At 39.1% G+C, this 54,588-nt stretch overlaps 1 protein-coding gene across 1 annotated transcript; it reads right to left on the reverse strand.

Annotated features, from left to right (window-relative positions):
• Nucleotides 1-6,356: 6,356 nt before the first annotated feature.
• On the reverse strand, nucleotides 6,357-41,379 carry skib (v-ski avian sarcoma viral oncogene homolog b). Its single transcript, XM_062986910.1, has 7 exons — nucleotides 40,234-41,379; nucleotides 12,852-12,965; nucleotides 12,567-12,670; nucleotides 12,195-12,430; nucleotides 8,759-8,988; nucleotides 7,778-8,008; nucleotides 6,357-7,184 (listed from the first exon to the last, which is right to left on the reverse strand). The coding sequence occupies exons 1-7, from the start codon at nucleotides 41,143-41,145 to the stop codon at nucleotides 7,014-7,016; spliced, it is 1,998 nt and encodes a 665-aa protein (XP_062842980.1). The 5' UTR covers nucleotides 41,146-41,379; the 3' UTR covers nucleotides 6,357-7,013.
• Nucleotides 41,380-54,588: the final 13,209 nt, after the last annotated feature.

A 54,588-nucleotide genomic window follows, 5' to 3' on the forward strand; every position in this document is an offset into this window, starting at 1 on the left:
CAGTAGACATATCAGCTAAGTCACATTAGGCAGCACAAGCTTACAAAAGAACACTAATAAAAATAAATCGTTTACAGTTCACATTTACATCCCTATACCCCATTTACCTCCCCAACCACTCACCCTCATCCATCCCTGTCTGAAATAAAAACACAGCCTAGTTTACTGAGTTCTGTCATCGCATGTAAAGGCCACTTTAGAAGAGTTAGAGGCTGTGATAAAGCATCCATTGTTTTATTCTATTCTCTTATATACTTAAATAAGCAGAATGGGTGGTTAAAACAATGGTCTTTATATTTATCTACTGAATATTAAAATAGCCATTGAATATAGGAAGAGCCATAACTATCAGTCCATGTGTGACTTCACTATACTCATATTTATGTTACACTTAAACACAGAACCACTGCTATTAACAATTCTGTAGTATACAAGTGTGTTCCTATTTAGAGGAAAGTTGCAATTGGTCAATTTTATGGTCATTTAATTTTTTTTAAATTGAATTACTATTGCTTAGCCTCTGAGAATTTATAGCTGACTCACCGTCCTTTCCACTGACAGCAGAGGGCGACAAAGGGACTTCTTTGATCTAACCCTTCACATTCCAACACATTGAGTAGACAGGTATGAAGGATTTAGTTGCTTAGATTTGTATTTATATGTTGACTGTCAAATTATGAGTAGATAAAAATAAAAGCACTGATATTATATTGGTATATATTGTTTTTAGAATATCTTAGACCATTCTCTGACAATATTTCCCCTCATCATTGTCTCTGTGTTAAAAAAAACAGCAACAGAATTTATCTTCTGTGCTATAGGTGAAACTTTAGAGAAGTGTTATTGTGGTTCAAAAATGATGAAAATTATTTGAAGAATAATAAGTGAAATTTATGTATATAGATGGAGTGTAAAAATTAATATGAAGTAATGTAGACAGATTAAAAATAATATGTAATATATGTAATAAGTAAGGTGAGTAAACCTCTATTTTTTGTTGTTTTTAAATATTTAATACCATAAAGGTTTACAAATCATTACCTTCTGTTTTTATTGGACTTTTCACTAGTCTTGACCTATTGTTGGGTATTAAGGACTATGCCTTTTGTGAATGCTCCTCGTATCGTCACTTAACACTTGCACTTTCACATTTTGTCAGAACTTTTCTGAAATTGAGGTTTGCATTTGTAGTCTGTGTACACAGTGCTCCCTTCTGGATGTACAAGTCCACTAATGCAAAGGCTTCGTAAGGTGTTGGGGGTGCTGAAAATTAAAAAAAAATCAAAAACAGGTGTGAAAATTTAAATTAGACTAGTAAAGAGGGAGCAGGTCCAAAAAACTCTGCAGTATTGCATCAGCATTGGCTTTGGTGCATCCCCTACTGTGTACTGTAACAGACACCATGTATTTAATCACTTCTGCTTTTGTTATTTATTATGTTTGGTGACCAGGTTGCAGAAAAATAGAATGCCTTTATTTGTCATATATACATATACAAGTGTACAGTACACTGATTGTTTTTGCATATCCTAGATTGTTTGGAAGGGCATATCCCAGTCATTGTATGGCGCCCTTGGAGCCGAGAGGGTTTAGGGCCTTGCTCAAGGGCCCAACAGTGGCTGGATGGCAGAGCAGGAAATTAAACTCTCAGCCTTGTAACTAATAGCCCAAAGCTATACCCACTGTCCCTGATGTACTGTATGTATAGCATGTATATATTTTGCTTTTTATTTAAATAGTATGGATTTAGACACTATATTAAAATGCATACACACTGTATTCAGAAATTATTCATAGCACTTGACCTTTTGCATAAGTTATACTGTGAATTTTTTTTGAATGGACATAATTAACATATTAACCCATCAATCTATATTTAATCACCCAAAATTGTAACAGTTTAACAGTATTAACTAGTTGAAAATAAAAAACAATGTAAATAGATTAATAGAAAAAGCACACAATCAATAATTTAAAAAAAGAAGCTTGACACAACCTTGAGTTGAGCTTTTCTGCCAAACTGGGCAAGAAGTGTTTTGGTCAGGAAGATAAGAAAGAACCCAACTATCTCTCATAAGAGCTACAAAACCATCTCTGCAGCACTCACTGAATCAGGAATCAGTGCAAACTGTTCAAATGTATCAATCAAAAAAATTGATAGCATACGTGGCATCATTGACTTCTTGAAACACCAGGACAATTTAAAGCAATGGCTGTCTGCATGAAACAACAGGACAATTTAAAACAAATGCTGTCTTCCTCAGAGAAGAATCTACCATGGCCATCTTCTACCATGACTATCTCCATATCTTCATCCAAACCCCATAGAAAACCTGTGGCGTGAGCTAAAAAGAGAGTGCACAATAGAGAACCTGCACACCTAGGATCCTGGACAATCAGGAGAGATTCTGTAAAGAGGAATGGTAGGAGAAGTGTTATTTTATTAGCAAAGAAAGGGCAGAATAAAGTGTTTAATGCAGACATGCCAATAATTGTGGCACATGTGGTTTTGTTAAAAATAATTATTTTTTGAGGGTTTTAAGGAATTATTTACATCAATTTAAAATTGGATGTTTGTTATTTTTCAGTGTGTGAATCAACTGATTCACAAAGGACTAATTTGTTACTGCCATGGGTAGTTATTAGGTTGAGGAGGACAATTACTTCTTCACCCATCAATTTATGGTTGATATACTGTATGTTTTGAATAACTTTTTATCTTTAATAAATGGTGTGATCATTTAAAAGCTGCATTTTTGTTTATTCACGTCTTATAATTAGCTTTAACAAAACGTCATGGTTTGGTACAAAAGCAGCATCCAGGAAAGGCTGAGTCTTTGATAAGCAAAGATGGCCAGAGGATCTTCAGTTTGTCAACAAATGTGTGAGAAAATGATTGAAATGTTTAAAAACAATGTACCTCAAAGAAAGATTGGTGGAAATTTGCATATTTCATATAAGATTTGCAAACCTCAAACCTTAAAATGCTCAGAGGCATCTAGGATGGCCCATCACACAGTGGAAACGTGTATTGTGGCCAGATAAATCAGCATTCCAGGTCTTTTTTGGTAAAAACAAAATGGATGCCATGTGCTCCAGACCAAAGATGAAAAGGACCATCCAGACTGTTATCAGCAACAAGTCCAAAAGCCAGAGTCTGTCACGCTCTTTACGGTCTACTGATGCTGGTCTCCTGATTGTCCCCAGCTTCAGGCTCTCTACCATGGGTGGAAGATCCTTTTCTGTCTCTGCTCCCCTACTTTGGAATTCTCTCCCTCTTTCCCTGCGTTCTACTTCTTCTTTTACAGAATTCAAATCCCTACTCAAAACTCATCTATTTACCAAACATTTCTCTACTGTTTCATAAGCTTCATTAACTTATGTAAATCTACATTTATTATATTATTATTGTGTCCTATCATTTATGTATTCATGCGTCTCTCATGTGTCTGTCTCTAATATTGTATCTTGATGTATTTTTCTATTTTGTAAAGCGTCCTTGGGTATTGTGAAAGGCGCTATATAAGTCCAACTTATTATTATTATTATTATGGTATGGGGCTGTGTCAGTGCCCTTGGCAAAGGTCATTTACACTTCTGTGATGGCAGAATTAATGCAGAAAAGTACATTGAGATCTAAAAGCAACATATGCTGCCTTCAAGACATCATGCAAAACCACATGCTGCACACATTACAAAGGCATGGCTGTGGAAGAGGGTACGGTTACTGGACTGGCCTGCCTGCAGTCCTGACCTGTCCCCAATAGAGAATGTGTGGAGAAAAATGCAACAAAGTCGACCCTGTACTGTTGCACATCTTAAGACGTGTTTGCAGGAAGAATGGGGCAAAATAAAACCTGCAACACTAAATCGCTTGGTATCTTCGGTGCCAAAATGTCTTTTAAGTGTGGTGAAAAGGAATGGCAACATTACAAAGTGGTTAATGCTTTACTGTCCCAACTTTTTTTGGCTTGCAGGCCTGAAATGCAGGAATGGATGTTTATTAATAAATGAAATGAAGTTGACCAGACAAAACTTGATATATCTCAAGTCTATCCCATCTGAAATCAAATTAAAGTCAAAGTAAATGTAAGAAACTGTGTTTTTTATTATTTGCATTTTCATGCTGTCCCAACTTTTTCTGATTTGGCCTAAATAAACTGAATGACCATTTTAAAGCTGCATTTTGTGTTTTCTCATGTTGTCTTTATCTTAATCAAAATTAGTTGGAAGCTCTGGAACATTTGATTGTGTCAAATTAGCAAAATTTTAAAAAAGGAGAATACTGTACTTTTTTAGGGCACTGTAATTTATTTTGTAAACTGGAATAAAACCACAAACACAATTATTAATATTCTGGTTTAATGGGTTTTATATGTGGGAAAACCAGTGGCACAAATAAGCCACATAAACCAAAACAAAAGCCTAAACACAGTGTGCATTTCTAATCCACTGGATTAAAGCATTAGGAGAATGAAAACTAATAGAAACCGGCAAACAGAATTTTAAAAATGTAGTTAAAAAGTGTAGTAAAGTACCTCAAATAAATAAAGTGAAGAACAGTTTCATATACTGTATAACTGCACTAATTTTTCCATAGTCTTTGTATATGTAGGGACTATAAAAAGAACAAATGCATCACATATTTACAATACATCAGTTACAGTATACTTTTCAGATTTTCTTGAGATATCTCAAACAGTTGCTTTGGTAAGTTTTAAGTAATTTTAATGGACTTAAAAGTATTCAGAAATATAATCACCTAACCTTTTTACCCAAGATTATATTATAAGAATTTTATACATTAATTGCCTTCTAGATGAAAATGTAAATTTTATACAGAATATATTGGAGGACAAAAGCAAAAGTTAAGCAATGATGTGAGTGAAGCAAGCAAACATACTGACAGCTATCTTATTTACAAGTATATCTTTCTAACCTAAGTGGTATTTACACAAGTAACAAAAGTATGAAAACAATTTAAATCAGCTCTTGCTTGTTTGAGATTCATAAAACATTATTGGGCATTAATGCACATTTATAACTGTGCATAGTACAAGTGTACAATTCTTTTTTTCAAAGTGCAATCATTTTTGGTAAAAAAATATATATCCATTTAAGTAGAAATGTTATTTTCATAAACATTGTTCTTAAACAATTAGAATCAGTGACAAAAAATGGCCATTTAAAACAGAACATTAATTGCTGGCACTAATAAAAATTTACCAAGTTTTGGTTCTTTTTATCTGTTGGAACTAACTGCAGCAGCACTGTTTACAACGTCATTTCCAAATCCTACAAAATACTGCTCATTTCATTAAACCCAAGAGTTGTAAATACTTACAAAACATATTGCAATTAGGAGAAAATAACAGATTTATGTTCACAATGTTAAATAGTATATAAGCTTACTCTGATGAGGTAAAATATTATAACCACCAGTAGTCTGTTGTGCCCCAGTGTGCTGCCGAATCAGCTCTGATCTGCTGAGGTCTGGGCTCCACAAAACTTTTGAAGGTCCTGTGCACAATTTAATTCAGATAGAGGAAATTTAAAGGCATGGACAACAATTTGAAATCCTCATCATGTTGCTCAAACCGTTCACAACTCATTTGTGCATTACGCTGCTGGAAGAGGCCACCAATTTCAGAGACGACCATTTCTATGAAAGCATGTACCTGGTATGTTTAGGTAGCACCCATCGAATTATGACCCAGTGGAATGACTGAATGCAGGCTTTTCCAGCAGAACATCACCCAAGACCTCACTCATGTGTGATCACCCTACAGTGCATCTTTTCCCGGGTAAGTGACACACACACATCCAGCTATTCAAGAGAAATTGGGATTTATCAAATCAGGTGATCTCATCCCATTTTTCCAATGTCCATTTCCAACGCTTGTGTGCCCAACTGTAGGCATTTGCATGGTGGACAGGGTTTAGCATGGGCACTTTAACCAGTATGCCTCACCACAGCCCCATACGCAAAATATGCACTGGGACATGACTCCCTATCACCAGTATTAAAATTCCTGCAATCCAAGCCACAGAATCTGTTCAACTGGTCTTTACAAGATGTGATTGCATTTACTGTCCTAACTGGCATCAGTGAGTCTTTGCTGCCCTAAACCCTGTTAGTAGTTTGTGGTTGGTACATACCTTGGCTAACGGTGAGCACCCCATAAGACTTGCTGTTTTGGAGACTTCAACTCCTTTTCTGGCCATGACAATTTAGCGCACAAATTTTATAAAAGCATCTTTGGGGAGTGGACATAATGTTTTGGCTCATCAGTGTAAATATCCTACATAATATTTAAAAATATATAAAGTAAAAATAATAAAATATGTTGGTATGCAATTTTAAATGAAAGCCCTGCCTATGACATACATAAGTACTGATTCTCATGCAAAATATTTGGATAGAATCAAAATGAACATAAAATAAACATTATAAACAATTGTGTGTCCAGTTAATTTTCTGGTTTTGTAATAACTTCTTGTTTACAGATCAGTGGCACTAGCAGTTTTTACATCTGCTACTGTCATTTCACTACCAGAGCAACCCTTTTTGTTTCCTCTTATTTTCAAGTATGTTTTAAGTAGCTTATATGAAAATAAATTCCTTGAATTAGCTTTAAAAAAACTAACTGAAGGTGTCAGTTCATAGAATTATGCCTTCCTGGAGTGTTCTCCTCATCATTGTCTTGTGTTTTGATGGGTAGATTCAGGGCTTGTTGTTAAGGGAACTGAACCAGCTCTGTGCCTCATTTCAGCTCTGTGCATAACGTTCATACAACACACTCACCATTACTGTTTCTGTAACTGTTCATAAACGAATAGCCAATATACATGTATTTGTATAATGTTAGCTATTTTGCTCCAAAAAAAATACTCCCACACACATACACTCATTGTGTTTGCAAAAATGAGGCTTATTAGGAAGTCAAGCATCCTGTGTCCTGCAGCACTGCTATTGAAGTGTCAGCAACCCCAATAATCTCTTGCTTGTCTTGCTATGACTGCTGTTGGCTTTCTTGGTGATGTTTTTGGCTGCCAAGCTGTTGCTGAAGCTCAAGCACTACTCTCCCTAGATTCTGTCTGGCCTCACGCTCTTGCAGCAACTCCTCACGTAGCTGCTCCCGATCTGCCTCAGCCTGCTGCAGCTTGACCTGCAGCTCCTCAATCTGTAACACAGAGAGATAGATTAAAGACTGCTTCATCTTGGCCTAATATTTCTGAGTTTTTGCTGCCTCTGCTAGTGTCGATGAATAGAATAGCTATAACCTAGAGCAGTGGTTCTTAAACTATTGTACGGTCTCCCTCTGGTGGTACGAGAGGAGATCTACTAAACAAATGAAAAAACTGAGGTAGCTAAAATGATGAATGACTCAAAAACCTTACAATTGTGGCTCAGAACAGGAACGATTAAAAAAATAAAGGGTAAGAACAACAATATTTTCAGCTTAGTAGAAACTGAGGAAACAATGATGGCAGACTGTGCTGTGCATTATAGCATATCATTTTATATTAGAGCAAAACAGGGTAGGCCTATACAGTATTAAATGTAATATCCGAAATAATGTTGATACTTAAAAAGTCAAACGTTTTAAGTTATGGCAGTGTAAAAACTACAGTTGATCTAGAGAGATGTCTAAAGAGCAATAAATTAAATGTTAAGCCTTAAAAGTTACAATCAACCACTATTGATGGTTGCAACTTCAAATAATAAAAACCTTTTCTGTTAAGATCTGACATAATAAGAAACATTTGTTCTTGCCTGTGTGGAGTATTTGGCCCTTAGACTGTCTGGCTCACAGACTTTGTCACACATTCGCAGCTGCCTCTCACGCTCCAGCTCCCTCTTGAGTCTTCGACATGACTCATTGGCATCAGACACTTTCCTGTCACATTCAGCACGCAGCCGATCTATCTCCTTGCGCAGGTTACGCTTGGCTTCGATGGCCTCTCGCAGCCGGCCTTTCTTACTCACCCGTACAAACTCCAGCTCCTACACCAAAAGTGAACAAAGTAAATTGAAAAGTGTGCAATTTATGTACAGCATTTATAGTACACACCAAAAATGTTTAAAAAATTTTAGTGAGTGAAGTGTTAGATTTGAAAATAAGTGAGGTTAGGCCATGTACAGAGGTTAAGAAGAAAAGTATGGCATTTATTTATTTCTTAGGATTTTAATGTCATATTTTACAAACTTTGGTTACATTCATGACAGAAACGGTAGTTATTTGTTACACAAGCTTCATCAGTTCACAAGTTTAATGTCAAACACAGTCATGGTCAATTTTGTATCCCTAATACACCTCACTTGCATGTACCCAGGAAAGCCAAGGCAGACATGGGGAGAACATGCAAACTCCACACAGAAAAGACCCAGACCGCCCCACCTGGGGATCGAACCCAAGACCTTCTTGTTGTGAGGTGACAGTGCTACCCATTGTATTTCTAACTTTTTTTGGACATGATTACACTTGTTTTCAATATTAAGCAATTAAAAAAAGTTTTAATTAGCTACTACAAATATTTTTTAGCAAACGATAGCCAACATGAGACAAGATGAATTTAATTAGAAAAGTTAAATGAATGCTGAGTTGTATGAGTCAGACAAAAAGCGAGGTTGTAGCTTCTAAATTCAGGGTGTCAGCTTTATAAATGCAATTAGAATAATTGCTGCACATAACGTGTTAACACAAGTGTTTAAAAATCTGGAGTGAATGTGGAATTTCTAGCCATGGTGACTTACCTGCTGGAGGTCACACTTGGCCTGGAGCGCCGCTGCAAGCTTTTCCTCTTGTTTAACCCTCATGTGAACAATCTCTTGCAGCAATTTCTCCCGAGCCTCTCTGGACCCCAGGTCACTAAACAGTGTCTGCTTCAGAGCTTCCAGCTCTGAGCCTGGAGAAGATGTTGGTTTAAGCTTGCCCCCACACTTTTGCACAACGGCTCCATCAGTGGACAAGTTGGAGTGAGGCCCTGCAATAATGCACATGCAGGTCATTTATTAAAAGGCAAGTGTTTTTTTTTTTTATTCAAAAACGTAATATGCTTTATTTCTTAAACATCAACATAGAGTGATTTGAAGAACAACATGCTTTAAATGCATGATGCAGTGTGTAAACAATATTTTCGGTACCCAAAAAAATACATGCCTTATTAGAAAGTTGCTCGAAATAAAAATTTTAAACGTATTGAATTTTCAAAATAGAATGCTGAAAGCTGAGTTCAAGTACCAGAGATAATATTCATCTCTGATCTATATACTAAAGTGCATTTAAAATTTCCCTGTTTCTAATTTCTTATTTTTGCATGTCACACTTAAATGCTTTAGATCAGGGGTGTCAAACTCATTTTCACAGAGGGCCACATCAGCATTATTGTGGCCCTCAAAGGGCCAATTGTAACGTATTCTGCTGTGATTGCAGTCTGTTGTTTTTCTTGGAGGCTAAATTCTGCATTTATATTGTCCTCCTTTACCACAGACACAGCTTCATAACTCAAGAGACGCACCGGTTTCTCTTCCTGAAGCACAAACTTGTATTCATTTTCATTAAATTTCCTCCTTCTGCTTAATTTTCTTACTTATCTTCTTGTACATTTTGGGATTGTGTAAATATTTCTTAACATCATCTACTGGCGGGATGTGTCACTTTGCAGGTCACAAAATCAGCATGCATTTTGAGAGATGCAGTTAATGTAGGCTTTTACAGTGTATTTTAGGACAATTGTTTTGCCCTCACTAATAGTTTATCCCCCTTGCTCAGCTAGACAAACAGACTGACAGACAGATCTCTTCAGAATACAGTTGGTTTTATTTGCTTCCCAGCTGTGTGATACACTGTGTGCACCAGAATGAAGTAAAAATACAAACAAAAGCAATAAAGAACTTAATACAGTACAAGCACACAGCTGTAGTCAAGTGTTACACATCTGGTACAATATGAGATTTAACCAAATGTAAAATAGCGCTAAGGAGTTAGCATTTTGTGTAAAGATACTAATTGCTATAGTAACGGTAACAATTGTATTTAATTACGGTAAATTTGTAACTAAAACGCTGTGATGTACTCACTAAACATTTACAAACAACTGAGAATATAAACGTCACTACTTACAGACAATGCTTTGGTATTATACTGAAAGATAATTATTTGTATTTATTTATTATTGTTTACATTACTACCCGCGTTCTTTTGCCGTAAAAGTCACATGGCTTCTCAGAGAAGGTCAAAGTTAGTTGCCATGACTACGATGTCACGGTTGCCGTTTAAAGGCGCAGGTGTCCTATTAAATTATAAGTGCGTCTCTGTAACGACTCGAGCCATCACAACAATCGTGCAGTCGTTTAAGCTCTCGCAGGCCACATAAAATGACGTGGCGGGCCGGATCTGGCCCGCGGGCCGTGAGTTTGACACACCTGCTTTATGTATTGTATGTTGTCATGGTGATGGTGAACGCTGGCGCATTTGGCTGCCGCTACCGTTGCCGTATTTTATTTTATTTTTATAGTAATTTTCTTTCATTTTCATCTTTTCGCACACTCCTGTGGTCACTAGCCATTCGTGCATTTTTTGGGTCGTGAGAGTTACGCTGGTGCGTTTAGATGCCGCTTCTCCCCCGGTGAAACAGTTTGAACAAAAACATTGCACGAAACATTTTACTGGATTTTATGCACTGGATTTGGGATCTTTTTTACTGTGCTTGTGTTGCTGATGCTTCTATGATGTGGAGCGGTGTATCCGGAGCAGTGAGAGTTAGCGGATTAACTGTGTTCTGTGTCCGCTGCTCTGTGTAACATCTGCTATTGTGTCTAACTCCTTTCTCTGTCAATGTGGATTGTTTTGAATTGCTCCTTTGGCTGCTGGGATTGGATGGCTGGAGTCTCTGCAACTTTTATGGTCTAGACAACTGCGGTCTGCGGTCTCATCATGACGATGGAGTGCTCTTTCAACTTTATGCTCTGGGACATTCACGGTATAAACCTCCAACATCTTTACTGCTCCACCGCGACCTTGGTATTTTGCAAAGGCCTAAATATTCCCACCGAGCCTCAGGTTGGACTTTTGTTTACCAACAGCATGCACTGCAACGCCGTGAGGTTGCCATGGTGATGCTAGGCTCCACCCACCAGAAGTACGGAAATCTCATCTGCAGCAGTGTTCAAAACCCTCAAAACATCTTTTCCAGCTGACTCAGAACTGTGCCACATGTTTGGTGTTTCCTATGTTTGTAAATGTGTATTTTATTTATTTTGCTTAGTAAATGTGTATTTTATTTATTTTGGTTAGATTTTCTATATTTTTATTGTACAGCGTCCTTGGGTGTCATAAAAGGCGCTTTTCAAATAAAATTTTTATTATTATTGTTATTAGATCATTAAACTACTTTTAAAGATACCCAATATAAAATGGTTTTTAAAAATGATGATTTTATGTATTAAAAATGCTGTTCAGCACTATCCGACTCAATAAAAAAAAATGAAGTGCCCCCTAAATTAATTACCTACTAAATTAACCAATTTACCAAATTTAATTGACAACTGGGCTCAATTTCACTACGAAGCCATTGCTAGGTCTTTGGGAATCCAGCAAACAGTCGTGAGAGCCATTATACATGAACTGAGAAAACCTGAAACAGTGGTGAACCCTCCCAAGAGTTGCTCCCACAAGAATTCAGGCTAATATTCTGTCCACTGATTAGTCAAAGGTGGAATTTTTTGGAGGACATGGGTCCCCTTACATCTAGCATAAAGATGACAACGCATTACACCATAAGAATTTCATACCAACAACCAAACATGGTGGTGGTATTGTTATGGACTAGTGAATTTACCTACAGCCGGTACATTTAATAAATAACTATTGATTTCTTCCTGTCACGACAGAGCAGTTTAACTGTTGCATACTGCAACAAAAGACTACAGGACCAAGGCGGTATGCACTATGCCATTTTTAAACACAGTCAGCATGTATTTTATGAGATGAGCTGTTGTTTTTTGTGCCCACTCTATACCAGAATCATTTTCTGAAATAATTAGAGATACATTTATAGAAACATAACATTTACAATAAACATTATATGCCTATAACTGTTTCCTGCAGCACTGGACTAACTGATCATATATATTTTAATAACGTGTGTTTCGAAATGTAAAGGATTATTATTTTGAATTAGAAACTAACCATTTTTGTTGTTGTCCACTTCAATCTCACCATCTGAATCAGAGTGATCCTGCAAGGGACAGGCAAGGACGGCTGCAGGCTTTGTCTGTGCCTCTCCAGATGGGCTGCGCTTGGTTGGCCTGGTGATATGGCTGTCGCTTGGCTGGGAGCCTCCGGAAACTGACTGCAGGGGCTGCTCATCCTTCCACTGTTTGTCTAAAGGTGATGCCAAACTCTCTGAAGCTTTTGGGAGGGATCTAAAAGCAATGAGGCATCAATAAAGCATGTAAAACAGTTTCAACAAAGAATATAGAATGAAAAGGCATATTCAAGCTTCAGATGGATAAATAAATGTTATTTATGTGCTAGCTTATTTGGACCAGAAATGCATACCGCTCATGTTTGTGAGTGGGCACTGCAATTTTGTCAGATGGGACCCTGGGAGACCACGGTCGAAAGGCTGACGGTCTCTGTTTAAACTGAAGTTGCTTGAAATCCTAAACAGAGAGTAAAAGTCAGTAACTGAATGAGATTTTCTTAGAACACAAACTGCTGTTGATATTCTGAGAAGATTAAAATACTGTGATAACATTAGCCATTACATTTACTTGATTATATCTAGTGTTAAGACACCAAACAGGAATAGGTTTGCACAGACAGAACTTTAGCATGACCAACCTTGTTTGCTGACGTGGCCAGAGACTGTAACCATTCAACTTGCTTTTCTTTGTCCTCAGATGGGGAACGTAAAAGCTCCTGTTTGGACTTTTTGGCTGGAATTGGACTGTATGTCTAAAAATAAAAACAGATTTTTATTAAAATACCATAAAATTAAACAGTTTCTAATTTTACAGCATATATACAGCATTTAAAACAAATTTCATACATACAACACACCCACGAACTGCAATGAAAGAGTGAGACGGTGAGACAAAAGAGAGACAAAAATGCTTATTGAGAAAGTAATAAAATAGTTTTGGCACAGACTCTTTAAATGCTCAACACAGAAGTAAGAAAACTGAGAAATAACTCATTAATCGGTTATGGGAAACACCTGCTAGGTTATAAAACATCATGCTTTTATAATCTGAAGTACAGAAGTGGCAGAAAATATTGGTAATCTTATGTATTATTACTAGGGCTGTCGAAGTTAACGCGATAATAACGCATTAACGCAATCTCAATTTAACGCGATTAAGATAAATAGTGCCATTAACGCAAATTCTAGTTCATGTTGAGACTTGACTGGTAGAACAAACGTTTTAATGTCGGACATGTCACCGTTTTTCATTTGCGGTTTGTTAACAAAATGTAAAAGAGCGTCGTAGCATCTGCACTTGCATAATAAAGAAATAAATACTCGCTATATTCACAAGTTGTCGGGAGCAGAACACTTTATTAACTTATTCTGTTACGGTAAAGAATACCGGACAGCTGAGTCAAGCACGTTGTCCATGAACTATGGAAGCCCCAAAGGGTCAAAACACACTCACTTCGTGTAGAAACGTCCATCAAACCATTGGATAGTATTACTGCCTAGTATGTGAGTGAATAAAACTCCCTTACAGTTTTCTCTTGTCCCAGCAGTTTTTAACATCAGTACATTTAGCATAAAATGTGTTCACCATTTTAATTGTAACATTTCACTTAAAAATCCTTGTTTTCTATAACATTTACACAGATTTTTTTTAATGCGATTAATCGCGATTAACTATATGAAATTCTGAGATTAATCGCGATTAAAAATTTTAATCGTTTGACAGCCCTAATTATTACTAAAATAAATCTTTTGCTTCCAAGTATTCAAGTTAAAAGATCGTTTAATATCTATACCTGTGCATCTTTGCATGTTTAGTTAGTGCTTGTAATTAACTCTTACCGTTCTATATTACTGACACATTCACTGGTATGCTGTTAAAAAAATGAACCACAAAGTGTTGATATAAAACTCAATGTGCCATGTGTTTTATTGTTGGGATGGTTATTTGCTTGATGATGATTGGTTAACTGTCAGGGACACTGGCAAAAGTTGCATTACTAATTGGAACAAAACCAAAAAGTTTTAAAAATAGTTTAAATCCTGTCTATTTTACAAAGACATTCAAATATAATTATTGGTCTTTGAAAGGTATAAGAAACAACTGCATTGTGAATATGAAACACATTCAGGTGGACTTTTAAGGTCAAGGTGCAACAGCAGTTAAGCCGTGTTAATCAGTGGCTTAATAACTATGGATAACATAATAAAAGACCCCAAAAAGCCTGACTGGTCATGCCAAAAAGCATGTTGACAAACCACTGTCCTTCCAGAAAAATGATTTTCAAACACAGAAAAAAATTGAGCTTTTTGGTTACGCTAACTATGTTTAGAGAAGGAAGAAAAGCTTTCTAAGATCATCATGCCTACTGTGAAACATGACATGGCAAACTGATGTTTTGGGGTTGCTATGATGCCTCAGAAACCAGGTACATTGAATGTGTGCAGGGCACAATTTATTTGAAAGACTACAAAAGCAATTTGAAGCAGAACATACAGCAAAGTGGAAAAGAATAAAACATTGGATCATACTGAAGTGGCCCATTATGAGTCATAATCTGGCACTTTACCAAAAATTCTAAAATTACCAGCAGAGAACATAAAATTTTGGTTAGATTACACAAAATGCCTGAATGCAATCAATGCTGCTTCCAAAACTCCAAAGGCTGTGCTACAAATATATTAGTTTTGTTCAATGTCAAATAAAAAAAATACTGGATACACTTTTTATTTCAGCTTAATTTAAATTTTCTTAAAACAATTTAAAAATGTGGCTTGAAGGTGGAAGAGGACAAACATTCTGGCCACTTCCGTATGTGACAACAGAAAATCTTCTCAGTTCCAATTGACTTATAAGCTGTTATTTTGAACTGCAAGGTATCCACAACTGTGGGAAATACATTCACATAAACACAGGATGTTAAATATTATGAAAGCCATGTTTGATAATGGTAAATGGTCAATAACAAAACTTAATAAATGAAGATAGAAAAAATCCGGAAACAGATAATTAGCAACCCCAGGTATGCATTTGAGGGTTGTTGAAAAGAGGTATTTAAGGCCTGCTGAAAAAGGGTATAAACTACGGTACAAAAGAGAAAAGGGCAAAAGCAGTTCATGCACAAATTCATTCAGAAATGTTTCATTGGAGCCAAGGGGTCTTAAAAAAGATAAAAAGCTGACAATGAGTAATCCTCTGTGCTTTGAGGTTCCTATACAGCAAAACTGAATGTTTTAATCCTCCACATTTTGAAGACCTGTCTAGACCTGCAACCACCTCATAACTTTTACAGAATCAGCAATGTTTAGCCAGTATCACTGCAGCAAATGTATTAACTTTGTAAAGATAGATGTGCTGTTTTGGGGTTAGTGTATTTTATTTGTTAGTGTTATAGTATTTTTGACTTAATAAACTAGTCTATAAGCTTAGAGTCTGCCTTAAAAGCGCTTAAGTGTAAAAAAGACAAGGGGGCGCATAATATTAAATTATACATACTCTAATTCATCCAATTTATCACACTTCTGTTATCAAGAGCGTTTACTCTAACTATAGCTGTCTAGACACAGTTGTCAGTGCAAATCTGATTTAGACATGGTGACACACTTGTTGTGATTATTATTGTTAATACAGAAAGCCTTGAAGCTAGTGTGACAAGCACTCAAGCTTGAAGCTAGTGTGACAAGACCAAAAGTATTTGCACACCTGACTATAAGCTTTTTCGGGTATCTTATTTGAATCTCAAATGTGATATTTTTTAGCTATAACAACAGCCACTTTTCCGAGAAGTCAAAAGAGCATTTGAATAGCTGGACTGAACACCTCAACTGATGTTCCAGATTCCAAAGCTGTTGGGGGGCTAAAGTCAGGGCTCTTGTGAAGGCCACTGCGAGGAGGCACAGTCATGCTAAAACAAGAAAGGGCCTTTCCTAAACAATTACTGCACAGATAGAGGCATATAATGTTCTTTATTTAATTGATTTATTACACCTGTTAGCAATTGTTGTGGCCGACACAACATAATTTTGTTCATATAGTGTACATATTTTTGAACCGTCAGTGCATGATTCATAAGAATAAAAAAAAAAGAGATTCACATGAAAAATACTCATCAGGGTAAGTACCTCGTTTCTAAACGTAATCGCCTACCTCCACCCCTATCCTGCTTCTACTGCAGATGGGCAAAATCAAAACATGACTCAAGCAACTGCTTCACTGCTGCTGACCTCTAACAAAAGCCGTCTGTCTGGTCGTGTTCCTTCCCTGAGGTTCAGGAAGCATGCAATGCCCCAGACATAATAGTCTTTGACTCCACACCCTCTCAGACATGACCCAGAGCTTCTGCGAGATATGTAAGTGAGACAGCCATGATGTGGCCCACATTCAAAGCCACATCAAAAAGCCCAGTGTATGACACACCTATAGCTCAAGTAGCATGAAGCAGCTGAGCAAAGCCACACTTATAATTAGGACAGCATGCTGGCAATGAGTATACACTGAGGCAGGCTTGGCATAAAGCCCAAAAACAAACACACCTGACATTCTTATATGAACTAAAATTTATTGCATTAAACACCTGGGACATTCTTAATTAACAAATGTAGGTTATACTGTTTGTTGTAAGCGGTTCAAATGTCCAAACAGGACAAAATAAAAGACAGTATAATTAGTTATACCTGATAATGACAGAGTGAGTAAAGTAGAGGCTACATTTTCTCTGTAGTACATTGCTTGGTAGTTCTGTATCTGGTTTCTGAATGGAGGGGGTTGGGTGTTTAAGGGAAGCAGGACCACAAGGGAAAAGACAAAGCAGAAGGAATGTGCACTTGAAAGCCAAGTACAGCCTCCTCCAGAAGTGGTTATGCTCCTTTGGTGGCATGTTGCTTTGAAGGCCTGTGACAGAGAAACTCTTCTCTGCAAAATTACGGAGAATGCACACATACTTGAATCTACATTAGGTGGTACTCCAGATTACATGGGAAAATTTTGTATTTCACAATAACTGCACATCACGCATGCTCAATCTTAAGACATGAACTTCAGGACTACAATTTTCACCGGAACAAATAATTGATGTAACTGTGAACAATAGATCCAATGCCAGGGATCCGCTTTATCCTATTAAGGGTCACAGTGGATTCGATTCACTGGCAAGCGGTAGAAAAAAACCCTGGACAGGTCACCAGTCCATCACAGAGCAAACCCACATACTCATACGTTTAACCTGACTGCATGCCTGTGGGAGAAAACCAGAGCACTTGGAGGAAACCCACAGAGACAGTACATGCAAACTCCACACAGGAAGGACCCCAGCCGCTCCACCTAGGAATCAAAGCCAGGACCTTTGTGCTGTGAGCCATGCTGTCGCCTTTCGTTATTATATTATAAAAAATGAACACTTCAGATTAAAAATCAAAATGCAGCGTTACACAAAGCTGATGCACATGCACTGAAGGTGGGTTGGGTGTGTTTCGAATCAGTGCTCTTTCTCTGTACAGACAGCAGCTGCACTTTTGATTGGAGTGAAGTGTCAGCTGTTGGAAAATAATTTGAAAGATATCTTAAACTAACAGCATTATTTGAACTATGACTTTTATGTTGGTTATTAAATGGTTAATTACTGACAACCCTAGTTTGAATCTAGATTTCCAGGTCTCAACAAGCCAAACAATAGCCATGATGGCAGTGTATCGCGTTTGTAGTGTGCAGTAACCAGGCATAAGTGTTCGATTACAAGGCCTTCTTTCCATGACTAAACCTTTCACTTTAATCCTGTGCAGGTTTAGGCATGTTTACCATGCAGCCTTTCAGAGCAGACTTGGGCAAAGATGTCACTGGAAGGTTTCAAGCTTGTAGATAAGAGGATGAAGAATGTGTGTGTGTGTGTGTGTGTGTGTGTGTGTGTGTATTATATATAGTCAGTGTCACTGCAGTGCTGAGAATGACCCACCACCCAAATAATACCTGCTCTGTGGTGGTCCTGAGCATTGAAGAACAGCATGAAAGGGGGCTAACGAAGCATGCAGAGAAACAGATGGACTACAGTCAGTAATTGTAGAACTACAAAGTGCTTCTATTTGGTAAGTGAAGCCAATAAAATGGACAATGTGTGTAGAAACAAGGAGACATATATATAAAAATAAGCTCAGTGCTGACCTAATGTTACCTAGCTTCGGTTAAGCCTACTAGAGAGATCTGCAAATGTCTGCCTGTTCATTTGCCTTAACCACAATATTAGGCTAAGCAAACGTGGTGCATTTATGGGTCTGTCGGTGTGCTCTGGACCATGCTGTGAACACAGCAATTTTGACTGGATTATGTTACTAACTCTGTGCAGATCACTTAAAACAACCCAAACTGGACAGTGGACAAAAATTCAGGAGCTGTTCATATAAGTGGCTCAAATACATAAAACACAGGACATAGGCCTATAGCAAGCACAAACTACACGCAGACACATACAGGTTTAGGCCACGTTTATTCCCAGGTTTATTCCAGAAACTCGGTCCACTGGTAATTGGTCAACATCCTGGTTAAAAGTAATAAAATTTACGTCTAGATCTGTCTATATCAATTAAGTCTTTTTTTTTTTTTTTATATTCTTTTTGGCGTATTCGAGTGGTACAGGGGTCGAATGTGCTAGCCTACCACCACTGAGATTTTAAGCTCTTAGGTTTAATTCCCAGGTGGTGCTATTGACCTTGCCTATGCCTGAGGGAGGGAGGCTGCCAAGGATTCATTGCTGCTGCACAACCTTTGCTGTCTGTAAGGCTCTATCACTGGCAGATTATACAATGCAGCAGGTAACTTCACACATGTCAGAAGTCAGAAGATGAGTGAGAGCAAGATAAGGCCTAGCAGGCCATGAAAGCCATTAAGGACGAAGAGGAGGAAGAAGAGAAAGGCAAAGATGAGCCAATATTTCCAATGACATACATGCAACTTTGGTGAACCATGTAATCAATTTTATCCTAAAAATGAAGCTGGGCAATAAGTCCAGCCGAATTTACTGTAGCCTCAGTTATCTGGGACTTTAGACAAGAGAATAGGTAAGTAACCACTTAAGAGGTTTTACACTATAGTTTTACAGTAATGTACCCTATAGTGTAATGTTTGGTATTAAATTTTCATAGATATACAGTAAACATGTATCCTAGAATGTGTGTATATACCTCTCACAGAACACAAAAAAGGGCCAGCAAGAAGAAATTTATAGATGAGCAAAAGTCAACATGGTTTTGGAAAATAATACCATCCCTCTGAAAGAAATCAGAGATAAACTCATGTTAACAATGTCCACTACACAAACACTGACCATGTTAGCCTGTCCACAACCGTATCTTAAATCACTACCAGCTACGGATGAAACTGGTAAATCATGTTCCATGAGTGCAACTCTGACCTAAGTAAAGGAGCAACAATACCAATGTGTGTGTGTAAGTACAACATCCTCCTCTCAGTACACTGTACAGACATGTCACTATTTGCCTGTGCTCCTGTATGTAGACCTTTTTTCTGTTCCCTATGAATATATCTTCATTACGAGGCAGGGTTTAACCTGCAGAAGCACAAAGTGGCGGGGGAGAAACATCATTGGCAACTTTGCCATTGTCAATGTCCCTGGGCAGCATGGCGGAAATGTCACCCTGTGTACTCCTACTGGTCAGCGTGGGGTCATAAATCACCACGCACAACTTGGTCCGCATTTGCAAATATTACTTAATTAATTCACTTACGTTGTCATTTTGAATAATTTAAGTTTCCACCATGCTACCCTGGTCCATGACTGGTTCACCAACAGTCCCCATTTTGTAGTGCTGTACGTGTAATTTAATTATTTATTTAGTTTTGCTACATACTACATAAAATAGGTAACAGTTGTGTTGCATATGCACATGGTACTGAATCCTAAACATACATTAACAGTTTTGATAGTATGATAAAGATAATAAATTTAAGAACTGCTTAATTATTATCATCATTAAATATAATTTAATTAATATTTATTTGCATTTTCCATACTGTCCCAACTTTTTCTGATTAAGGCTGTAAATATGTAAAACAGAACAGTAATATCATGCTTAAGTTTGCAATAACCAGTAACCATAATGCACCATAAAGGTTTAAGAGGTTCAGTTTAATATTAAACTGCAGAATGATAAAAAAGTTAAAATGCCAGGTAAACAAAAATGTAAATTTTTAGGAAGTAGGACATTATTATTAAGTAAGCTGTGAGGTTGTCTCACATTGAAACTAAAGCTAATACAATATAAGACATTAGATGTGGACACCTATTGAGCCAGTAGTAAAACTGAATAACATCACCAATTTTCACACTTGATCATCTTTCTTTTAGTCTTTTAGGACATCAGCAATATTTAAATTGGGCTTGATAATTACACATGACCATAACATACCTAGGCTAGAAATAGTTCATTCAAAATATATCTTATTTCACATGTCCTTTAAACATAATACTTTAATGTAATAAAGTATGCATTTTAACTTGGCCAATTCTTAGTTTTTGTATGGTTTAGGGGAAATGTACTTCAAGTGTAACAGGTTTTTCCATGTGTCAATGTGTTCTTACATGGTTTTTAAACCGAAGGGGGTATTACAAAAACCATAGTAAAATGTCAAAAAAAATTTCTATGAAAGTATACAGCTGTAGTATAAAGCCTTAAAGCAATGCTATAGAGCCACCATGCACTGCTTCATATGGAATGTACAACGTAATTGGTACATGGATTTCCCCCAAGGCTCCTTAAAGCTCAGCGTCTGTCCTGGCCCAGTCATCCATTAATCACTGCTGACAGTTAAACAGAGCAGGGCACACAGGATATGCACTTTGTCAGGCTGCTGCTGTGTTGAATATACAAACACTCCCACCCAGTCATACCTCGCATGCTCCAACGCTGCAGCTTGGTACTACAGGGAATTTGAAGACCTGCATGACTGCAGCAGAGGAAAAAATGTGTTGTGAGCCTAATCTTAAATATGTAAATGATTGATTTCAAACAGTCTTCATATTTATTAAATTAAATCAGTTTTGTAAAGACCAAGTGCTTTAGTTCAACACTATATACAGGCCTGTCTGTAATAGACGTTGGAGGTTATTTAGAAGGATGAAAGGGGATCTGAATGCCAAGGGGAGGTTAAGAGGTGGAAGGGTACAGAGAGGCTACAGGGCTCATAAAAGACTTCTGTGAAGAGTAGGGTGAAGTTAGGGTCAGCAGTAAGGGTCCCAGTGATGTCACAGCACAGAGTCTGACCTGGGATGTGAGGTAATTGACCAAAGCTGGGTGATAAACCTGTCTGTAATTTATAGCCTTTATTTGTCTAAGGCCAACATACTCCCTCCACAATCCCCTGACTGCTTCTAAATATTGTGAAACACATAAATGCACTACATGCAATGTAGCATATCCTCAAAATATAAATGCACATAAAAAAAGTAAACCAACTTATAATGAAGTCATAATTTGACGTGTATGCTGTTTTTATTTCAGTGTTGGTAGTCCAAGAGGACCTAATGGAAAACACTGCGGAAAAAAAAAAAAGATTTTAGACCTTGTGCATTTGTGAGCAGAGAGAGAAAGAAAACAGGACTCTAATTATGGTTTGAATCAAGGCAGGCCTGAGAATGTATTTATTTTACTTTGGTCTACTGTTTTACACAAAATAACTTTAAAATGTCAATGTTACATCAGCATTCATCAAAGCACACAGAAGCGCAACTTCAGTGCTAACAGCAAATTCAGAATCACAGGAAGCATTAAGCATAAAAAAAGAAAGAAAAAAAAGTATTACATGGTTTATAAAAAAAAGAAAAAGCTACCAATTCAATGCAGCAGTGTGCAGGCCAGTGATGGATGCTTATTCCAAAATAGATACAGAAAAAAAAAAGTTAAAATTAGCTCTTATTACAAACATAAGAGTCAGGATATTGGTCATTAAACATGCAAAAAGATTTTTAAGCATTTAATTCCAGTACCATCCACATGATTAACAAATTCTCATATTTATTAATAATAAAACATGGACAATGTACCTTTTTAAGTGAGACAACTGTTTGATCAATAGCTAATAATGTCTTCTAAAAATTGAATGAAATGCCAATAAATTTACTTGATAGTGTGATACATGAAATATTTTCCTTTAATTTGCGTGGCGTCTGCCTGGTGACCCTGCGAGTTCATGAAAGCTTCTTTTTCCTGGACCATTTTACAGCTCTTCTCCGAATTTGAGGGGGCCAGTGTTTTTCACCGTAGCAACCACATAACAGTTTGAGCACAGCTAAGCTCTGACTCAACAAACAGAACTTAAAAAATACCAAATTCATCGTGTCTGTGCCAGCGTTTTCCTCAGACTCAACCCTCTCCCAGCATGTGGCTGACGTTACCCAGGCAGAGACTTGACTGTTTCTTAAAGACCATCTGCAGCTGACTCCCATTAAAACCCTACACTTAGACATATTTGGCTCCCTCAACGTCTCTGAAATCACTACCTCATTTCCACCACCATTTTAGAGTCCCAGAGCCTCAGATTCTGAACACAATGAAATTTGCAGCTGCCAAACATGTGCCAGCATTTCTGACCAACTGCAGTAACCAATCACAAAAACTAGTTCATGGCTCAATAGAAGGTGAGACACAAAACGACTTTAAGAAAGATTTGTAGTGGCTTAACTCTGCCAGTCCTAATGAAAATGTAGTTAACAAGATTCAGCATAATTATCAAACATAACTATGTCTTATTAACAGAAAATAACACCTTTTCCTGAAAACAAACCCTCAGGGAGTTATTCAAACCTTCCTATATGCATTATGGTAATCTTGTGTAAACATTTTCTTATATGTGTCACCTTAAAATAATTGCGGACGCTTTATATAGATTATATGCAGGTTTTTTTTTTTATTATTCTGGCACAATCATAGCTTAACACAACCATAAACATGCACAAAAACAGAATGAAGGCAAGAGAGTACTTGTTGAATAGACAGCAGTACTGCAGAGAGGGGAGGCCCTACGCAGGAACTCAATAATAACTTTCAGCAGTCTAGCCAGGAGGCTGGAGGCCCAGACTTTGGCTGTTCCAGCTTCTTCCCATTCCCCCTCGGCTGGGGCAGGCTCCTCCCTCTGCCCTGGCCTGTGTCTGCTCTGTTGGACTAATGCATTCTACAGACAGCCCAGTGCTCTTAAAGAGACACACTGTACATTTTTCTCTTCTGAATCATTTCCTTTGATGCAACACCACCTTAGAGATTATATCCAGCCCTTTATTTTTACCTTCTCGCTTTCACCTACATTCTACCATCTTTTCATTTTTTGAAGTCTTTTTTTCATTCATTGAATGCAACACCCCAGAATGACATGAAATAAGTATAGAAGAGTTAAAAAAATATATGTTGGTATGTTAACCTCTTATTAAGTCTCATGACAAAATGGTCAGATTGCACCTATTTAAAATCAAATATTTGATGTGTGTCTTTTTTTACTGGACAAGAGGAGACACTTGTCAAGTGCAATCTGAGGTTCGGAATATGAAAATGCATTTGAAGTCATTATGATGATAATTATGAGGGCAAATCCAATAGGCATGCTCAGACAATGTTAAAACAGGACAGCTTTTTGCAAAGGGCTGGGATGTGGGCTATGCTTCTGCTCGTAAATCAACACAGATTGTATTACAGCTGTCTGCTTGGGAAGGGAATAATAATGGATCTGGATGCTAAGTGCATCAGTCTGAAAGACAAAGCCACATTTGGGAACTGAAGTAGTAAGTGCTGTCTGTCTTCTACAGCTTTTTCAGGAAACATGACCAATGTAGATTGCAGTGTTTGCAGTTACAATAGCACAGTTTTCTCAATCATCTAGCTGCGATGGGCATAAAACACTAATACTAAGAAAAGCAGGGTTAAATACAGATGCAGTACTTAAAATACCACCTGCTTGCAGTAGCTCTCTAAGAATTTAAACAGATTTAACCCCCCACGTCTAACAGTGTCTAGTATCCAAGCAAGGAGACAGAATGGAGCCAGCGCTTCAGTTAAAGGAGAACAATATACCACAGTGAGGAAATAATTAAAAATTTATTAGGCTTGAGTGACACAGAAACCTTCAAGGGCGTGCCTGCCAAACACGTTTTTATATTCTTCCCCGTCAGCATTTTCTCTTCTTTTTTGTGGACGATGTAGTGTGGGGGCAGTGAAAAGGCTGGAAATTTAACCCACAGAAAGACATTTTGAGGAAAACCAAAAAGAAAAAGCAGCCCAAAGTAGGGCTGAGAAGATTGCTACTCTTCTGGACAAAATCACTTATTTTCTAAGCAGCCCTTTTACTGTTTAATTTACATTTTCCGGTCAGCTGAATTTCTGTGTGGGCATTACAAAGTACCCGAGTGGTCAAGCCACCAAAGCCAAAAAAACAATAATGTCTTTCAAATTTATATTTATTTTAGAAAACTGAGCTTAATCTAACCTTTAAAATTAATAAATAAACACTACACTCCTGCACGTTTTATTACAATATGCAATAATTACAATGTCCGCATTTAATTGGCTCAAACTTTTAGCTGTTAATACACAATCATTTTCAGGAACTTCAAAAAGATCCAATATTTAATAACAGGGTTTTTAATTGAATGACTACTGAAGGAATTTTAGGTATTTTATTCAGTTCCTCTTTTATAATCCACGCCCAAAATGACAAACAGAACTCATCTGAGTCATCTTATTGCTTATTACTATGCACCATTTGTGTGAAAAATATTTGCTACTCAATAAAACCCCCACATTCTGCATAAGCTAAACTGCTAAACTCTGCAACTATCAACCAACTGCTGCTTGCAGGCTAAAAGGTGAAGAAAGGCATTGAACTTCTGACCTGTTGTACAGGGCTTTAGAGGAAGTTTAGGAGCTCAGGGCATCTAGAGTGCATCTTCAAACCTGTGTCTGTGTCCCACCGTCTCTCACCCTGTAGGGCCATAAAAAGGCACTAAAACCCAAACAACCAGCCCTTTTATGGTAGCCAGATGGTGGGGGAAGCTGGGTGCCACGACACTCCTTTGCCTATGGACTTGTCTCCAACTGTAGTAAAACCATCTGACCTCAGCTATACAAAACATCCACAAAAGGGGTTCACAAGTAAAATACAAAAAACACCCTGCAACCAAAAGCAGTCAGCAGCAGTAAAATTCCTGAAAACAGGGCACAGAAATCAGAAGCTCTTGCCATGGGTGCCAGTCACTATAGAGGGCGGTTTAATATTTAGTTTATCTGCATGCCAAAAACAAACCGTGAATAATGCAATGTTATTAAGCTTTAAAAAATCAATCTTTGTGGTCTATGCATTAAGAGCAGCAATAGATTATTTCCTAGCATTTATTTTCCATGGATAAAACTGTGCCTACAGTGGAACATGGTGGTGACAGTCACTGGGGTTGCTGCTCAGATGCAAGGCACAGAGAAACTGGTACAAATTGACAAATGAATGCAGCCAAATACAGAAACTCCTAAGAAGAAAACCTCCTCTAGAGCACAGGCTTAATCAGAATGGGTTCACCTTTTAACACAACAATGACTCGAAGCATATAGCCAAAACAACACTGAAGTAGCTTTGGGACAGGCCCAGACTGAAATACCAACAAACACCTGTGGAGAGACCTGAAGGTGTCAGTTCAAAGATGTGTGTCATCTAGTTTGACTGAATGTGAAAGGGTCTGCCATAAAGTAAGGGATAAACTAAACAAACCCAGGTTTGCAAAGCTTAAGAGAAAGAGTACAAGAGAGTGGCTTAAGTAGAGACTATAAGTTAGTGGTTTCCATTGCCTGTTCATTAATTGAAGGAATTGGCTGTTGCTTTTAAAAACAACCTTTTATACTGTACACCCTCTTACCTCAGCAGCCACCTCTTTTATTTTCCCTGCTGGCTCATGTTAACATTTAGGTCAACCTGACCTCTCTACAACCCTGGGCCAGACCTTTGTGCGCCATTAGATGAGTTGTAACACTGGGCCATTGTAGTTAGACGGTAAAGTTCCTTCTAAGTGGCCTGAGCTGTAAAAAGCGGAGTGCATGATCACTGAAACTTTTCACACTGTCAGAGTAACACCGGCCATCACCTCACCTTGATCTGAATTTGAGTTCAAGAACATGATCAGGCCTTTTAGTGCACTGACACTTAAATGTCTCTATATTAATAAAGTTAAGATTAATTGGAACAAAGTACCTTCTTTGGTGTAAAATACAGTACTAAATACAATTTTGTTTTTAGGCTACCTTTAATGTCAAAAATGTCAAAAACCCCATTTCCAAAAAAGAGAGATGTTTTGTAAAAGAAGAATCTCACTGACTGAAAGAAAGAAAAAAGAAAGGAAAGATTTCCAATATTTTTACTGATCTTTGTATTTTGTAAAGAGAAATGATTTGAGTTATAGCCTTCCACAATAAGCAGGTAAATTGGTAACAGGTTAGTGAATCGTGATCGAGTATATAAGCAGGATCCACCAAAAGATCAGTCTTTGCAAGCAATGATGGGTTGTGGCTTATCATTTAGTACCAAACTTCAGGAAAAAATTGCCAATCCATAAAAAAAAATGTCTAAATGCAATAATTTCTTTTACTATCTACAATTCATAATAATGTGAAAAGATACATGGAATCTGGAGAGATCTCAGTAAGTGTAGGGCAAAGCCAGAAACCACTGTTTAATATGCCTGACCTTTGAGCTCTAAATTGGCACTGCATGAAAAACCAGTGCAGTGGAAACGTGTGCTATAGTCAGATGAGTCTTCTCTTTGCCAAAGATGAAAATAACCTACCAGACTGTTCTCAGTGAAAAGACCATGCTTATTTCAGCAAGATGATGCCAGACCTCATTCTGTATGTGTTACAACCGTAGACACAGAATGAGTTTGCTTGAGTGGCCTGTCGACAGTTCAGATCTGTCTCCGAATGAAAATGTATAGTGCAGCATGAAGAGGATCAAGGTGACCATGAACTGCTGAGCAGCTGAAGTCTTGCATCAAGCAAGAATGGACAAAAATTCCACTTGCAAAATTGTAACAATTAGTGTCCTCGGTTCCCAAACCATTATAAAGCCTAATGAATAGGAAAGGTGATGGAACACAAGAGAAAACATGCCTCTGTGTGTTGCAGGCATCAAATTGGTAATGTGTTAATACAAAATACAATGAAGTTGATTATTGAAAACACTGGAAATCCTTTTTCCTCTTTTAGATTCTGTATTACAAAACCTCACAGCTTTTCTGGAAATAAGGTTTGTACATAAACAAGAGGAACATAAAAAAGAAAAACAAGGAATAACAAACTAAAACTGCACTCTATGAGCACAAATGCAACTAGAAAAATTTCTTAAAGACTCCTTCTTGGCTCACAATCTAAATAATCTCACAGGGAGGGTGTTTGCATTCCAGGAAATTTCCATCGCTTTCTGCATATGCAGCATTCAATGTGAATAATTCACAAATTGTGAGGTTTTTTAAAAGCAAACTAAAGCTAAGGCTTGACTAAATTGACTAAAATTCAAATGTATCCACTGCCCTTCTTCCTAAATGAGATTTCATAATCTTTTTCTTCAAAAGCCTCCAGCACAGCACACACGTCCCAAGCAGATCTACTTGTGTGTTTGTATTTTGCACGTAGGAGAATGCCCTTAGCACAGTAAAAGCAGACTAGGACTGTGTACCAGATGTAATCTGGAAACATAATATGAGGAAGGAGAATGGGAGTGGAGGAGAATGAGAGTGAGACTGGGCAAAGAAAAAAAAACAGGCCTGAATATTTTACTGCCAACCCTTACAGAGGCCTGTGATTAAGGGTTCAAATAGAGTTCCTGAAGGTTCTGGGATGTCTCAGCCATTGTGCACTAGCAGTGCTGAGGCTGAAAACAAAAACAAAAGGCAAAAAAAAAAACAATAAGAAGGATAGAAGTGTGCTAAAAGACAGAATGTAATCTTCTGCACCCTCAAATCTGTGTCCATGCTCTATACCACTGTGTCATAACTCACAGTTCTGTTTGACCCAGACATTCCAATCATAACTGTCTGGAGTTGTTTTAATTCGGATGCTCCAACAATGTGCAATTACATGTGTCTGCTGCCAGAGCTGTTTTTATCCATTTAATTCAGCCAACAGGGCCCTGGATACCACCAATGTTTTAGGCTTGGTAGGAGTATGGAACGCATTTTAAAAATACTTTAGCAACTGTCTGAAGATGCGCTTTCTACAGTACACATGAAGAATACACACATTGAATGACCTCAGCTCCCAGTTCTGCTGTAAGACAAACTGTAATTTAACATATAACACTATTTACTGCTTTTTAATGCGGTAGTTACTTTTTGCTTAACAAAACAATGCAAATCATTTTCATAATTACATGTTTATTGAAAAGCAGCCTGGGCCTTTTGAAAGTTGAAAGGTTGCATTCCCCACCTTCTTTCTGGACTGTGATAACTTTTCTCAATCTTATGACACAAGGTAATATTAGTGGTCCCATTAAAAGGAAAAGGGTACGGCACACTATTTCAGGCCCTGCTCTGCTCCATGATGGGCTCTGGTTGCTATAAATAAACACCTGTTACAGTCTTTCTGTCATTATGAACCAAAGGGAGTAGGGAATTGAGGTAGGGTGTAGTAAAGGTCTCACTAAATTTGTAGGGTATCACCTCAATGAAAAACAGCACCAATTAAAGCAAAGACCAGAGTAAATGGGAAAATTAAGGACAAAGTGAGAAATTAACATAAAATGTGTGTGTGAAAGCAAGGATCCTGTCAATACTATGTAATTTAGTCTGACAGCATAACAAGACACAATGCACATCATGCCATTTTAAAAAAGCTCCTTTCTAAGAGAAGCAAAGAAAAGAGAAAAGAGAGTGTAAGAGAAGAGTTGCAGCAGATGTGTTGAGTGCCAAGTAGCCAGCGAGAAGCAGAGACAAAAAGGCAAACACTAGAGCCACTGATAGTATGGACAGTACTATACAGTTAAGCTGAGCTGAAAAGAAGTGAGAAGCAGCTGCTCTGAATGCATTGGTTATGGGATTTAAAGGAACTGGAAAAGACAGAAATCTTTAACAAGCAATACATCTAGCGTATGCCTACACGCTTTTTGTGATGAATATTTGCTTTTTGCTTTTTGCTTTTTTTATCGAATTGTACAGATTATAGGTCACATTAAAAGGTTAAAATTAAGATCTAAATTATTCATCATGGTCTCATTTTTACATCACAAAAACCTGCCATTGTAACAGGGATGTGTACACTTTATACAGGGGTTGGACAAAATAACTGAAACACCTGGTTTTAGACCACAATAATTTATAAGTATGGTGTAGGGCCTCCTTTTGCGGCCAATACAGCGTCAATTCGTCTTGGAAATGACATATACAAGTCCTGCACAGTGGTCAGAGGGATTTTAAGCCATTCTTCTTGCAGGATAGTGGCCAGGTCACTACGTGATGCTGGTGGAGGAAAACGTTTCCTGACTCGCTTCTCCAAAACACCCCAAAGTGGCTCAATAATATTTAGATCTGGTGACCGTGCAGGCCATGGGAGATGTTCAACTTCACTTTCATGTTCATCAAACCAATCTTTCACCAGTCTTGCTGTGTGTATTGGTGCATTGTCATCCTGATACACGGCACCGCCATTGGATGCACATGGTCCTCCAGAATGGTTCGGTAGTCTAGCACAAGTATTGGGCCAAGGGAATGCCATGATATGGCAGCCCAAACCATCACTGATCCACCCCCATGCTTCACTCTGGGCATGCAACAGTCTGGGTGGTACGCTTCTTTGGGGCTTCTCCACACCGTAACTCTCCCGGATGTGGGGAAAACAGTAAAGGTGGACTCATCAGAGAACAATACATGTTTCACATTGTCCACAGCCCAAGATTTGCGCTCCTTGCACCATTGAAACCGACGTTTGGCATTGGCACGAGTGACCAAAGGTTTGGCTATAGCAGCCGGGGCCGTGTATATCGACCCTGTGGAGCTCCCGACGGACAGTTCTGGTGGAAACAGGAGAGTTGAGGTGCACATTTAATTCTGCCGTGATTTGGGCAGCCGTGGTTTTATGTTTTTTGGATACAATCCGGGTTAGCACCCGAACATCCCTTTCAGACAGCTTCCTCTTGCGTCCACAGTTAATCCTGTTGGATGTGGTTTGTCCTTCTTGGTGGTATGCTGACATTACCCTGGATACCGTGGCTCTTGATACATCACAAAGACTTGCTGTCTTGGTCACAGATGCGCCAGCAAGACGTGCACCAACAATTTGTCCTCTTTTGAACTCTGGTATGTCACCCATAATGTTGTGTGCATTGCAATATTTTGAGCAAAACTGTGCTCTTACCCTGCTAATTGAACCTTCACACTCTGCTCTTACTGGTGCAATGTGCAATTAATGAAGATTGGCCACCAGACTGGTCCAATTTAGCCATGAAACCTCCCACACTAAAATGACAGGTGTTTCAGTTATTTTGTCCAACCCCTGTACGTTCACTATGAATAAATTATTCCAATTTATATTTGTGTAATGCTGGCTGGCTTTCTTATGTGAGAAAGTACAACACAAACAATTCTATAATATTCTATAATACTTATGTAACAGGACGGGTCATGTCTCACGTGTAAAATGCAAGGGACAATCACAAATAAAGTCTATGACAACTTCTCTAAAAAAAAAGATAAGAAACCCTCTACATTAAACAGGACTGGCAATACAAGAGGGGCACCCCAACCACACCAACTGGTGCACCCTGCAAATAACATGGATTTATGTGCGTGGTATGTTCTGGAAATGGGATGAAGCACAGCCTCTGGGGCAATCCACTGTCCCAGGTTGGTTCTCTCAAGAGCCCCTAAACGTTGAAACAGCAGGCATATTCCCAGAAAGAGATAAATGTGCTAGCATCGCATACCAGCTGAAAATCGAAGCATACAGCCTGGTATCACAACTTCCAAAAAAAGCAGGTCTGCCAACAGAGGACCTGAGAAGTCAATATACTAAATATACTTCAAATCAAGAATAACAAATACTACAGGTATGTATCTGCATATGGCAAACACGTGCTAATGTGCTAAGAGTTATGTCAGTAAAATGTAAAGGTTTACTGGAAGAAATGTGTTTTGGAGAAAAATGAAAGGGCAGTAAAGTGGTATAACATACAGCGTGGGTTACACACAGCACCAGGGTTCTGAGGACCTGGGTTTGTTCCTCCTCCACACTGTATCTTACACACTTACATGTGTTTACCCTGAGTACCCTGTTTTCTTAAATTCACACATCACTTTAAATAACCCCAAAGTGTGAGTGAATAATACAGTTAATAAAGATACATGAAAAATACGTTTTTATAGTAGCATGTGGTTGGGACTGCCAAAAAAATACTGATCTACTAGCATCTGTAACATGCACCACTGACCTAATATAACAAACCATACATGTATCAAAAATAAAAAGAAATAAATCAATAAGTACATTCTAAGATTAAATCTTAAAAAGTGGTAAATATAACAGACCCAAAATAAAAACTCAGAGTAACCAAATGGACAACACAACTATTAAAAAATGCTAAAAAAAAAATGCTAGGATTAGCCAATTATCTATCAAGCTAGGTAAAACCTTCAGTTGTGTTAACTAAGAGAGCCACATTTTATAATTAAAATATGATTAACTGTGCAGCCCTGTATTCAGATATTTTAGTAGTTTTTAATCGCAATTGCAAACGTGTCTGTATACACACATACACATTTCATACATCATTTAAGACCTTACCAGTTTTTTGTAGATGAGATCAAAAAGCAAGCAATGTCTGGAAGGAATTAGGCATACCTTTTGTACTATTTAAACTAAATTTAAAAATTCTTATTGCTTGTTTTGTACACACCATAAAGCATGGCTAGGAAATTTACTGCATAAGGATATAAAGAAACATAAGGTGGAGAAATTATCTAGACTGGCAAAACATGGTAGTATTACACATAATATTCTCTTTGAAAGAGATATAACGCTGAAAATCGGACATGGCCTCAGAACAGACACTCTCCTGCAGGCCATTTCTGTTTTCTAAAACAGCCATCTTGCTGAGTGAGCTCTGAAACACCATGTTGTGGTGGACTATCACGGCAAGTGGAAAATGGAGGCCTTGCCAGCTGTCTGAGGTCTGGAGGAGTGAATCAGCCCTCAGCCTAATGCTGTAAGTGGCAGAGCAGAAAAACCTCCATCTCTGTACCGTCTCTATCTTTAAAAAAATGTAACAAAAAAGAAACGGCACTCATTTTATTTAGAGTGCACTTATGAGTAAAATAATAATGTCTGCGGATCAGGTCACACTACTGTCATTTCTTTCGTTTTTTTCAGTCCTATGGGCTAAAAGACCATATCCAGGTTTGAAAGTTAAATTTGTTTATACAGTATCTTACAGTGAGTGTATTTGCAAATATAAAGGTCTAAAACAGAAGACATGAGAAAAAGGGAGGTAGAAAAAGCAGGGAAGAGCAATGGAGGGAGGAAGCAAAAGTGTAGGAGACGTGGAGAGAGAGAGAGCGTGAGCAAGAGAGGATAACGCAGAAGTAGAAAGAAAACTGGCACACTCCTCTCAGCCCACCACCAGCAAATTCTTATTTAGCACAGGAAGAGCAGCTTTGCTTAGCAACTACATTGCCTCTCCAATCACAGAAGTTTTGTGGTTAATGCAGCCTGGGTGCGGAGTGAGAGCCGTCTAGATGCCTTCGAGGAGTGAATGAGAGGTCACAGACTGCTTAAAAACACAAAATCACTCTTTTTGTAAGAGTTCGCTAAGCAAACTGTCTACTCTGCTGCAGCACAGCACAGGCGCTTGTTTGGCCTACTTTAAATTTTGCTTTAAACTATTAATTATCTTTTTCGCCACTATAGAATTAATAATTATTAATAAAATAAAAAAAATACTTTAATAATGATGGGGTCAAAAATATAAAAAGTCAGGCTGCTGCATAAGTTGTTCTGATTATATTTTATTGCATGCTTTAGATGGATTAGAATTAAAATAAATCAATAAAGGTCATTTTAACAGTATTATTCTATAAATCTCCTGAAAATTTTGAAGTGGAAGGCAGATCCAAATTCTTCTATTATCTTGTATCACTTCAGGGCAATTTTATTACTTAACACAAAGATAATGTTTTTTAATAAAAAGTGAATCTGTAAAGAAAACAGAAATTCACATTCAAATTAATAAAGTTTTAAATTATTCCTTTTTTCTTTGGTCTATTTTTGCATCGTTTTATGTTAAATGCATCATGTTAATCTTATCAATATTGTAAATGTGATGCTGTTTGTAATGACAGCTAATACATTAATTAGCACTGTTATTACACACTCTGAAGAAAATACAACTACACAGTCAGTAAAATTAAACTGAAAAGTTTAACACCTTTTGCCATCGTCTATTATTTTACTAAATATTTTAAGCTTTTATAAATGCCACCTACAGTAACTGGCAGAAGCTGTGGGCCTACACATATGGCAAATGTGACATCTCCAAGCTATTGAGATGACAGAGATACATTTATTTAAATCTTTCCTTTTTTACATTTTTGCAACTAGCTTAGTTTAGGTTCATTCTTAGTTTGGTGGTTGCGGGTGGGACATTGATGAGAGCAGCATGCTTTGCTCATGACACACAAAAATGCCAAGAAAAATACCATGTACCCTAAACTGTTCATCTCTGCAGTATGACATAAATATTCCAAATTACAGCTAAGAGAGCCAGCGACAACAAAAGCTAGCAGAGCATTTAGCTTAAAAGGGAAAGGAAAGAAAAGGAGACGCCCCATCTAATGATCTGGAAGACATAACTTAGACTGCAAAAAGAATGTGATTAAAGCTTGTTTGGTTTAGATTGTGAATATTGGGCTAATTAAAGAGAAGGTTGCTGTAGGTGCAATTAAATGATTTTACACTAACACAGGCAGGTAATTAATAACACAAATTGCAATAGGAAAATGCAGATGGGTAGAGATTCATCATCAGTTGGAGAGCAGTTCTAAAGACAATTGGAAACAACAGGACGGCACACCTTGTGTGTAGATAACAAAAGGGGTTGCAGGTTCTCACCCCCCACATCAGGCAGCAGAGAGCTCCAGCTGACGCCCTTTAAACAAGAGGTCATGCAGCAGAGAATAGAGGGCACAACCTCAGAAAGCTCACCCCCTCATGTCCTTCCCACTAGGGATGGGATGAGAGGCATCCCCGGGGAGCCGTTCAGCCCTCAACTGGCAGCATTAATATTCAACGTCTCAGTAAGGAGTCAGCCCAAGATAGACTTTGTCTCAGCCCACTTAAAGTGGGACTGTTTTTGTTTGCAAATCTGAGCTTTCAAGAGGCCTGTTGGTAAGTTGCTGTAATGATATGTCTTGATTCAGTACCAGTTCTATGTGCAGTTAAAGCTGTGGGCATTTTTGGAAGTAGAAAAAGCAATCCTATGGAAAGCTGCATGGCTCATTGCAGCAAGGTCAGCAGACAGATGGGGATGGAGATGACAAGACTGCAAGCTCATATTAATCCCCCAGCCACCCCCCACTAACAGCTGATCCCAGTATTATGCATGCAAACTTGCATGCACTGGGCCACCTCCACTGAACTCCACACACCCATTCATTATGGACCTCACCACTTTGACCTAAACAGCTGATTGGTTTGGTCTCTGGTTGAATGCTAATGTGATGGAGTCAGGTAAATCAAAAGAACAAAGATGGTTAGATGTCCATTTAATCAAGAGCTCACTGGTCTCTCCATTTCCAGCTTGTTAAATGACACCATTTTACCTCTATCTGGTATAGAGTCTGACCCACTCCCCTGTGAGGCTATTTAATGTATACTAGTAATGGAAAGATAAAGCTCGATTCTAGTAATACCTTTTACAAGTAATTTAAAAATACAATTAATAAGATTATTAAACCTGAACATTTATCTCTGTACTTCAAGTAAATTTGCTTATGCAATTTAAAATATTGTTGTGTTCTAAATTGCCTCCACTGACATGATTTGTGGTAAATGCTTTGCCTTTAATTTAACTTTTTCTCAGTTTTCCAGCTGATGACCATATGTCAGACTCTAGGCCCAAAATGCCACACGATTGGTTGGCTGATCTAAGGGAGAGGGGTCACTGGCTTTGAATAGGGGTGCAATGTCTCTGCCTTTTGACTACGCATCAAGGCTCCAGCCACAGAGCCAACAACACTTTTCTATTAATCTAATAGCCTACTGCTCCAGCCAGTAAGCCAAGTCTGGACATGGTGCTTAATGTATTCGCATCTTTAATCCACAGACTCAGATGGGCATATTTTAGAGATTAACATCACAAGAAGAAAGAAAATAAAGGTCAACCAATTTCCAAATGTGACTAAATATCTAAGTCATGTTCTAAAATGACTTCAAAAAATGACCAGTTTCACAATTTTGCACAGGTATCCAAATGTTGTTTCTCAAGAATTCATGTATCTTTATTACACTTTGCACAGATATATCACTTTCTAGAGCAGGGGTGGGCAATTAAATTTTCCAAGGGGCCACATAAGAAACTGGGACTGTTGTGGAGGGCCGGACCAATAAGGTGAACTTAATTCTGCTCAATATTAATTTTATCCTTTTATTTACATTTGCATTACATTTTCAGCATTTAGCAGACGCATTTATCCAAAGCAATTTACAATACAGTTACAGTATACAGTCTGAGCAATTAAGGGTTATGGGACTTGCTCAAGGGCCCAACAGCAGCAACCTGGCAGTGGTGGGGCTTGAACCAGCAACCTTCTGATTACTAGTCCAGTACCTTAACCACGAAGCTACAACTGTCCACTCTTTATGAAAAGCAGTGAATTGTACAGTTCTAATAAGCTGTTAATGTTTTGATGTTACATTTAGAAAATTAGAAGTATGCAGAGTAAAAACATCAACATTATTTTACTATTTAAACAAACAAATGCAAAAACAAATGTGAACAAAATAAGCAGGTTTTTAAACTTTACACTATTTTGTTTTGAGTCTAATTACCTCATTTGTTTTTCAGTCCTTTGTTATTGTTTAATATTATTTTTATAATCACAGAGCTGGTCCTGACTGCTTCAGTTCTGGATGTGTTAAACTTTATAAAACAGTCTTTGTTGCTTTTGCAGTTTAGTTAGAGACGCTTCAGGTGTGACGCTCCGCATCGTTCATATGCTTGTATTTCTGTTTAGTACCGTAACAGCGATTTAGAGTCTAAATTCTGATCCTTAACCAGCGTTACATCTGACTTTAGTAAATAAACAATTCGGAAGTTCGTGTCTTGTTAAAAACTCCACCGTCAATCACACTCAGTTCTGTTCGCATTACAGTGAAGCTGATACACTCGCGCACACACGCGCATACGCAACTCGAAACGTACGGATATTTAAAGACACAGCGCTCTCGTCAAAATCAATCCTGTTATAGTGCATGTTTGATGTACATTTATTTACATCTCATTTTTAATTGCCACGAACCTCATGCGGGCCGGTTGGGAATGTCTCGCGGGCCGGATGTGGCCCGCGGGCCGTACAATGCCCAGGTCTGTTTTAGAGTAATATATAGATGCTTTGATGTAGTGCTCCAATAGAACCTGGCTGGCATACCAACTGAGACACTTTTGACAATGAACTGTTGTCTTTCTTTACAACCTGAGAGGTTAAATTCTTTAAAGCTACAAAAACAGTCTACATGCACTTTTAAGCAAACTAAAATCAACAGCAAATAAAGTTATGTTTAACGGGTTAGTGCTTAATCCATGTTCACGTTAACTAAAAGAATACAAGAAATAATTAAATGTTTAAATATTCACACAATAGATCTGCAATTACAACAGTTTCAATTCCAAATTAAATTATTGTCATTTACAGCAATTATTTGCAGAAAGGGAGAACTGGTAAAAATAAAAAGATGCAGTGTTTTCAGTCCTTGAATAACATAAATAAACGGTTCTATTTATTTTTAAATAACACATTACTAATGTTTTTACTTAAGAAAAGCCTGGAAATCAATATTCTGTGGAATAACCCTGATTTTCAATCACAGCTTTTATGCATTTTCACCTGGCATGCTCTCCATCTGCCATTCACATTTCTGATGGGTGACCAAAAATCATGCAGCTCGACTTTGTTTGATGGCTTGTGACCATATATTTTCCTCTTGATCACATCCCAGAGGTTTGAAATGGGGGTCTCGAGAATAAGCTGGCTATAACGATCTTAATCCAATGGTCCTTAATTTACACATCGATTGTCCTGCTGAAAAAAAAACAATCCTCAAAGTTGGGAAACAACATTGTACGTGGCTTGATATATGAATACTTTACAAAGAAATACTGCCTTATTACAGCCTCGATAAAGCATTCCCAGAACATCACCGATCCTTTACCAAATTTCACTGTGGCTTGAAAGCCTCTTCAGGTCTTCGTCTAACCATTATATAAGGTGTTGGGCCTAGCTGACCTTACTCCAGACCTGTATGATAAGGCCTTTTGTAAACCTCCACTGGGCTTGTCATTGATGAAGAGCTTTTTCTCTAGTTTTGGACAACTTTAGCCCAGCACCAAGTAGCCTGTTTCCTCTCCAAGCACTCCAAGCCCTAGCTGCCACTTTGTTATTCTACAGTTAAGTGACATTTAAATAAGTTGGTAATCATCCCGATCAGTGCAGAGCTGTGTTTGCCCTTCGGTCTGTAGCCTGTTTGTCCCCAGTGTCGGCTGCTTGACCTTGGTGAACTGCAGTCTTTGAAATCATAAGGATGGAAGCAAACCGATTCTCACTATATCCCTCTTGCATTAAAGCCAAACAGACACCCTTTTTTTCCTCAATCAAAACACTTTTCTTCCACATTAGTATGGGAACTTTGATTGGCATGTGCAGCCCCATATACAATTCACCTCATCACAAGCATTAAAATTATCTGCATATTTAAACCACAGTAGCACCTCTGTTGGTCTGTACCAGACACCACTGGCTTTAGGTCCTCTGGCCTCACTCAGTCTTGAACGTCAAACAACTGGTCTGCAGTTTATGGCTTGGTGTCTGGTGCTCACTGGGTACTCACCACCAGGCTGGCTACAGACACGTGAGCACCACTTGGCTGTTTCGAATATTCAACCCAGTAATCTGGTCATTATGATTTGGTACTTGTCAAAGTCACTGAGATCAGTTTTTCTGCACATATCTGCTGCACTTAACACACGTACTACAAGAAACTACCATCAGTCCAATATTTAATATCCCTGACCACGACATCATGCACATTTTGTTGGGCAGTCCTACTAAGCATTTACAGACATTTTTTTTTCAAACAAACTGCTTAAGCAGGTCACGAAATAACACAAATACAGCACTGGTTTAAATATGACCTTTTACCATTTCTTTATTGAGCCAGCATAAAAATTATTTAAGCAGGTAATTTTAAAAGCTTTCTATTGTTTACAAACACTATAAAAAAATGGAACAATCTGCCAAAGGACAAAAAACACTACCTGAAAATAAATAGGTTATAATAAAGGATTTATAAAGGATGTAAAAATGAAAGACTTTCATTTTCCCTATATTTATTTAAGTTTTATATCTAGCGTTTTTCTCAAACTAGGATAATTATTTTGGATTTAGGAATGGATGTGTGCAGTATGCAAATATAGATTTTTTTTTTTGTTTATGTCGAATGTAACGTGTTTATTCATTGAATTTAATCTAATCAATAATAGAACATGGTAAATACACCCAAACTACTAAATAAAATAAATAAATAAACAAAGTTTAGTTGTGGCCATTGTTAGAATCATCATTCATTAATTTAGAATGATTTAGGATAAAACAGTGTGCATATAATTAAATTTATTACAGTACACTCTTGAACTAAATAATAAACACTTCTGTGGTTCATGGTGACAATGAACCACTTTAGTCTTTTTAAATTGTGGTTGCATAGTTTTTTACAGTAATGCTGGTCATGTGTCATGTCTGGTGGCCAGCCAGGCTGTGACATTAAATTCCTAAGTTATTTAACCAATTTAAGCACAGTTGTGTCTAATTCTTGTGAACAGATTAATTAATCTACCTATAGCAAGGCAAAGATAACAAAGCCAGCAAACACTGTTCTATAGTCATTTGGTATACACCATCCAGCTCTAAATGTAACAATAATTTGCTCCTCTTGTAACAAAGTCTCTCAACATTCTCAGAGTAAACAAACTTCATTTGCCTCTATTAACCATGCTTAATCTGCTGAGGTAACACTATGTTAACACATGCACACATTTGTAGTCCTAGTGGTTGTCACACTCAGCAGCTGCTGTGTGGCAACTGAGCACTGTCTGCTCCACCTTTGTCTGCCTCTGGCATCTGTGACCCTGTTGCAAAGGTCGCTCAAACACAGGGACTCCCCTAGGCCAGCAGTGACTCTAAGCATCACTGCTTTTGGGAGATGACCTCTACCCCACCCTGCCCCCACACAACAACACAGTTTTCTGCACATCACAAAACACACAGCACCCTACAACCTACACAAGACTGCTGTCTCATCCCCCAACCAGCCAGCAGGCCATTACTGGTTTTCCCCAGTCTTTTTGTCTTTATTTGGTTTAAAAAGACAAGTCAAATATTTTAAGGAACTGTTTACCTACAAGTAATATTTGGTGCATGGTATAATTCAAGTTTACACTCTAATAAAGAATGCATTATAAGTTAAAGAGCAAAACATGAGCACATTTTCCATAAAATGTGTTGCATTAGTATTTACTGTGGGCATAAACTGGGGTACCTAAATTTTCCAAAAAGTGCTTTACCTAATAGAAAAGTCATTCAAGAAACAAGGCCCACTAAAACACTTATCAAATAAAACTCTGAATTGGTGGCTATAAAAGGAAACTGCCATATCTGCCCTTTTGGACAAAATGAACACATCAAATTATTCCATCTATGATCATTCATTACACAAAAAATGCATAGGTGAACTTACCATGAATGATGAGCTTTTGAGCTTGTTTGAAAGGTCAAATTTTCCCTTTAACTCTTTGAGGAGTTGCTGCAGTGCGGCCTTCTTTTTTTCTGTGTAATCTTGATCCAGGAGGATGTAGGCCCTCCAGCTGGATGAATCAAAGCCCCAGTGGCATGTCCGGTTCTCCAAGCGCTTGTGACTGTGCACTACGAACTTCTGCGTGGGGAACATGAGTCTGCAGTCTAGGCACTGGATACACGCCGCATGCGGGCTCGTGTACAGCTCGGGCACGAACAGGCCCTTGCATTTGCCGAAGCACTCGTGGTAGATCTTAAAGGCTCGATCGGTGCGCTCTTGCTCGCCGGAGGAACACAACAGCTCCTTGTCAAGACAAGGCGGCAAAGAGCCTCCGTGAAGAAGCGAGTTGCACAAGCGCTCTGCGTCGGTCTGCGTGATGAGGCCACATGACGGCGCCGAGAAGGGCAGGATGCCCATCACCTTAAGGATCTCCAGCTGCTCGGCCGTGCAGCGGGAGCAATAGATATGCAGCTGGTCGCACACTGCGTTGATTTGCTGCAGCGTAAAGTCGCGCAGCACGCTGTTTAGGATTTGCGGCAGGCACAGGCGTTTCTCGCCGCCCACCACGAAGCACGAGATGGTCTCCCGTTCCAACACGGTCTCGCAGCGCTCAATGGAACGGTCCGGCACAATGAGCAGCGGTCCGGGCAGCACAGGCGGAGTTTGTGTGCTCAGGCTGGACAAGAGTGGTAGTTCCGCGCTCTTCTTATCTTGTTTTTCGAAAGGAGCTTCGTGTTGCCAGCGGGCTGAAAACGCCGCTGGGCCGCCGAGCGAGCTCATCGAGCTCAGATGGAACTGCTTCAGAGTTTGCTGAAGTCCCGCATGAGGTCGAAAGCTTGACGCGGCTGCCTCCATGTTATTGTTATAAACGTGGGTTACAGTAAAAAAGCCCAAACTTATGTCTTACCTAAAAACAACAACTTCACTGAGCAAAAACATTTAGAAAAGACTGTAGCAGGTCATGGTATCACTTTGGAAAGCGAGTGCCACGGCGTCGGTTAGTTTTTGTAGCGGCTGCTTCATGGTAAAATAGTATAGTAACGTATCCCCAGCGCAAAAAAACAGGGAATTTGTATCCTTCCGCTGAAACACCCTTCTTTTCAGAGCAGAGCTGCGGTTAGTAGCTGCTGTAAAAGCCCTGTATGCGCAGTGGAAGTGTTTGTCTCTCCCTCCGTCCACCCCGCGAGATCCTCTCTCTCTCTCTCTCTCTCTCTCTCTTTCCTCTGCCTGTGTGTGTGTTTGTTTGTGTCTGGTTCAGTCATTGAATCCCAGCCAAGAATGTGACTGACTCCTCGGCCTGGCTGTTCCATGAACAGCTGTGCCTCCCCCCGATACACGAGCAGCTGCAAAAGCTGAAGGGAGCGAACCTTTCAGCTCTTTTCTAAAGCTCAACAGTACAAGCAAAGCAACAGAGCAGACAGAAAGGGTGGAGTTACTGCACAAATTGCTATTACACCTTAATGCCAATGTACATTCAGACTGGACACTGCAGATGTTAAGGAAACAAAAGTGGAAATAAACAAACATCAAAGAGTGAAAAAAGCAAACGAGGAGAATGTGGTTGGATTGACGCAGGGGTATTTTCTGGTTCATGATCCTTATTCCAGATCACATTTGAATGTGTAACCTGAAAGACAAGTTGTTCATGTAAAAAAAATACATTTTACCTTTTTCTGTTTAGAATAGTCTTTTGAGAAAACACATTATCAACACAGAATAAACATAACAAGTGGCAATTTGGTATGCTAATTGCCAATAACCAAGTATTACGTGAATATATAAGGTAACAATTTTGTAACAGCTTATAATAGGGTCAGGTTTACAGTGTATCACAAAAGTGAGTACACCCCTCACATTTCTGCAGATATTTAAGTATATCTTTTCATGGGACAACACTGACAAAATGACACTTTGACACAATGAAAAGTAGTCTGTGTGCAGCTTATATAACAGTGTAAATTTATTCTTCCTTCAAAATAACTCAATATACAGCCATTAATGTCTAAACCACCGGCAACAAAAGTGAGTACACCCCTTAGTGAAAGTTCCTGAAGTGTCAATATTTTGTGTGGCCACCATTATTTCCCAAAACTGCCTTAACTCTCCTGGGCATGGAGTTTACCAGAGCTTCACAGGTTGCCACTGGAATGCTTTTCCACTCCTCCATGACGACATCACGGAGCTGGCGGATATTCGAGACTTTGCGCTCCTCCACCTTCCGCTTGAGGATGCCTCAAAGATGTTCTATTGGGTTTAGGTCTGGAGACATGCTTGGCCAGTCCATCACCTTTACCCTCAGCCTCTTCAATAAAGCAGTGGTCGTCTTAGAGGTGTGTTTGGGGTCATTATCATGCTGGAACACTGCCCTGCGACCCAGTTTCCGGAGGGAGGGGATCATGCTCTGCTTCAGTATTTCACAGTACATATTGGAGTTCATGTGTCCCTCAATGAAATGTAACTCCCCAACACCTGCTGCACTCATGCAGCCCCAGACCATGGCATTCCCACCACCATGCTTGACTGTAGGCATGACACACTTATCTTTGTACTCCTCACCTGATTGCCACCACACATGCTTGAGACCATCTGAACCAAACAAATTAATCTTGGTCTCATCAGACCATAGGACATGGTTCCAGGAATCCATGTCCTTTGTTGACATGTCTTCAGCAAACTGTTTGCGGGCTTTCTTGTGTAGAGACTTCAGAAGAGGCTTCCTTCTGGGGTGACAGCCATGCAGACCAATTTGATGTAGTGTGCAGCGTATGGTCTGAGCACTGACAGGCTGACCCCCCACCTTTTCAATCTCTGCAGCAATGCTGACAGCACTCCTGCGCCTATCTTTCAAAGACAGCAGTTGGATGTGACGCTGAGCACGTGCACTCAGCTTCTTTGGACGACCAACGCGAGGTCTGTTCTGAGTGGACCCTGCTCTTTTAAAACGCTGGATGATCTTGGCCACTGTGCTGCAGCTCAGTTTCAGGGTGTTGGCAATCTTCTTGTAGCCTTGGCCATCTTCATGTAGCGCAACAATTCGTCTTTTAAGATCCTCAGAGAGTTCTTTGCCATGAGGTGCCATGTTGGAACTTTCAGTGACCAGTGTGAGAGCTGTACTACTAAATTGAACACAACTGCTCCCTATGCACACCTGAGACCTAGTAACACTAACGAGTCACATGACATTTTGGAGGGAAAATGACAAGCAGTGCTCAATTTGGACATTTAGGGGTGTAGTCTCTTAGGGGTGTACTCACTTTTGTTGCCGGTGGTTTAGACATTAATGGCTGTATATTGAGTTATTTTGAGGGAAGAATAAATTTACACTGTTATATAAGCTGCACACAGACTACTTTTCATTGTGTCAAAGTGTCATTTTGTCAGTGTTGTCCCATGAAAAGATATACTTAAATATCTGCAGAAATGTGAGGGGTGTACTCACTTTTGTGATACACTGTATATGTTTTCATATAATTGCACAGATCCTAAATCATTTACACCCCAAGACCTGCTTTTTAACCATTAAAAAAAAGCATTAGGAATGTGTACACTGGTAGTAGCTGTGATTATATCCTGATTATATATGTACACACACACACACACACACACACACACACACATATACAGGGGTTGGACAAAATAACTGAAACACCTGGTTTTAGACCACAATAATTTATTAGTATGGTGTAGCGCCTCCTTTTGCGGCCAATACAGCGTCAATTCGTCTTGGAAATGACATATACAAGTCCTGCACAGTGGTCAGAGGGATTTTAAGCCATTCTTCTTGCAGGATAGTGGCCAGGTCACTACGTGATGCTGGTGGAGGAAAACGTTTCCTTACTCGCTTCTCCAAAACACCCCAAAGTGGCTCAATAATATTTAGATCTGGTGACTGTGCAGGCCATGGGAGATGTTCAACTTCACTTTCATGTTCATCAAACCAATCTTTCACCAGTCTTGCTGTGTGTATTGGTGCATTGTCATCCTGATACACGGCACCGCCATTGGATGCACATGGTCCTCCAGAATGGTTCGGTAGTCCTTGGCAGTGACGCGCCCATCTAGCACAAGTATTGGGCCAAGGGAATGCCATGATATGGCAGCCCAAACCATCACTGATCCACCCCCATGCTTCACTCTGGGCATGCAACAGTCTGGGTGGTATGCTTCTTTGGGGCTTCTCCACACCGTAACTCTCCCGGATGTGGGGAAAACAGTAAAGGTGGACTCATCAGAGAACAATACATGTTTCACATTGTCCACAGCCCAAGATTTGCGCTCCTTGCACCATTGAAACCGACGTTTGGCATTGGCACGAGTGACCAAAGGTTTGGCTATAGCAGCCCGGCCGTGTATATTGACCTTGTGGAGCTCCCGACGGACAGTTCTGGTGGAAACAGGAGAGTTGAGGTGCACATTTAATTCTGCCGTGATTTGGGCAGCCGTGGTTTTATGTTTTTTGGATACAATCCGTGTTAGCACCCGAACATCCCTTTCAGACAGCTTCCTCTTGCGTCCACAGTTAATCCTGTTGGATGTGGTTTGTCCTTCTTGGTGGTATGCTGACATTACCCTGGATACTGTGGTTCTTGATACATCACAAAGACTTGCTGTCTTGGTCACAGATGCGCCAGCAAGACGTGCACCAACAATTTGTCCTCTTTTGAACTCTGGTATGTCACCCATAATGTTGTGTGCATTGCAATATTTTGAGCAAAACTGTGCTCTTACCCTGCTAATTGAACCTTCACACTCTGCTCTTACTGGTGCAATGTGCAATTAATGAAGATTGGCCACCAGACTGGTCCAATTTAGCCATGAAACCTCCCACACTAAAATGACAGGTGTTTCAGTTATTTTGTCCAACCCCTGTATATATACAGTGTATCACAAAAGTGAGTACACCCCTCACATTTCTGCAAATATTTCATTATATCTTTTCATGGGACAACACTATAGACATGAAACTTGGATATAACTTAGCCAGTGTACAGCTTGTATAGCAGTGTAGATTTACTGTCTTCTGAAAATAACTCAACACAGCCATTAATGTCTAAATAGCTGGCATGGGAATTTCTTGCTTTATCAATGGGGTTGGGACCATCAGTTGTGTTGTGCAGAAGACAGGTTACCACACAGCCGACAGCCCTATTGGACAACTGTTAAAATTCATATTATGGCAAGAACCAATCAGCTAACTAAAGAAAAACGAGTGGCCATCATTACTTTAAGAAATGAAGGTCAGTCAGTCCGGAAAATTGCAAAAACTTTAAATGTGTCCCCAAGTGGAGTCACAGAAACCATCAAGCGCTACAGCGAAACTGGCACACACGAGGACCGACCCAGGAAAGGAAGACCAAGAGTCACCTCTGCTTCTCAGGACAAGTTCATCCGAGTCACCAGCCTCAGAAATCGCAAGTTAACAGCAGCTCAGATCACAGACCAGTTGAATGCCACACAGAGTTCTAGCAGCAGACCCATCTCTAGAACAACTGTTAAGAGGAGACTGTGCAAATCAGGCCTTCATGGTCAAATAGCTGCTAGGAAACCACTGCTAAGGAGAGGCAACAAGCAGAAGAGATTTGTTTGGGCCAAAAAACATAAGGAATGGACATTAGACCAGTGGAAATCTGTGCTTTGGTCTGATGAGTCCAAATTTGAGATCTTTGGTTCCAACAGCCTTGTCTTTGTGAGACGCAGAAAAGGTGAACGGATGGATTCCACATGCCTGGTTCCCACTGTGAAGCATGGAGGAGGAGCTGTGATGGTGTGGGGGTGTTTTGCTGGTGACACTGTTGGGGATTTATTCAAAATTGAAGGCACACTGAACCAGCATGGCTACCACAGCATCCTGCAGCGACATGCCATCCCATCTGGTTTGCGTTTAGTTGGACCATCATTTATTTTTCAACAGGACAATGACCCCAAACACACCTACAGGCTGTGTAAGGGCTATTTGACCAAGAAGGAGAGTGATGGAGTGCTGCGGCAGATGACTTGGCCTCCACAGTCACCGGACCTGAACCCAATCGAGATGGTTTGGGGTGAGCTGGACCGCAGAGTGAAGGCAAAGGGGCCAACAAGTGCTAAACACCTCTGGGAACTCCTTCAAGACTGTTGGAAAACCATTTCAGGTGACTACCTCTTGAAGCTCATTGAGAGAATGCCAAGAGTGTGCAAAGCAGTAATCAGAGCAAAGGGTGGCTATTTTGAAGAAACTAGAATATAAAACATGTTTTCAGTTATTTCACCTTTTTTTGTTAAGTACATAACTCCACATGTGTTCATTCATAGTTTTGATGCCTTCAGTGAGAATCTACAATGTAAATAGTCATGAAAATACAGAAAACGCATTGAATGAGAAGGTGTGTCCAAACTTTTGGCCTATACTGTATATGTATATGTATATATATACATACTGTATATGTATATGTATATATATATACAGTATATATATATATATATATACTGTATACATACAGTATATATGTATATATAAGTTTTAAAAGGTTTTTAACGTTGTGCTTGACAAGTTTTGTTTTAAATATTTATATAGGACTTGCTGCATAGTCTTTCAATCATAATGCTCTTTAAACTACTAAAAATCTGTTTTTGAAATGCTAGCTGGCAGGAAGTGACTGAGTGTGATCAGTGATATTACACAATACCTACCCAAAGATCAGATCATTCGAGTTATGAAATTAAATATAGAATTATTTTCGTGTCAAAAGTCGACAGCACGACATGTTTATCCTCTAGCAGGATTCCTTGTATTCTCAGTCAGATTTTCTCTGCTTTCACATAAACTTAAGTTGCTCACGCACAAAACTGCACGCGCTTCAAACATGCTTCTCGCGTGCTCAGAGTTTCCTCTCGCTTGCTCGGATTTCCAGTTCCTAAAGTGCCAGACCAATCAGAATCCGTTACCGGTTTTAATCAATGGAATTGCTCCTATTTCCCCATTCATTCTCACTGGTCGGAAAGAGTGAACTGTTGTGTGCGCGAAGAAGATTTAAAGACATCCGAAGGTGGACAGTCAACCGTATCAGGTAAGTTCTTTTGTTTGTTTATTTAAAAAAAAAAATTAAATTAGACTTTTACACACGCACCGTGTTTTCCGACCAATGAGAATGCAGGGGAAATAGCAATTCCACTGCCCAAACCTGTAGCAAAATCTGATTGGTCAAGGACTCTTGGAACTGGAAATTCAAGTGGGAGAGAGGAAACTCCGTGAAAGAGACCAAGGGCAGTTTCACGTGCGAGGAGGTAAAATTTGTGTGAGAGCAGAGAAAACCTATCTGAGAATACAAGGAATTCTGCTCACAGATAAACAAGTTGTGCACTTTTGGCATAAAATAACGGCATTTTTGAGCTGCTTTTTACATAGCGAAGGATCCCACCTTCTCAACACCGTCTCCTTGTCTCACCTGACATCACACCTTGTCTAAAAAACCCAAGAACAGAGTCTCCTTCATAAGCCCCTCCGTAACTTCACAGGGGAGAGCATCTTGACCAGCTCCATCATCTGGTACGGCAGCTTCACTTGCCATAGAAGGAAAGGTGAAAAGCCCTGCAAAAAGTGGTGAGAACTGTCCAGTTCATCTCTGCAGCACCCTCCCATACAGGACATTTCATATAAAATAAAACCGAGGAAAGTCAGCAATGTCACCTCAGACTCCACACACCCCAGCCACTTCCTCGTCCACCTACTGCCATCTGGGAGAAGGTATCAGAACAAACAAGCCAGAATCACAAGATTTAAGAACAGTTTCTACTCTCAAGCTGTTAATCTGGTCACGACAACAGCAACCACCAGATCATGGAAACGAATATTGTAAAATATATGCACACAGAAATGTTATGTTATTCCAAGCTGCTGTCTGACTTCATATACAGGTCCTTCTCAAAAAATTAGCATATTGTGATAAAGTTCATTATTTTCCATAATGTAATGATAAAAATTAAACTTTCATATATTTTAGATTCATTGCACACCAACTAAAATATTTCAGGTCTTTTATTGTTTTAATACTGATGATTTTGGCATACAGCTCATGAAAACCCAAAATTCCTATCTCAAAAAATTAGCATATTTCATCCGACCAATAAAAGAAAAGTGTTTTTAATACAAAAAAAGTCAACCTTCAAATAATTATGTTCAGTTATGCACTCAATACTTGGTTCGGGAATCCTTTTGCAGAAATGACTGCTTCAATGCGGCGTGGCATGGAGGCAATCAGCCTGTGGCACTGCTGAGGTGTTATGGAGGCCCAGGATGCTTCGATAGCGGCCTTAAGCTCATCCAGAGTGTTGGGTCTTGTGTCTCTCAACTTTCTCTTCACAATATCCCACAGATTCTCTATGGGGTTCAGGTCAGGAGAGTTGGCAGGCCAATTGAGCACAGTAATACCATGGTCAGTAAACCATTCACCAGTGGTTTTGGCACTGTGAGCAGGTGCCAGGTCGTGCTGAAAAATGAAATCTTCATCTCCATAAAGCTTTTCAGCAGATGGAAGCATGAAGTGCTCCAAAATCTCCTGATAGCTAGCTGCATTGACCCTGCCCTTGATAAAACACAGTGGACCAACACCAGCAGCTGACATGGCACCTGAGACCATCACTGACTGTGGGTACTTGACACTGGACTTCAGGCATTTTGGCATTTCCTTCTCCCCAGTCTTCCTCCAGACTCTGGCACCTTGATTTCCGAAAACAGTACTTTGGACCACTGAGCAACAGTCCAGTGCTGCTTCTCTGTAGCCCAGGTCAGGCGCTTCTGCCGCTGTTTCTGGTTCAAAAGTGGCTTGACCTGGGGAATGCGGCACCTGTAGCCCATTTCCTGCACACGCCTGTGCACGGTGGCTCTGGATGTTTCTACTCCAGACTCAGTCCACTGCTTCCGCAGGTCCCCCAAGGTCTGGAATCGGCCCTTCTCCACAATCTTCCTCAGGGTCCGGTCACCTCTTCTCGTTGTGCAGCGTTTTCTGCCACACTTTTTCCTTCCCACAGACTTCCCACTGAGGTGCCTTGATACAGCACTCTGGGAACAGCCTATTCGTTCAGAAATTTCTTTCTGTGTCTTACCCTCTTGCTTGAGGGTGTCAATGATGGCCTTCTGGACAGCAGTCAGGTCGGCAGTCTTACCCATGATTGCAGTTTTGAGTAATGAACCAGGCTGGGAGTTTTTAAAAGCCTCAGGAATCTTTTGCAGGTGTTTAGAGTTAATTCGTTGATTCAGATGATTAGGTTAATAGCTCGTTTAGAGAACCTTTTCATGATATGCTAATTTTTTGAGATAGGAATTTTGGGTTTTCATGAGCTGTATGCCAAAATCATCAGTATTAAAACAATAAAAGACCTGAAATATTTCAGTTGGTGTGCAATGAATCTAAAATATATGAAAGTTTAATTTTTATCATTACATTATGGAAAATAATGAACTTTATCACAATATGCTAATTTTTTGAGAAGGACCTGTATACTTGGAAGGACCTACTGGCTAACGTTCGTATAATTGTTTACCAGACGCTACCTCTAAAATTGCGGCACATTCTTTCTCTCCAGTGTATTTACAGTGTATTTCGTAGTTAATGTCAGCCAGATACTGTATCCCTGTAAATCTATATTAACAAAAGTTGAATTTATTAATTTGTTTATACTTTAAAAAAACATTATCAAAGCTAATTAAGTGAAACACGTTTAACTCACACTGAACAAAAAGAAAATACATGTAAACAAACTTGTCAATTATTGGCACCAGTAGAAATATATTTTGGGTTGTTATATCTCCAAATTTCCAAAAATGCAATACCACATTTATGCAAGCCTTTTGTATTTTTCTAATCCCCTGAGTTTTTCCTATACAACACCAGCTTTTATGGCCAAATGAGAAAAAAAGAGCTTTCAGCTACAAACACACATTTTGATGTAGGAACTATGATGGTTACACAGACAATACTCCATATTGTTGAATATAGTGAATAATGTTTGATGTTTTGAGAATGTTGTTTCTTCAAATGCTCTGGAATCATTGTTAGGATAAATGGAAATCATATACTTTGTGGAGCACCAAGATATTTTAAATAACAAATTGCTTTAGCCAAAAAGCTACACCTGGGTCCTGTTGTTTACAAGTAAGGATGGGTTAGGTTTACCACACTGTGAAAAACAGTATGAGCACACAGTCCAACAGTTTAAGAACATTTTATTTACAATATACCAAACTTGCCCACTGCTGAGATTTGTGTTTGACCTACTGCCACTTTGGCCAGGATAAATATGTTAATGAAAATGAAAAGTTTATGATGTACCAAACTTACTATGTTGTAGATATACTACCAAATATACTGTATGTACTTACTTAAAGTAATGCTAAAAATAATAGTTCACTCTAAAAGCTAAACTTTGATCACACTGCAGTTAAACTATATATAAAAAACACCACAGTACAAGATAATTGTAATTATTCAATATACTTTATATATACAGTATATATACAGTGTATCACAAAAGTGAGTACACCCCTCACATTTCTGCAAATATTTCATTATATCTTTTCATGGGACAACACTATAGACATGAAACTTGGATATAACTTAGAGTAGTCAGTGTACAGCTTGTATAGCAGTGTATATTTACTGTTTTCTGAAAATAACAACACACAGCCATTAATGTCTAAATAGCTGGCAACATAAGTGAGTACACCCCACAGTGAACATGTCCAAATTGTGCCCAAATGTGTCGTTGTCCCTCCCTGGTGTCATGTGTCAAGGTCCCAGGTGTAAATGGGGAGCAGGGCTGTTAAATTTGGTGTTTTGGGTACAATTCTCTAATACTGGCCACTGGATATTCAACATGGCACCTCATGGCAAAGAACTCTCTGAGGATGTGAGAAATAGAATTGTTGCTCTCCACAAAGATGGCCTGGGCTATAAGAAGATTGCTAACACCCTGAAACTGAGCTACAGCATGGTGGCCAAGGTCATACAGCGGTTTTCCAGGACAGGTTCCACTCGGAACAGGCTTCGCCAGGGTCAACCAAAGAAGTCGAGTCCACGTGTTCGGCGTCATATCCAGAGGTTGGCTTTAAAAAATAGACACATGAGTGCTGCCAGCATTGCTGCAGAGGTTGAAGAGGTGGGAGGTCAGCCTGTCAGTGCTCAGACCATACGCCGCACACTGCATCAACTCGGTCTGCATGGTCGTCATCCCAGAAGGAAGCTGACGCACAAGAAAGCCCGCAAACAGTTTGCTGAAGACAAGCAGTCCAAGAACATGGATTACTGGAATGCCCTGTGGTCTGACGAGACCAAGATAAACTTGTTTGGCTCAGATGGTGTCCAGCATGTGTGGCGGCGCCCTGGTGAGAAGTACCAAGACAACTGTATCTTGCCTACAGTCAAGCATGGTGGTGGTAGCATCATGGTCTTGGGCTGCATGAGTGTTGCTGGCACTGGGGAGCTGCAGTTCATTGAGGGAAACATGAATTCCAACATGTACTGTGACATTCTGAAACAGAGCATGATCCCCTCCCTTCGAAAACTGGGCCTCATGGCAGTTTTCCAACAGGATAACGACCCCAAACACAACCTCCAAGATGACAACTGCCTTGCTGAGGAAGCTGAAAGTAAAGGTGATGGACTAAACCCAATTGAGCACCTGTGGCGCATCCTCAAGTGGAAGGTGGAGGAGTTCAAGGTGTCTAACATCCACCAGCTCCGTGATGTCATCATGGAGGAGTGGAAGAGGATTCCAGTAGCAACCTGTGCAGCTCTGGTGAATTCCATGCCCAGGAGGGTTAAGGCAGTGCTGGATAATAATGTTGGTCACACAAAATATTGACACTTTGGGCACAATTTGGACATGTTCACTGTGGGGTGTACTCACTTATGTTGCCAGCCATTTAGACATTAATGGCTGTGTGTTGAGTTATTTTCAGAAGACAGTAAATCTACACTGCTATACAAGTTGTACACTGACTACTCTAAGTTATATCCAAGTTTTATTTCTATAGTGTTGTCCCATGAAAAGATATAATAAAATATTTGCAGAAATGTGAGGGGTGTACTCACTTTTGTGATACACTGTATATATATATATATATATATATATATATATATATATATATATATATATATATATATTCATACTTTAATATTTTGAATATTTTAAAAATACAAAAAATACCTTGTACAGATCATAATGGTACAGATTTTTAAGAATAGGTTGATGTGCATAGCTGCAGTAACTACAGAGGCATAAAGCTGATCACCCATATCATAAAGACCTGGGAAAGAGTAGTGGAAGCTAAGCTAAGAAAATAGATGTGGACTTGTGATCAGCAGTATGGGTTCAAGCCAGCAAAGTGCACCACAGATGTGATGTTTACTTTAAGAGTGTTGATGGAGGAGTATATGGAAGGCCAGAAGGAGTTGCATTGTGTGTGTGTACATCTAGAGAAAGCTTATGACATGGTGCTGAGAGAGGGGCTGTGGTATTGTATGAGGGAATTAAGAGTGGCAGAGTTTGAAGTTTGAAAGTGATGCAAGAGGAAATATGTAGGAGGACAGTGTAACAGCAGTGAGATATGCAGTAGGAATGACAGATAGGTTTAAAGCGAAGGTGAGACTGCATCAAGGATCCTTTCCTGTTTGCAGCGGTGCAATGTATGCGAACGACATGGATTTGTAGCAAGCAGTGAGCAGGTAGAGGAAAGTCTGGAATGATGGAGGGATGTATTAGAGAGAAGGGTACATGTTCAGGAATTTGAGAGAGGGCGGGTGTGTAGATAGTTGAGCTGAGAGACAAAGTAATGAAGTGTGGTGGAGAGGGGAAGAAAAGAGTGCTGGCAGGGTGGAGTGGGTTTCGAAGAGTGGCAGAGGTGATTTGCAATAGAAGGTTATCTACCAGAGTAAAAGGTTAAGTTTACAAGACAGCGGTGAGGCCTGCTATCTTGTATGGCCTGGAGGCAGTGGCACTGACAAAAAAACTGGAAAGGGAGCTGGAGGTGGCAGAAATGCAAATGCTGCAAGTCTTGTTGGGAGTGACAAGGATGGACAAGATTAGGAATGAGTGTATTAGAAGAACAGTAAAGGTAGGATGTTTTGGAGAAAAAGTTGGGGGGGGGGGGGGGGGGGGGGGTGAGATTGAGATGGTTTGTGCATGTGTAGAGGTGCGATGTGAGTTATATTGGGAGAACTTTGCTGAGGACGTAGCTGTGAGTGAAAGAGGAGGATGTTCAGGAAACAAGCAAGATGGAGATAAATGATCTGCTGTCGTGACCCCTAACAGGAGCAGCCAAAGGAAGAAAAAGTGGAATATCCTCGTTTCTTTAAGTACATTAGTTGTATGTCCACCTACCTATGGCCATATAGTGTACGTTAAATATCTATTTTATGAGTGCAGGCCACACCATTCACCAGGAATGAATGAAGACTGATCATGAGACTATAATGGAATTGATTGGAACCATGAGAATGTTGGACTGGGGTTTAGGGTGGCTCATTCTTTGTGCTGGGTAGCCAAACTCTGCCCCCTTTGTTATTTAATTAGAAAAACAAAAATGTAAAGAGCTTTGAAAGAAACAGGGAGGAGGTGGGTGTTAGGATTCATCAAGGGAGAAAGAAAGGAATGATGGGTACATACAGTGGTGTTAAAAAAAATAGCAGTGATTTTAAAAAAGCGAATAAAGCACAAAATCATTATAATAACTTTTATTTCCATAAATGCAAATGCACTGAAAATACTACACTTTCAATTCTAAATCAAAACATTAACAAAATTTTGTCAGTTTGTGTCAATCCTTTACAGAAAATTAAGAAAAATTAATATTAGGCTGTTCAAAATAATAGCAGTGCAGCATTTTTCTTTAAAAACTCAAAAAATGTATCTATAACATGAAAATTTTTTTGAGGTTTCACTTTACTTTAAATTACTGAACTAATATTTAGTGGCAGACCAGTCAACATAGGGCAACATGATCTCCTCAAGTATTCTGATATATTTAAACTGATCCATGATCCCTCGTATGTGATAAATAGGTATAACACCATGGTATGAAAAACATCCCCATATCATCATTTTGTACCACCGTGCTTTACTGTCTTCACAGTGCACTCTGGCTTGAATTCAGTGCTCAGGGGTTGTCTGACATACTGTCTACGGCCACTAGACCCAAATAGAACAATTTTGCTTTCACCAGTCCACAAAATGTTCAGCCATTTCTCTTTGGACCAGTCAATGTGTTCATTGGGAAATGTTAACCCATTCAGGAAACGTCTTTTTCTTAACAACGGGACTTTG

Source organism: Trichomycterus rosablanca, chromosome 24 (genome assembly GCF_030014385.1).
Source record: "Trichomycterus rosablanca isolate fTriRos1 chromosome 24, fTriRos1.hap1, whole genome shotgun sequence".
Lineage (NCBI taxonomy): Eukaryota > Metazoa > Chordata > Actinopteri > Siluriformes > Trichomycteridae > Trichomycterus > Trichomycterus rosablanca.

What these genes read in the sequence shown, in the direction of transcription:
- skib (XM_062986910.1), bottom strand. Translation starts at nt 41,145, where the DNA reads ATGGAGGCAGCCGCGTCAAGCTTTCGACCTCATGCGGGACTTCAGCAA. An exon ending in TCAAAAGCTCATCATTCATG is followed by an intron (nt 12,966 to 40,233) that starts GTAAGTTCACCT and finishes TTTTATTTTTAG; the next exon opens with ACATACAGTCCAATTCCAGC. An exon ending in CCCACTCACAAACATGAGCG is followed by an intron (nt 12,431 to 12,566) that starts GTATGCATTTCT and finishes CATTGCTTTTAG; the next exon opens with ATCCCTCCCAAAAGCTTCAG.